The 72,089-nt window shown below is 35.6% G+C and overlaps 3 protein-coding genes, 2 non-coding genes and 1 pseudogene across 6 annotated transcripts in view; 3 read left to right on the top strand and 3 right to left on the bottom strand.

The window, feature by feature from the left end:
• The first annotated feature begins 21,437 nt into the window (after nt 1–21,437).
• Nucleotides 21,438–23,999, top strand: LOC127898640 (eugenol synthase 1-like; annotated as a pseudogene).
• Nucleotides 24,000–29,520: 5,521 nt separating this feature from the next.
• On the bottom strand, nt 29,521–40,089 carry LOC127901325 (uncharacterized). Of its 2 annotated transcripts, none has more exons than XR_008053483.1 (2): nt 39,780–40,089; nt 29,521–29,656 (listed from the first exon to the last, which is right to left on the bottom strand). XR_008053483.1 is itself a non-coding variant. In XM_052438411.1 (2 exons), the coding sequence occupies exons 1-2, from the start codon at nt 39,921–39,923 to the stop codon at nt 37,171–37,173; spliced, it is 1,434 nt and encodes a 477-aa protein (XP_052294371.1). In that variant the 5' UTR covers nt 39,924–40,089; the 3' UTR covers nt 35,108–37,170. The 2 variants fall into 2 exon arrangements, 1 of the variants encoding a protein (XP_052294371.1); XM_052438411.1 differs by lacking the exon at nt 29,521–29,656 and adding an exon at nt 35,108–38,460.
• On the top strand, nt 37,733–37,838 carry LOC112496173 (small nucleolar RNA R71). The gene has a single exon (XR_003062660.2). It is a non-coding gene; the product is annotated as a small nucleolar RNA R71 (small nucleolar RNA).
• Nucleotides 40,090–51,364: 11,275 nt separating the features above from the next.
• LOC112498422 (small nucleolar RNA R71) lies at nt 51,365–51,471 on the bottom strand. The gene has a single exon (XR_003065739.2). It is a non-coding gene; the product is annotated as a small nucleolar RNA R71 (small nucleolar RNA).
• Nucleotides 51,472–68,279: 16,808 nt separating this feature from the next.
• On the bottom strand, nt 68,280–70,031 carry LOC127900675 (uncharacterized). Its single transcript, XM_052435865.1, has one exon. The coding sequence runs from the start codon at nt 70,029–70,031 to the stop codon at nt 68,280–68,282; it is 1,752 nt and encodes a 583-aa protein (XP_052291825.1).
• A 1,602-nt stretch (nt 70,032–71,633) lies between these two features.
• LOC127901326 (isoeugenol synthase 1-like) overlaps nt 71,634–72,089 on the top strand; it is a 2,532-nt gene continuing 2,076 nt past the window's right edge. Inside the window, exon 1 of the mRNA XM_052438412.1 lies at nt 71,634–71,936. Within this exon, the coding sequence (XP_052294372.1) occupies nt 71,742–71,936 (195 nt within the window). The 5' untranslated portion in view covers nt 71,634–71,741. The remainder of the gene's footprint in view (nt 71,937–72,089) is intronic.

The following is a 72,089-nucleotide window of genomic DNA, read 5'->3' as shown; positions in this document are numbered from 1 at the left end:
CAATATAAAAAGAATTAAGGGGTAGCCGCCAAGAAAAAAGAAGAGAAGACGGAAAGCAGTCGCCAGAGGAAGGAAAAAAAAAAAAGCAGATGCGATTCGGGAGAAAACCAGCTGCAGCAGTTCGGCTTTCCATGGCTGATTTTATTTCTTTTGTTGCTCCTAATTCAAGTATGTCTAACTAATTTTCTTATACCGAAGTTAAGGATGAAACCTTATTCAATGAAATAATTATTTTTTTATTTAATTAATTCGCTATATATGTTCTTTGATAATTATGGTTTTTGTTTCACATGATTAATTGGGTGTTATTAAATATTTTCACCAATTCTGTCATGCATTATTGATTGTTATGATTGATTTTCGATTAAATCTATGCTTGGATATATAAAATTTATACATGATTATATTTGATTATGTCTTTCATTAAATTGTTTACACATAGTACTTAGGAAAACTTTAACTCTTTGTTATTCAATATGTTTACATAAGATTCTTAAATATCATACTATTAAGCAGAAAAAGAACCTACAAAAGATTAATTTTAATTGGGCTTAATTGTTATATTTATGAGATGACATAGATTGATTTCGAGTTGTCACTCTAAAATTGGGGATTAATTAATAATTAAATAATTACTAGTTGAGTAGTGGTGGATTATGAAACCTTGGTAATTTTTGTCTTATTGATTTCTCATTTGCTTTAATTATTTTCTTAGTTTAATTAGTTTAATTTCCCTTAAAAATTCAATTTGCTCAATTAGGTTAGAATTAATATTAATTTTAGATTTAAATTAGACTTTTCAATTTATAACAATCCATGTGGGTTCGACCTCGTTACCATTATTCTATTTCTAGATTCGTGTGCTTGTAAGTATATTAAAATTTTTCACAACATGGAACCTCACTAGAACACTCAAGTGGAAGCTCTCTCAAATTCTCTCAAAGAGTTCACTTGCAATTGCTCTCTACTTCTCACAAATTGGGATGCTTTACAAATGCATTCAACTTCTCTATTTATAGGCAAAGCTTACAATATGAATACATGAAAAAAGCTTTGGCCATTTTCAATTTTAATGGCTTTGGTGTGACTTTTGGTGAAGAGATCATATACAGGTGGGGCTCCAGCGCTTTACTAATAGAATATCAAGCAAGTAAAGGGGCTTGAAAGCTTACTTTATTATTAAGGAAATGAGGGAGGAGGAATAGGCCCCCGCGGAGGGAAACGTTACTCGCCTTTGCTTAGCTTTTCATGTAGTTCCGTCAAGGTCCTTGAGAGATGAAGACAGAGAGAGATCGGTTGAGTTGATTCCCCTCCAAGGCTAGTGACGAGGATATGGGACTTTGCCAGGTATTCCTTCTCTTGATAGCAGAATCTAATTAATAGAATTTTTGCTTCTTGTTCACTTTCCTCCCCCAAGCGTTTGATGCTCAGTCCATCTGCGAGGACATTGATTAGTGGATCAGGCGAAAGGAGGAGCCTCTACTGAATTCCGCTCACCCAGGTCCTTAGTAGCGTTGACTTTGTCAACCTTTGGATGTTGTTATGATGCTTTGGTTAGGCTGAGCGAGTTCTCGCGAATCAAAGAAGGATCTAGAAGCGCCTTAGGTAGATGATTGGATTCTTTTTTTTCATACGGAATAGCTCAGCTCATAAAGAGCAAGGCAGATTGGTGGATAAACGGTAGATCTCTCTTCGCAACGCAATAAACAAGTCTAATAGTTTCTCTTGGCATCTGTCTTGATTTTCTTTTACTTCTCGAAGTTGGATTTATGGTCGGGCTGCTACTACTACCAGGTGCGTATCACGGAAGGAGACGAGCCAAATACGACTTGTGTAACAAGCAAGCAACCTTACTAATAAAGGGGCATTTGATTGTTGCCTTTTAGACTCACATCTTCTTTCTCACTCACTATTTCTTTTTTATTTAGAAAATCATCATATAGACATCCTATTTTGATTTTTGCTTGAACAATATAGATGTAGAATAGACTGACATGCGTATTTTTTTTCCTCTCTCTTTCTCTTCCGCAGGTAGTGCCTTTTCTTGTTTTGATATGCCCAAAGGTTAGGTGCAATAAGTTTCAAAATCTCAAAAACATTTAGCGTGGTTTTTCTCTAAAAATTCGAAGGGTTCTGCCAGAAAGAGTTTGGGGAACAACAAGCCATGAATGGGGCGGGGAGAGCGGAGCTCGATAGAAAGCAGAGGCGAGACAGTGGTTTGTTTACAACCAGTCGTGATCAAAGCTCTTTCAAGCGAAAAGGGGCATGGGTTCCACGTTTTTCTAGAAGATTCCATATTTCCTCTATAACGAGCCTTGCTTCGCTTCCACGACTCCAACGAACGCGCTGAGAAAAAGTACTTCTTGTCACATGACTTCTACTTTTTTTCTAGGAACAACAACAAGAGAAGCTGGTCACGAGGGAAGAAAGAGGCGAATCCACAAGAGTCTGAGAAGCCTTAAAAATAAAGAAAATAAGTCTCCCTGACAGGTAGAGGAAGGAAGGCCAGTACAGCGTACTTTCATAAAGCGCAAGGATCCATCAGGTTGGGTTTGCTATTAATGGCTACTAAGGTGTAAGTATAGTTTGAAGGGCTTCGTCAGGAAAGAAACCCACTTCATCAAAGACTTAACAAACGCCATTGGTACGCACCACCTTCCAAGACTGAATCAATGGGTTGATTAGATAGCAAAAGAAAAGTACATATGGTAGTTAGGGTAGCGTATGAGATAACAGACTACTAAAGGTACATATGTAACTCACCACTCGTTGGTAAAAGAGAAGAGAGAAAGAACCAATTGAGGGCCCCGGGGCCGGAATGCGGTAGGGTCTTCAAGCCTCGCGCTCGATTCTAGGTAAGAAAGAATAGACGACCTACTAAAGACAGATCGTCAAATGGTGACGTATATAAAGAAGTGCTTCGATAATAGGGCTAGATAGTTGTATTGAATCAGGTACATGGTGAATTGATCACTCTCCTCATCGTCAGGTGTTGATAGATGCTCGACCAAGGAAGTAATAGAAGGTGATGGCAAAAGAATCAGAATTGGGATATGATATCACGGAACCTGGGTATTTAGATAAGGTATGGGTTAGCTAAAGATCTTCCTGCATATCCATACAAGACCCAAGTAGGCGGGTTGAGGTCCTACGAGGTACCCACTACTCGGAGTACCCTCTCAAAAGGAAAAAAATAGCGTGGTGTGTTTGAACACACCTATACCACGGGTAGGTGTATCGGAGTAGATTATTTATGTAACCAAGGCATTATCTGGAGAAAGATTTCATTGCGAAAGCTTGTCCTTCTTCAGGCCCAGGTCATCTAGTCGGGGTCGACCACAATTCCCTAAGAAAGAAATAAATAGAATTTCACTAATTGAAAGTTAAAGGAGGTGAACGGAACTTGAACAACTAGAGTTCCAATCTTGTTGGGGATAGTAACTTTTTAGAAAAGCAAGGACAGGACTCGTTTTCAAGCGGAATTCTAAGATTAGTCTTTCTCGCCTGGGGGGCAATCACTTTTAGATCATGGCTTGTAAAGGTTACGATAGCAAGCCTCTCTCCGGCTAGAGAGCCTCTACGACAAAGAGTAAGAAAATGGATGCTCAAATGCCGTTAAGTTTAAAGCGCAGCTTTAAAGCGTATAAGTTGCGGTGCTTTAAGCAAGAAATACGGAGCGACAGCTTTGGCAAGTCACATAGGCGTTATGAAAAGGTGTAAAATATATCAGATGCTTGCTCATTTCATGAATCTATCATAGGGTAAGAAAGGGTTTAGTTAATGGAGATATTAACTCTTCCGGCAACCAGTAACACGCAAACCATATCAAACCAATCCCAATGGACAAACCCTCGATCCACTCCTAGCTCTATAATCCACTCATCTCCCCCAGTCCCAAAGAGCCCTCCTCTCCTGGGCCTAAGTAAAACATCTTCCTTTCAGTCGAGTCAATTGCATAGAACCTGCTTCGTACTTTCCAGCCTCTTTCACTCCCTCTCTTGCTATTAGTTTGGGAAAAGCCCCAACTAATAATAGATAGAAATAGCAAAAAGGGGATGCTAGTTGTAACGTGATAGTGTAGCGCCAGCAAAGTGCTCTACAAAGGATGCTCAACCCCTCTTATCAATTATTTTTTAGTATTTTTATTTTTAGAAACTTTTTTATTATTTTTCCGCCAGTGGCTCGACAGGCATTCACCGTCAACAAAATGGAATATGTTCTAGTATACTTAAACCAAGAATGTGGCACGCCCCTATTTGTATTATCATGTTTCACACTATGCCTGGTTCTTTTGCGCAGTGTCATAGTATGGATAGAATACTTAGTTAGACTAAGACTGGGCTGCCCCTGCTCAATCATTACCGAAATAGCAGAAATGTCATCTACCTTTCCAATGGAATCTTTGACCGGCTTTGTTTCCGCTCCGCTCGTGCGTGGCACTCCTTACTCGCGGAGCGGCATACCGAAAAAAGAAAGGTTTTGGAAGCCCTGATTCACTCACACCATCTAGAGGTGAAACCAAACTATTGCAGCATCCTCAATATATCATAAGATATCAAATTGGATATCTCTTCCCTCACTTTCGGTGACCCTTATACTTTCTCGAGATGCAAGCAGAGGTCAAGAGAGGCGTGGTAGCACAAAAGAAGTCCTATATAATAATGAAACCTAGTATGCTGCTTGCTTGTCATGAGCGGCGGGGAGGTAGGCGAAGGTAGCTTGCTTCTCTTTTCCTAGGCTACCCGCACATGTTATTCGCGAAGAAAAAGCAGCGAGCGGTTATTCGCTTAGTAGAGCTACCGACCACCGGACGATGATCGCTTATTCAGTTTGTTATCCATTTCACCGAGAGTGAGGCTTTCCCATGGTAATGGAAAGGTCAGCGGAATGCGTAAAGGAATGCGCAATCAAGCATGCCTTAACTGGATAAATTCATTTATTTTACACAATTTTTTTAATTATGTCTTTTCTTCCTCTACACTTGCTCGGTCGGAGATAGCTGCTACTTACCTATGATTACTCGGTGGCCTCAGAGACCGAACTGATCTATTAACACCTACCTTATCTATGGGGTCTCAATCTCGAACTCAAACTGATGCCTAACTGCCTGAATCTCTGCTTCCTTCTACTACCAGTGAGCTAGCCTTAGTTATATTCAAAAAGGAAAAGGCGCTACTATACAATACATTAGTAGGGTAGGCTTTGCTAACTCAGCCGCTTACTTGTACTAATGGAGAACACCTCTTCCCGGGCTTCTGGCTTTAGTTTACAAACCTACCTGTCTTTCTTTTTCTTCCTTGACATTCATAAGTAAGATCTTGTGGTAGACTGCCCTCTTGGGAGGCACTTGGCAACTCACTCGTGCAGGGAGGGAAAGGGCTTTTCTTTCTATAGGAATATAGACCTGTCTTATTTCCACTCATTTCCTTTAAGTGATCTTATTTCGGGGATTGATCAGCCTACGCCACAAAGACGATTGTAGAAAGATACCAGGATTATACTCAAAAGACTTGCTTTTGTTGTTCCTATTCCTTATCATAGAACCTATTATCTTTTTTAGGAGTGTCGATTGAGAATACTCTTGCTCATCTTCCAACTCCTTTAATCCCGCAACACTTCCATATAGAGAACAAAGATAGGCTTACCATGTTCCATCAATAGCACCTAACCTATGCCGATTTTGGCGGACCGTGCTCAACCCCGGTGAACTCATGCGGTTCCGCTTGGGGCGGGCTCAACTATCTCACTTGAAGAAAGATAAACTAGAGAATATAAATAGAAGATCATCATGGTACAATTTATCATAAGAAAACGCAAGTTTCCGGCCCTTCCGACAATGATTGTTTAAGTTGCGGTACAAGATGAGTTCCCGTTTGAAAAATCCTTTATCTATTAGGTACGTTGCCCTTCGGGCCCTCAAAGAGGAACCATCACTATCTTTTTGTTAGGAATTTTTTCTATTTTATTCTTTCTTCGGGATTCAACGGCAAAAAGTCGACGTGAGGAGGGGCTATATGGGATATCTATCTACGGGGGCCTGCACTTTATTATAGGGAAAGAGGGGAAAGATGAACTTCATTCGGTAGCAGCATTCTTGAAGATTTTCCCCGCTCTAGAACAATAATAAGTAGTCAGTATAGCCAGTAGTTGGCCTTAAGCCTAGCTGTGTTACGGAATCGTGAGGCTTAGACGTGCATCCACTATACTGTACGGGTTGTCTATATGCGAAGCTTGTCTATGACTCTAGGGACATCGTGGTACCACCGTAGGCCACGTTGTGCTATCGTGAGCATGAGCTTGGGTTCCGCTATGCTTGCGACCATAATAGCTATAAGGTGGTGTTTGGTTTTAAGAAAGGGGAGGAGAGGAAAAGAGTGGAATGGAGGGGAAAGGAGAAGAGAGGAGTGAAAGAGAATAGTGAAATTAAATTTCATTATTGGGTTTGACATAAAATTTAATAGGGAAAGGAATTTTAATTTTTTTTGGACAAATTTATCCTTTGCCTTAAATATTAAATTATCTATATTAATAATAAAATATAATTTAATATTAATACCAAACTTTTTTAATTTCAAACAGTTCTAAAACAATTCATGATTTATATTTAATATAAAATATAAAATAATTTAATATCTTAAACTATTTAATATAATTTAATATAAATAAAAGCCAGTCAATATAAGTCAACGTAGGTCAACATAAGTCAGCGCCGGTCAACGTCGACCAGCTATTTTCCAACGGAAGTCCGGCGAGTTCCGGCGGAGATTTGGTGTGTCAGCGGTGGTCTGGCAAAAATCCGGCGATGGTCCGGCGAAGTTCCGGCAGAAATCCGGTGAAGGCACGGCGATAGTTAATTATATTTATATTTTTTCATATTAAATAAATAAATAAGTTTATTTATTTTATTAATTTTTTTAAATCATTCATTGAATTTGATTAATATAAAATTATTTATAATATTAAATTGATAAAATAAAATTATAAATAATTATTATTATTAATAACATTAAACAAGTTGAAATGTTGAAGGGCAATTTTGAAAACTTGTGTTTTCAACATAAGAGGAATTTAAATTCTTCACTTTTTGGTGTGGAATTTAAAGTCTACATTATAAGGGATATTAAATTTTAATAGAAATTAAATTCTTATATATTTTGTGCAACCAAACAATGAAAATAAAAATAAAATTTAAATTACTTTTCTCTCCTCCATTCTCGCCCCCCAACCAAACATCACCTAAGTATACGAAAGAACCCCTTTTTTGTAATTCCTATAATGCAATTGGAGTTTATCAGCATAAAAGAATCAATTTAGAGCAGTCTTTCTATCCTTTTTTTGGGGTTGCATGCCTAAGGCAATGTTTTTCATTTTTGCAGATTGAGATGGATTGATCTTCGCTATCGTGCCTCTTCCTTGTACCAGTGGATGCTGCGGCAGTGCCTAATAAGCATGTAGTAAATGACTCTTGGTTCCTCGCCAAGGGTGTAATAAAGATTCAGTCCACAAGGGTTGTTGGGAAAATATGCTCTTTAAAAGCATATGTGTTTATTTAATTGTAATAAACATTTTTTCTGATTAATAAAATAATGAGGTATTTTATGCAAATATCTTAATTGCATTAATATTTTTATTAAAGTCCATTTAATCATATTATATGTATTTATGTGATCACCATGTGGATTCACAGAAGACATAAATACAAGTTATCTTATGATTAAATAAATTTAGTTCGCAGTTGATAAATAAAGTTGGGCACTTTATTTAGGTATAGACTGTAATAAATTCATTGAATGATTTATCTTAATCATGTATGAATTTATTGATGTAGTACGACTACATTGAATAGGATCACATATGAGATTTAATTAACTTTGTAATAACTGTCAGACTTATTAAATCTCATAGGCGTTGATTTTACTGTAATCTTAATCTTGAGTTAATTATGATTTCATGATTGTAATTGTTATTTCATTTGAGTTACCAATGGGCACGACACATCCTTGTGGTCAAGATTACCCGGTATCTTGGTGGGAGCAATTATGAGTATTGGAGTTATGGATTAATAATATAGAATTTGTACAACATATCTCTTGATGGGTTTTCGGCACTTGATGATAGAATTCTCTGGCCAGAGTGTGTCAACATATTTAGTATGTTGAAAATGATCATTAGAGAAAACCAGTAAGGATCAAGGAATAAGATGTTATTAAATTGATTGGACAGTTGAGATATCAATTTGATTAACGAAGTGGTATAAAGGATTGTGCAGTAAAGAAATCAATGTGGCTTGGGACGAATTATTATTCGAGCATACAATTATGGAAGTCAGTTCCAATCTTTTAGTGGAGTAGATTTGGAATTAAATAATTGGGCTAGTTTAATTACAGGTCTAATTATTGTAGCCACTATTGTATGTTCCCAAATGATCCCCGGGTTAGCTTATTTAATTGACTGCACCACTACTGGACTAATAAGTAAGATAACTAGCTATTTGGGTCAAAAGCCTAAATTTATCATTTAGTGGGAGGCTCCATTTAATTAGCTTTTGTGTAAGGGGCCTTATGTTATTTTACAAGGTGGGTCCCCTATAGAAAAAGCAAATAACGTGAGTTTTGTTTTTTGATTATTTGGAGCCTAGGGTTTTCACTAAAGGGTGATATAAAAGGCTTATTTTTCTCTAAAGAAAAGAAAAAAAGCCACTTTATACAGATAAGAGAAAAAGATTTTTCTCTCTATTGTTGAGAGAAAAATTTTCTCGTGCTAGTTGCTTTGGTAGTGATAAAGGCGCCCACACGTCAAGTGCAGATCGAACCTGAGTCATAACCTGAAAGATCATTGGTGCCAGTTCGTGTTCTAACAAGCGTGGTGGTGACGGATCGTGATCTAACAGGAGTGGTGGTGACGGATCATGATCTAGGAGCCTAAATCACTTCAACGGAAAAAGCCAAATCAGATTTTCAAGGTACGATTTCTAGATTACAAATTCTTATATATTATATGAGAGCGATCTTCAAAAGGTTTTATAAAAAATTTAAAAACCTGATTTTTCTCCAACAATTGGTATCAGAGCCTCCTCATATTAATATATAAGAATTTCGTATGAAATCATTCTTGAAATTTATGTATTAGAGTGGCATAATTTATTCAGATATATATTATTTGTTTAATATATGAATAAAGCATGTTTTGGTTTGTCTTAATTCATGGTTAGATTTTCTACTGTATTTTTCGTTTGGATCTGTAATAAGAGGGGTGGTTTTTTAATCACCATGTTTCCCTCTTGATTTAATTTACTGTTATAGAATTTTGTAAGCCAAAATTGGCCTAGGAAATTTGTAAATCAATCACGGATGACAGATCAAAGCGACGGAGGCCGAAAATTTCGACATCGACCACCGACCAGTGCACTCGCTATAGCCAACGAGCGGCACACGCTGCAAGCGCATGCTGGCAGTGCGCGCAGCAAGCAGCACACGTGCCAGCAGCATGCGCGGCCAGCCTGGCCAACAGCAGAGTGCGCAGGGTTGTTTTGCTTCCGGCGTATCGACGACGGCAAACTCGATGTTGATAACGGTTGTCCGGTGAGATTGGCCTGAACAGTGGCCGTTTGTGGATATGGCGGCTAGGGAAGAAGAAAGAAAGAAAAATATGAATTTAGGGTTTCATGGTTTTTATCATGGAGGTCCCTATGGTTCCATAATGTTTCATTTGGGCAGAAAATTTTTAATTTTTTGCGTTTAAGTCCAAAAATAGTTTTGGGTTTGATGAATCCTAGTTTTAGGCTCAATTCAATTGGGCTTAATAGATTAAAATGCATAGATAAAATTGAATGTATTAAATTTATTTTTGGTCCAAAATTTTTATTTTAATAATAAATTTTAATCATTTATTTATTTCCTTTCAAAAATTAAAATTGGACCAATTATAAATTTAAAAGCTCAATTTCCCCTAGTCCATTAACAAAGACAAGCTTATGGAAGATGGACATTGACAAGAAGCCCAATGAAGATGAGGCTTAGGGTTAATGTATTTTTCATTATTAGGAAAGCCATGAATTAAGATTAATTAATTATTTTTCTATATGTTATGTTTTGGATGATAACATGCCATGATAACATGTCATATAGAATAGGTAGTGCCACTCTATGTATAATGATACATGTCATTCATTAATTATGAATTTCATTATATTGTTTGAAATTTGCCTATGCTTAATAATATTGGATATCATCTAGATAATATTATAGGAAGCATGCAATTAACAATATGTATATTTTAAAAAGGAAAAATCAATTTTAAAATATTCAGTGGGAGAAGGAAAATTCAAGATAATTTTTCCCACGGGCTCCATTGTTAGTTCAATAATAAAATTATATATATACCTCGACTTCATGATACGGTGATGCTCCCTACGGAGGGTATATATATTAGATATTTTATTTGATGAACTTCTTCAAAGATAAAATTGAAATATTTTTTAATCGATTGTTCGCCCCAACGGTGACTATTGATATAAAAAATATGTAGATTGAAACAATGGTTATACACTCAACTAAAATTTGTTATTAACCTTCCCAACGAAGCTCTGTTAACAAATTTAGGCCCAAAAAGGATAACGATAATTATTTATCATGTCTCTACATGAAAGTAAATAATCTAATGGATAATTGGGTCTAGTAAGTGTAGACATGACTTCCCCAACGGATAGCTTGTCAAAGCGGTACTAGATTATCGTTACAATAAATTAAAATGCATTTATGATTTTTTGCATTTTTGTCATTTATTGTGAATATTGTTTCAAAGTATTTATGCATGTCTATTTTGTTTTTTCAGAAAATGTCTTCCATAAACCCATTATTAATTATCCTTGTTAAAAATGAACTCACTGGCGAAAATTATTTAGATTGGAAACGCAATCTATTTAATATTCTCACTGCTAAGGGCTGCAAATATGTGTTGACCCAGCCTTGCCCTCCTGAACCATCCTTATACGATTATAGAAATCAGAGGGAGCCTTATGAGAAATGGTACGAAGCTAACAAAATGACTAAACGCTATATATTGGCTTCGATTTCTGTGGAACTGCATAAGAAACATCGGAGCATGGAAACAACCACTGAAATAATGGCTTGTCTTCATAAGATGTTTGGGCAAAATACTCATTTTGCTAGAGAAGCAGCATTAAAACGTATTACGGATACTAAGATGGAAGAGGGCACAAAAGTTCGTGATCATGTCCTCAAAATGATGGACTATTTGAATGAGGTAGAGATTCATGGTGTTCAAATCAATGATAAATCAAAGATTAACATTGTGATTGAATCTTTACCTGATACATTTAAAGAGTTTAAGGTCAGCTATATCTTAAACAATAAAGATATGACCTTAATTGAATTAATGCACGAACTACATGCTATAGAAGAATTTTATCATAGCAGAAAACTTCCTGAAAAAGGATTCTCTTCAAGGCTTAAGTCGAAAGACAAGAATGAGCAAGCAAGAGTTGGGATCGACAAACTGTCCACTAAAAGAAGTGGCAAGCCAAAAGGCAAGTGTTACAAATGTGGACAGAAGGGTCACTGGAAGAAAGATTGTCCTAAGATTATTAAAATCAGGTATATGAAATTTTTAAGCTTCCTAATTAGTTCAGATTTCTATTGATTCATACAATAATGAATTCTGAGATAACTAATCTTATTTATAATTCATTTATTTGGTTTTCAGGAAACCAAAAGATTAAGTGAAGAAAGCTTCAAACAGCAGTTGAGGACATGCTAGTTTATATCAATTGAAAGACTAGATCAATTTTACAAGACTTTAGTTTTGATATTTGTCTTTATTTTTCCAAATATTAGAGGAATTTAATTTCGGTGGCTTGTTTTAATAAACAGAAGTACACTGTTATTTTTGGATCCTCTATTTATTACTTATTTTGGTTATTTATAAAGACAATTTATATCATAGAAGTACATTGATCTATTCAAATTAAGATATAATGATAAAAAGTATATGCATTTATCTAAGAAAAGAAATGTTTCTTCTAACCAAAAATCACCTCTGATATTTATGCTTAAGTCATATAAACTATAATAAGATTTTAAGAAAATGATTAATGATAGACTTGCTAGCCTATTAAGATTGATCATTGTAACTCTATAAATCTTATTTAGAAAAGTAATATGACAAGGATGCTCTTTTTGAGCTAAAAGCATAACATTGTATTTGATGATTTAGCGCATACAAATGTATACGAACTAATCAATATACATGTTATAAGAGGTTATGAGTATTCTATCAATCTTGTTGATGAATATTCATTTTATTTATGTTTGTCTAAATGCGTCATGATTCCATTGCTTTTGAAATTCAAAAGAGTACATGGATAAGACAGAAGCAATTAGACAGGAACATAAAAGAACTTCGATATGATCGAAACAAAGAATATCTCTATGGAGAATTCAAGCACTATTTGGTTGTCAATGAACACTATGATACAATAGTGTAATTAAATAGAGAAACAAGATTCTTTTGGATAAGACAAGATATATACTAAGTGATTTATCATTTACCTTTTTGATTCCAGATACTAGTATTTGAAACTACAAAGTTTATTGAACTTAGTTTCATCTATCTCGGTGTCTACTACTCCAAGCTATTATGAAAAAGTCACAAACATGGCTTGAGACACATTCGTATTTGGAGTTTACTAGTATTTCTACTAGAATCAGAGATAGAGAAGATGGATTCGTGTTCAGAAGCTTGCATGTTTTAGGTATCTTAAAGGAATAGGGAAAGTCTGAATTGTAGTCCTCAAGATAGGAATGTATTTATAGAAATATTCTTTACTTTCTTTGAGGAAGACTATATAATGACTTATAACCTAAGAGTAAGGTAAAACTAGAGAAATAAAAGAGATCAGGTTGATGCTCAGCTTTCAACACCTGTTATAGAACATAAAGAACAGCAACAACAAGCTGATCAGCACAGGATTATCCTTGAACAACCATCACTTTTAGAACCTCGTCGTAGTGGGAGGGTAACTAGGTTACCTGCGAGATACATGCTTTTGTGAGAAACCTATATGGCTATTTCAGATGAACATGTACAAGATCCCACTAGTTACAACGAAGCTCTAATAGATAGAGATGTTGAATTTTGAAAAAGGCCATGAATCAAGAAATGGAATCTATGTATTCCAATAAAGTCTGGGAACTTGTAGAGGCACCAAATGGGGTAAAACCTATAGGGTGCAAGTGGATCTACAAGAGAAAAAGAGGAGTAGAAGGAAGGGTGGAAACATTTAAAGCAAGATTAGTAGCCGAAGGGTTTACTCAGAAAGAAGGAATCGATTATGAGGAAACCTTTTCTCCGGTTGCTATGCTTAAATCCATCAGGATTCTGCTCTCCATTGCCGCAGTGCTAGATTATGAAATTTGGCAAATAGATGTCAAGATTGCCTTTCTTAACGGGCATCTTGAAGAAAACATCTACATGCAGCAACCAGATGGATTTATACAAAAAGGCTAAGAACACATGGTATGTAAGTTGCAGAGATCCATTTATGGATTGAAGCAAGCATCCTGGTCATGGAACATCAGATTTGATCAAGCAATTAAATCGCTTGGATTCATTCAGAACATTGATGAACCATGTGTGTACAAGAAAATTCAGGGAAAATTTGTAGCCTTCCTAGTTCTTTGTGTAGACAATATTCTCCTGATTGGAAACGATATAGGAGTATTGACTACAATAAAGATTTGGTTAGCAAAACAATTTGATATGAAAGACTTGGGAGAGACAAGTTATATTCTTGGTATCAAGTTACTACGAGACCGGAAGAATAAAACTTTAGCCTTGTCTCAAGCGGTCTATATCGATAAGATATTGGCTAGATTTAGCATGGAAAAATTCCAAGAGTGGTTTATTACCATTCAGACATGGAATTACATTCTCTAAGGATCAATCACCTAAAACATCTGAAGAGATAGAGAGAATGAGACGAGTTCCCTGTGCAGAAGCTGTGGGAAGTCTCATGTATGCCATGCTTTGCACTAGGCCAGACATCTGTTTTGCGGTAGGGATGGTTAGCAGATATCAATTTAATCCTGGACCTCAATACTGGACTGCAGTCAAGCATATTATAAAGTATCTGAAAAGAACTAAAAATTATATGCTTGTGTATTCTGGTGATGAACTTATTCTAGTGGGTTATACTAATTCTGATTTTTTGTCAGATAAGGATTTTAGAAAATCAACTTCCAGCTATGTGTTTATATTAGGAAGTGGAGCTATTAGTTGGATGAGTGTGAAGTAATCTTGTATCACAGACTCCACAACTGAAGTTGAATATGTGGCTACATCTGAAGCTGCAAAAGAAGCTATATAGGCTCCACAAGTTCCTACAAAATCTTGAGGTGGTACCTGTTGTAACTACACCCCTTAAACTATTTTGTGATAATGGTGGTGCAGTAGCTCAATCTAAGGAACCACAAGAAACAAAACATACTGACAGGAAGTATCATCTTATAAGGGAATAGTGTAGAAAGGTTATATGACAGTACCCCAAATGGCATTAGATGCTAAATGACAGATCTTATTACAATGGCCATTAGTGGGAAACCTTTATAACCTGCACTTAGAGCCCTAGAGCATGTGCAATATGTCAGATATACTTTGAGAGCTAGTGGGAGATTGTTAGGAAAATATGCTCTTTAAAAGCATATGTCTTTATTTAATTGTAATAAACATTTTTTCTGATTAATAAAAATAATGAGGTATTTTATGCAAATATCTTAATTGCATTAATATTTTTATTAAAATCCATTTAATCATATTATATGTATTTATGTGATCACCATGTGGATTCACAGAAGACATAAATACAAGTTATCTTATGATTAAATAAATTTAGTTCGCAGTTGATAAATAAAGTTGGGCACTTTATTTAGGTATAGACTGTAATAAATTCATTGAATGATTTGTCTTAATCATGTATGAATTTATTGATGTAGAACGACTACATTGAATAGGATCACATATGAGATTTAATTAACTTTGTAATAACTGTCAGACTTATTAAATCTCATAGGCGTTGATTTTACTGTAATCTTAATCTTGAGTTAATTATGATTTCATGATTGTAATTGTTATTCCATTTGAGTTACCAATGGGCACGACACATCCTTGTGGTCAAGATTACCCGGTATCTTGGTGGGAGCAATTATGAGTATTGGAGTTATGGATTAACAATATAGAATTTGTACAACACATCTCTTGATGGGTTTTCGGCACTTGATCATAGAATTCTCTGGCCAGAGTGTGTCAACATATTTAGTATGTTGAAAATGATCATTAGAGAAAACCAGTAAGGATCAAGGAATAAGATGTTATTAAATTGATTGGACAGTTGAGATATCAATTTAATTAACGAAGTGGTATAAAGGATTGTGCAGTAAAGAAATCAATGTGGCTTGGGACGAATTATTATTCGAGCATACAATTATGGAAGTCAATTCCAATCTTTTAGTGGAGTAGATTTGGAATTAAATAATTGGACTAGTTTAATTACATGCCTAATTATTGTAGCCACTATTGTATGTTCCCAAATGATCCCCGGGTTAGCTCATTTAATTGACTGCACCACTACTGGACTAATAAGTAAGATAACTAGCTATTTGGGTCAAAAGCCTAAATTTATCATTTAGTGGGAGGCTCCATTTAATTAGCTTTTGTTTAAGGGGCCTTATGTTATTTTACAAGGTGGGTCCCCTATAGAAAAAGCAAATAACGTGAGTTTTATTTTTTGATTATTTGGAGCCCAGGGTTTTCACTAAAGGGTGATATAAAAGGCTTATTTTTCTCTAAAAAAAAGAAAAAAAGCCACTTTATACAGATTAGAGAAAAAGATTTTTCTCTCTATTGTTGAGAGAAAAATTTTCTCGTGCTAGTTGCTTTGGTAGTGATAAAGGCACCCACACGTCAAGTGCTGATCGAACCTGAGTCATAACCTGGAAGATCATTGGTGCCAGTTCGTGTTCTAACAAGCGTGGTGGTGACGGATCGTGATCTAACAAGAGTGGTGGTGACGGATCGTGATCTAGGAGCCTAAATCACTTCAACGGAAAAAGCCAAATCGGATTTTCAAGGTACGATTTCTAGATTACAAATTCTTATATATTATATGATAGCGATCTTCAAAAGGTTTTATAAAAAATTTAAAAACCTGATTTTTCTCCAACAAGGGTTGCATTCTATATACGCTTTCCAAACTGTTTGGGTCGTTGCGTGGCCTCAAAGAATTGTTCCTCCGGTGTGAAACCAGTTGGTTCTGTTATAAAATGTGGTGCGGGTTCATCTCTCTCGACCAGTTCAGGTTCAAGGGAAGGGTGCTCGAGGGGACCCAGACTTGAAATCTCTTAAAGAAAGAAAGCTTTCGATTCACTTAGAAAACACTGATCCCTCACCTTGATACTAAACTGGATCGAGCCCGGGATCTTCTTGAAAATGGGAAGATCTAGGATAGGCTGTTCTTTATCTTTAAGTTCATTCACTGTAGGTTCTCTTACTTGCTCTAGTGGCTGACAAACGCCAACCGGGAGGGGAGGCTCAGGAATCGACAGGTAAGATAGATAGTTGACCTTTTGAGGTAAGGAATTGGCCTGTTCAGGTCAAATCATCCATGAACCCTAAGTAGCACATGCAATTGGATCACGCTAGCTCAATATTGGTGTGCTTGAAATTTGCATGCAAGGAATTTGTCTTCAAATTTACCTCGTCAAAGCTGAATGCATGCATGTGTATTTGAATTTCAATTTTGAATTTTTCAACAGATGGCGTGTAAGGATCGCCTTAAGCTTGCGGTCCAATATCCGGTGAAATATCCGCCATTTCCATGAGCAAATATTGACAAATCATGAATGAATTGCGGATCGACCATTCATAATGGCCAAAGACCATTCAACTTCTTCAATGATCCCCAACCTCACCATTTGGCATTTAATTGCATGAACAAAATTGTCAAAGAATTTTGCTATTTCATTATCACGCTTTTACCGAGCAATTATTTTGCCCTATTTTCTTTAATGTTTTCCCACATTCAAGTCAAATTTTCAACGTGTAGAAAATTTAGCACTTGTTGGTCGGGTAAGACTTCTTTTTATCGCGGTTTAAAAAAATTCAAATATTTTAATAATAAATTTAGCTATTGAAAATTATATTTAAATAAATTTTTTTCAGGGAACAATAATGGAATTAAAATTTATGTGGTTAACAATATTGATTATTGATGAAAATTAAAAAATAATGGTTTAAGTGAAACAACTTTTTCAAGAAAACAAATTTACCAGATTCCATGTGTATAAATTTGTTGAAACAGATAGTGAAAATATATAAGATTTTCTTATTTTCCCAAGCCTTTTGGTTTTCAAGCATCTATATTTGGCTAGTCACCCGAATGTAAATCTTGAGGGAGATAGAAGTGTTATAATAAGCTCACATTATTTTCAAAAAATAGAGATAAACAAAGAGATTGGGCAATTAATCAATTAATTCTTATGTATTTTTTTCACTTATGTTTGTTTAGCCATATTTGCTATTAAGGTTGGTTTAAGATAAATTTTATTTCAATGTTTTACCCAAGATACATAAAATGACCAAATTATCCAAAGATAATGTGATAATGTTCCTATATCTAACAATCTAAGTATTTAGTTTTGTGACTTACAACATGACATCCAATAAATTACATGAGTCTTATGCCATAAAAATATTTTGTTAGTTTAACTAAATCTTAATAATCATTCTAATAAATTTGTTTTGATACATTTTTTAGAAATTATAAATTTTGTATAAAATTCAAAAACTCTGAACTTAAAGTAAATTTTTTGGTATTTTGCTACTTTTACCTTATAAGAGTAAATAATCAATTTAAAATTATGACAAAGCAATCTTTTTAGTCAAATATGATAAAAAAAATTAAAGTCACAAAACAAATCAAGGTAGATTTAATTAATTACTTCTCAAACTTCTTCTTTATTTGAATTTTCTTAAAAATAATGTGAATTTATTATAATTATTTTCTTGAAGTAGGGTGGGTTTACAAAAATTGTGGTATGAAAATATCAGCACTGTAAATGAAAAAAAATGAGAAAAAAATGGTCACATTTCGTCATTTAACAAAATGATTATATAGATACTTTTGGAATAATTACGCCTAGATAAAAATAATTCGATCACTACAATAAAAGACATAGTTGTCGTAGGAAGAGACGATGTCACTATTTTTTAAAACAACTATATATATTTATAAAAATTGTACAAGACCACGTAAGTGCTTTAATTTCCCCTTAAAACAATTTAAAAAAATCAATTGAAGATTCGGATCCCTTTTTTTTTTTTTTTGCAATAGTACAATTGGAAGAAAAATATATCTACAAAGCTCACAAAAGACCCGTCATCCTTTTATCAATCAACCATTGTATTATATATTCATGTGAGAATCTGAATACTCACAAAAATTGCTCGTGGCATAGAGCAATAGTCACCATTCATTTCGCATAGAAAACGTCGTCATTTTGTTTATAAACCAAAAACTTATTATCACTTATTTGTTGCCGGCCTAATGAGTGGTTTTCAAATAGTATTATTTGGTTGGTTCCGAGTTTGAGTCCTAAAACTAAAGGAAATAAGGAATTAATTTGAACTTTGTCTATTATTCTATCATTTAAAGAAAAATAAATAAAATATATATTATCACAAATTTAAATTATCCATTTATAAGGGGAAACATAAGAATCGTGGCTGATTTTGTCAATTTATGTGTAAACAGTCAAAGACGCTGAGATAAAATTACTAAGTAAAAAATTATAAATTTCTCACACTAAAAGATGTTATCAATTTATCACTCAGAAATAAGGAGACAATTTTCGGATTTTGAACTGCTGAAATAGCTCCATTGATTTTAACATCTATAGCGTACAACATTATTGCACGGAAACACCACAAATTGAGTCCCCCACATGAACGGTCGAGTCTCACATTTTCAACAAAAATCATAAACATTAAAGCACACGTATAAGAAATTAATTAAATAAAAAAATAATTATTTCATTAAATATGATTTCATCATTAATCTTAATATAAGAAAATTAGTTAGACATACTTAAATAAGGAGCAACAAAATAAATAAAATCAGTCATGGAGAATTAAATTACTGCTGCTGCCACTATTCTTCTTCTCCTTTTCTGCCTTGCGTCTGCCTTTTTTTTTCCTCTTTGGCGGCTCCCTCTCCTCTAGGGGTGGGCAAAAAAAGTTAATTAATCAAAAATCGAACCGAACCGATCGGTTCGGTTCGGTTTTTGTGCGGTTTTTTTACTTCTAAAAAACCAAAATAATAATATCATACAAATAGTAAAATTAATCGGTTCGGTTTTCGATTTTTTTAAAAAAACCGAAAAACCGAACCGGAATCTCAAATAAATCGATTGTAAAAAAACCCTAAAGCTTAAATCTAAACACTTCTGACTTCTGTCTCCCGCTGGCCGCTGCTCTGCTCGTCGTGACTTCTTCTGTTCGCTGGCCGTTGCTCGTCGTGATTTCTTCTATTCCCGCTGGCCGCTGTTCGTCGTGACCTTCAGCCACACTTCTGTCTTCTTCTGTCCCCTCTGCTCGTCGCCACCGCTGCAAGCTCGTTGCCGCCGCTGCTCGTCAGTCATCACTGCTGCTGCTGCCACTGTCACCTGCCGTGTGAACTGTGAAGATTGGTATTTGTTTTCTGGAAGTTTATCTCTCAGCAACCTTAAGAAGTTCTCCTTTCCTTCACTCTCGATCGCCTTCACAAGGTAAACAAAAAAAAAAGTTTTGATTTCAATCGAAGTTCTTCAGTGATGGAAACGGAATGATATTGTTATTTCTTGTAATTGAAAGGAACCAGAACTTGTTTAAGTAAATGCAAGATTTTGTGATATTTAATTTTTGTGATTTTGTAATTGAAAGGAACCGCTGCTGAAATATTTCATGTTTGTACCTGTGTTACGGAAATGGAGAATTTAGATAACCATCAAATCATGAGTGGTAATAATGGAGAATTTAGACAGTTCTCCAATTAACTCTGTCTTTGGCATTTCCAATTAACTCTGTCTCTCTCTGCACCTTTTGCCTTGACTTACTGTCTTCTTCCCTTTTGTTTCTGCTTTCACTTAAACTTTCAGCTTCCATGATCATTATGGTGCCCAGAAAATGCTTTACTTTCTATGAAAATTTGCCTGTTGGGTTGGCCATTTATATTTGTACATGGCTAGTCGAAGAATTGCAGGTCCTCGGGTTCTTTACATTTAATTAGTTACAATTTTTAATTTAATTGCAAGACTTGAAGTACTTATATAAGTCAATCAAGTCATATTATTGTTGCATGTTGCCATGTTGATGGGATTCTCACTTTCTCAGTCTGGAAGGCTGCTTAAATGGAAATCCAATTGATGAATTTGTGTCCTGTTGGATTAACATTTTCTTCCTCAAAACATTTTATCCTCTTAGAAATTAATATTGTAGCAAGCTTTATTTTATTTTATTTTACAATTTTTGTTTGTTAACTTTTTATGTTTATGGTAGATTTATTAGTTTAAGGCTTTAAATTTAAAAAAACTCAAAATAGATCCAATAGGTCCATAATCGAAATAATCGAACCGAACCGAATCGAATTATTTCGATTAATCGAGTATTTGATTATTTTGGTGATTTGATTAATCGCGATTATGATTTTAAAATAATCGTAATCGAACGATTATGAAAAATTTAGTAAAAAACCGAACCGAACCGAACCGCGCCCACCCCTACTCTCCTCTTCGTCCAAAACCCAAAAGCTTACTTATAGAATCTTCAAAATGGGCCCCACCTTTTCAATTCTAAAGCCGAAAGGCTTTGGCCTTTTATTTGTTTTTGCTCTCACCACTTGGTATTTAATTGCATGAACAAAATTGTCAAGGAATTTTGCTATTTCATTATCACTCTTTTGCGGAGCAATTATTTGGATTAATATCCTTAGTCTGAACACTCTTGATCTTTTATAGATCTTATGTCACTTGTATTTTAGTGTTAGTATAAGATTAAGATTTAACTATTTTTTTTTAATTTATTAACCACTAATTGTGTTAATAAAATTTACTCATATAAAGACCAGATCAAGAGAGAATTATGATTTCAATTATTTTGTCCTATTGTCTTTAATGTTTTCCCACATTCAAGTCAAATTTTCAACATGTAGAAAATTAAGCACTTGTTGGTCGGATTAGACTTCTTTTTATCGTGGTTGAAAAAATTCAAATATTTTAATAATACATTTAGCTATTGAAATTTATAATTAAATATTTTTTTTTTTCGGGGAACAATAATGGAGATAAAATTTATGTGGTTAAGAATATTGATTATTGATGAAAATTAAAAAATAATAGTTTAGGTGAAGCAACTTTTTCAAGAAACACAAATTTACCAGATTCTGTGTGTATAACATTTTCAACACTAAAAATGTGAGTTCCTGATATCATATATAAATATGTAAAAAGGGAAGGGAGGATGAAAGATAAATTGAAGTGAAAGGAAGAAATGGAAGGTGAGAACACAAAACCAAAGATACTAATCTTTGGGGGTACTGGATACCTCGGTAAGTATATGGTGAAAGCAAGTGTTGCTTCTGGTCACAAAACTTTTGTTTATGCTCGACCTGTTACACAAAATTCAAGAACCTCCAAGGTTGAAATCCACAAGGAATTTCAGGGTATTGGCGTCACCATTATTGAGGTTACTTCATTAGTCAATTATCTCGATCTCCTTGGGTTTTGTTTATTTATTTATTTTTTTGCTCTTTTTTTCCCTCTTTAAATGCACGCCCGAAATTCGAGCCTCAAACCTCTTATACTTCTTTTTATGAGATTAATTTTGTGTTGATGTAATTGGAACCCTTCGATATTATTTGTAATAATACTGTTGAAATTAAAATAGGGAGAGCTAGACGAGCACGAGAAAATTGTATCTGTACTTAAGGAAGTAGATGTGGTGATATCTACTGTAGCTTATCCTCAGTTTCTTGATCAACTGAAAATTGTTGATGCCATCAAAGTTGCTGGTAACATCAAGGTATTTGATTGAGCTCTTTCTTTTTTAAAAATAAAATAAATCGCTTGTTGTCCTTTTGTTTTTTTCGGAGAAATTGAAATATAGTTTGTTTATTAATTGAAAAATATTAGAAACTTTTAAATGTGGATGTCCGCACTATGTAAATGTAGATTTAGGTGAGGCAATTGTAGTTAGCTATAGGCTACTTAATTAGCAAAATATATAAGATCACAAACTCTAATTTAATATTTGCATCTTTTTACCATTCTAGTGTCTTTTTACAATTCAGTGCTGCACTGCTTCAAATTTGTTTATATAGAACAGATCTTAAAGACACTATGTATTGGTTGCTAGAGGTTTCTTCCATCTGAGTTTGGATGTGAAGAGGACAGGGTGAGGCCTCTGCCCCCTTTTGAAGCTTGCTTGGAGACAAAAAGAATAGTAAGAAGGGCAATAGAAGCAGCTCAAATTCCCTACACCTTTGTCTCAGCAAATCTCTGTGGTGCTTACTTTGCGAATGTCTTGCTTCGTCCATCTGAATCACATGATGATGTTGTTGTTTATGGAAGTGGTGAAGCAAAAGGTACGTATACCTTCCCAATGCAGAAGTCCACGCATATTAAAATAAAATTTACACTAAAAGTTCATTTTTTTAATATCTTTTTTATGTTCTATCATCTATTTATCTATTTCAGCTGTCTTTAATTACGAGGAAGATATAGCTAAATGTACAATCAAAGTGATAAATGATCCAAGGACATGCAATCGAATTGTGATTTATTGACCGCAAGCAAGCATTATATCACAACTTGAATTGATCTCCCTTTGGGAACAAAAGACTGGATGGAATTTCAAAAGAGTTCACATTTCTGAGGAAGAACTAGTAAAGCTATCTGAGAGTAAGAATTTTGATTTTTTATTTAATTTTTTTAATAAAATTATTTACTTTTATATAAAGTCATAAAAGGATAAAATCACTACAAGCAGAATCAGAATGATGTTCTATTCCATTGGGCCAAAGTGTAAATCTAGTGGGTCAATACGTGAATTGTTTTGGTTAAATTTCAAAGCAGACCCTCATCATTTATAATTTTTTTACCATAACCAAATATGTTTCTTGTGTAAGATATTTATCACTAATTTGAATGTTAATTGTTTGAAGTTAGTATTTAACTAAGGGTACCATAACCCACAGTCTGAGCATTATTAGATAATTAAAAAATCAAGAAAATGAAATAAAAACTATCTAATTATACCAGTTTGGGTATGATGTCACAATAGGATAATTTTTCTTATTAAATGAAGTTAATTAATTGTGTGTTTCCCAAACCTAAAAGTATTTATTTAATGTTAGGGTGATTTAACAGCTTTAATTTTAAAATTTTTTAAAAATAAAGAAAAATTAGTTAGCCCATTCTAAGAAAAATTCTTATCTTCACCTATGCTTAATTCCACCCTTGACTATAAGATTTCAGAGGTCTCAATTTCTTTGACATCTCATTTATTTTTAAACTCAATTAATACTGTTCATTACAACCTATCCATTTTCAATTGTTGCAGCCTTACCACCTCCAGAAGACATACCAATATCCATTATACACAGCGCACTTGCTAAGGGTGACTTGATGAACTTTGAACTTGGAGAGGATGACATTGAAGCTTCAATGCTGTACCCTGATTTTAAATTCACCACAATCGATCAACTTCTTGACATTTTTCTAATTGACCCCCCAAAGCCTGCACGTACGGCTTTTGAATAAGCAGCTTAATTTATGTAATTTTCGACTTTAATTAATTATGTTTCCAAAACTAGTCCTATCCTTGTTTTGTGTCAATAAATCAAAAGAAAGAATAACAGAACATGCATGGAACTCCATGCATATTTTTAAGCATTTATATATTTTTACTATATAGAAAAATGCTGTGATGTTAAAATAATGATAATAATAAGCAGAAAACATAACTAATCACGATATAGTTTATAGTGAGAATGATACATTATCAAAGAAATATTGAAAAAATAATTCATTTTCAAAAGAAACTTATCATACTGATCTTCCATTTTGATCTTTCCCCCTTTAAATTCAATGATATAAAAATTTTTAGATTCGGTTCCCAAAAATTGAGGGAGTAGAAGGCAGGTGTTGGAGCAGGGGTAGATAGTGGGCTAAAATAATTAAAGTGGAAACTATTTTTGATCAATAATATTTGATCAAAGATAAAGGGAAGTGGAAAGGATTTTACTAGTGGAAGATTTTGTTGTTCTTAACTTCCTTGCTTGAATTGGATACACGGCCATGTCTTTATAGGCCTTACAAACACTAGGTGACCACACATTTAGCATTTTTCGTTGTGGCTAATTTTTAACAACTTTTGCATAGATATTTCTACCTGTCTAAAAGAAATTTATTAGATGCTTAGATATTTCTAGCATTCATAAATTTGTTTCTTCAATTATATCCGTTCGTTTGCAGCAATTATATCCGCATGAACTGTCGAGTCTCACATTTTCAACATATAAATGTGTAAAAAGGGAAGGGAATATGAAAAGATAAATTGAAATGAAAGGAAGAAATGGAAGGTGAGAACACAAAACCAAAGAAACTTATCTTTGGGGTACTGGATACCTCGGTAAGTATATGGTGAAAGCAAGTGTTTCTTCTGGTCACAAAACTTTTGTTTATGCTCGACCTGTTACACAAAATTCAAGACCCTCCAAGCTTGAAATCCACAAGGAATTTCAGGGTATTGGCGTCACCATTATTGAGGTTACTTCATTACTCAATTATCTCGATCTCCTTTGGTTTTGTTTCTTTTTTTTTTTTTCCTCTTTTTTCCCCCTTTAAATGCACGCGCGAAATTCGAACCTCAGACCTCTTATACTTCTTTTTATGAGATTAATTTTGTGTTGATCTAATTGGAGCCCTTCGATATTATTTGTAATAATAGTGTTGAAATTAAAACAGGGAGAGCTGGACGAGCACAAGAAAATTGTATCTATACTTAAGGAAGTAGATGTGGTGATATCTACTGTAGCTTATCCTCAGTTTCTTGATCAACTGGAAATTGTTCATGCCATCAAAGTTGCGGGTAACATCAAGGTATTTGATTGAGCTCTTTCTTTTTAAAAAAATAAACCAAATCGTGTTTTTTTTTTTTTTGGGGGAGAAATTGAAATATAGTTTGTTTGCTAATTGAAAAATATTAGAAACTTTTAAGTGTAGACGTCCGCATTTTGTAAATGTAGATTTAAACTACGCAATAGTAGTTAGTTATAAAAGACATAAAAATATATACCAGCACTACTTAATTAGCAAAATACCTAAAATCACAAACTTTAATTTCGTATTTGTGTCTTGGTAACATTTTAGTGTCTTTTTACAATTCAGTGCTGCATTGCTTCAATTTGTTTATATAGAACAAATCTTAAACACACTATGTTTTGGTTGCTAGAGGTTTCTTCCATCTGAGTTTGGATGTGAAGAGGACAAGGTGAGGCCTCTGCCCCCTTTTGAAGCTTACTTGGAGAAAAAACGAATAGTAAGAAGGGCAATAGAAGCAGCTCAAATTCCCTACACCTTTGTCTCAGCAAATCTCTGTGGTGCTTACTTTGTGAATGTCTTGCTTCGTCCATTTGAATCACATGATGATGTTGTTGTTTATGGAAGTGGTGAAGCAAAAGGTACGTATACCTTCCCAATGCAGAAGTCCACGCATATTAAAATAAAATTTACACTAAAATTTCATTTTTTGAATATCTTTTTGATGTTCTATCATCTATTTATCTATTTCAGTTGTCTTTAATTACGAGGAAGATATAGCTAAATGTACAATAAAAGTGATAAATGATCCAAGGACATGCAATCGAATTGCGATTTATTGACCGCAAACAAACATTTTATCACATCTTGAATTGATCTCCCTTTAGGAACAGAAGATTGGACAGAGTTTTAAAAGAATTCAAGTTTCTGAGGAAGAGCTAGTAAAGCTATCTCATAGTAAGAATTTTGATTTTTGATTTAATTTTTTGTTTAATAAAATTATTCACTTTTATATAAAGTCATAAAAGATAAAATCAATGCAAGCAGGAGCGGAACCGGAATGATGTTCCATTCTATGGGCCCAAAGTATAATCTAGTAGGGTCAATACGTAAATTTGTTTTTTGGTTAAATTTCAAAGCAGGCGCTCATCTTTTATAAATTTTTGCCATAACCTAATATGTTTCTCGTGTATGATATTTATCACTCATTTGACTGTTGATTGTTTGAAGTTAGTATCTAACTAAGCGTACAATACCCCACAATCCGAGTATTATTAGATAATTAAAAAGTTTAAGAAAGTCAATAAAATAAAAACTATTTAATTGTGCCAAATTGGGTATGGTGTACATAGGATAATTTTTCTTGTTAAATGAAGTCAATTAATAAAGTATTTCTCAAACCTGAAAGTACTTATTTAATGTTAGGGTGATGTAACAGCTTTTATTTTAGATTTTTTTAAATTGAAAAAATTTTAGTTAACTCATTCTAAGAAAAATTCATATCTTCGTCTCTGCCTAGTTCCACCCCTAACTATAAGATTTCATAAGCTTCGATCTCTTTGACATCTCATTCATTTTTACACTTAATTGATATTGTTTATTACAACCTATTAATTTTTCAATTGTTGCAGCCTTACCACCTCCAGAAGACATACCAATATCCATCATGCACAGCCTACTTGCAAAGGGTGACTCGATGAACTTTGAACTTGGAGAGGATGACATTGAAGCTTCAAAGCTGTATCCAGATTTTAAATTCACCACAATCGATCAACTTCTTGACATTTTTCTCATTGACCCCCCAAAACCAGCACGTACGGCTTTTGAATAAGAAGCTTAATTTATGTAATTTTCAACTTTAAGTTGTCTCTGAAACTAGTTCTATCCTTGTTTTGTGTCAATAAATCGAAAGACGGAATAACAGAATATGCATGGAACTCCATGCCTATTTTGAAGCTTTTATATATTTTTACTCTAGAAAAATGCTGTAGTAACCAAAGATATAAAATAAAATAAGCAAACAACATAAAATAATCACAATATAGTTTATAGTGAGAATGATACGTTATCAAAGAAATGTTGAAAAAATAATTCATTTTTCAAAAGAAACTTATCATACTCTTTCATTTTGATCTTTCCTCCTTTAATTCCATGATATAAAATATTTTTAAGATTCGATTCCCAAGAATTAAGGAAGTGGAAGGCATAGGAGTTGGAGCAGGGGTAGATAGTAGGCTAAAATAATTAAAGTGGAAATATTTTTTATTAGGAATATTTGATTAGTGGAAAGTATTTTACTAGTGAAAAATTTAGTTATTCTTAACTTCATTGCTTCAGTCGGAGACATGGCCATGTATTTATAGGCCTTACAAATTCTAGGTGACCACACATTTAAGTGTTTTTAGCTTTCTTTATCGAATGCTAGACCATGAATGAAATTTTTATGTTATAATATATTTACATTTAATTTTAATAAGTCTCGTTTTAAGTCTTATATCTTTTTTATTTAATTTTTAATTTTAATTTTAATTTGACATTCAAATTTTCAACTTGATCAACCCAACCCAACCTGATGATTTAAGGGTCAGGTTGGATTGGATTGAGCATATTTATTGGGTTGGATTGAATTGATTTTATATCAACCCATTCAATAGTGGTTTAGATTGAGTATTCACAAATCTTATCCAACCAATGCGTGACCACCCCTAAAATTATGTGCTTCTCAAATGAGCTTATTTATGCTGCCAACTTCAGATTCTATCTTTATTTCACAAAATATGCAGGGGAAAAGCAGACAAATCCTATGATAAAATTGGAGAAAACAATAGAATCACTTTCAAATGGTCAGCAAGAAGTGAACAACCATATGATAAAATTGTTTAGTAAACTTAGCGCTAGAATGGATTCAATATGATGGTAGTTTCGAAAGTAAAAGTGAAATAATCCATCTAGCATTCAACATTAAATGTTAAGTTATTCTTTTTCACACTTAATTTTATTCAAACTTATTTGATAAATTTTCGGTGTTAATTTAAAAACAAAAAAAATTGAAAATAGCTGGATCTAGTTTCAATATTAAGTGAAAAAACAAACAACACCGAACCCTTGATTTTGGCATTTTCCTTGTATGAAGTTATTTAATCAAATAAAAAATTGTTTTCTTATTGGAATTGCGCATCGGTGTTTGTCTCATACCATTTATATTCATATCATATTTTTCTTCTTTTTAATCTCTTTTTAAATTTTATTGTATTCGTAAAATTTTCTTTACACAGAAAACAAAAAATTTTACTAATAAAGGGTTCATCTCACTTAGCGCCCTATTTGTTACACAAGTAGTTTCAATATTATTTTGTTAATGAGTTTGAAGGGTCCAGTTATGGTACCACAGTAGTACCATACCACAGCTGGATCCAGCCATTGGATTTAGTTTTGGTGACAACTATAGGCTGGATCCAATGGCTGAATCTAGCTGTGGTATGGTACTACTGTGGTACCATAGTTTTGCCCGAGTTTGAAAGCATTCAAATTCAATTGTTTCCATTTTTTTAGTTCATTTTATAAAATGCATTGATGAAATTTGAGATCATTTTAGTAATCGAGGTTCATTGGACATAAGGTCGTACTTTTGATAAAAGTACAGAAATTTTATTACTAGTTGATAAAGTGACCAAATTAAATATGGATAATTGCATTAAAATCTTATTTAGGGGTGTCAAAAATATCCGCGCAATCGGACTTGGACAGAACTTACGCGATATGGGCCAAGTAATATCTAGTCAAGGGATGAGGTCAGGCCATAGCCCCGGACAATCAATAGTGTCCAAAATTCTAATTTTGATAAGAAAATTATAAAAAATATATTATTTTAAATAATTATATTTATTCGGCCAATCTATTACATACGTTAAAATTTTTGAACATTTAAATTCATATTTCATGCCTAATTTCATTGAAAAAAATAAAAAATAAAAAATATATAAATCTAAACATATACATACTTAATATTATAAAATATAAAATCCAAGGCTTTTGAAGCTCGAACAAAATGCCTAGCCTAGGTGTTCAAAAAACATGTCCGTGTCGGAGCTAGGATTTGCCATTCCTGGGCCCAACCCCAGGTTTTGTCATCCCTGGCCTTACTATATATATAATTCCATGAAATCTGATTCGTCATCTATTGTTCATAGTTTCTTGTCAAATTTATTTCAATTTTAAACAATATCAGATATAAATACCATTTCACCCTTGAAAAATTAAATCTAATTCCAACAAAAATAACAACATGAGAGCACAAAAACTAATTGAGTAATTGGTTTAATCTATAGGGATTGAAAGAACATTTACCTTATTTATTATTTATAACTATTTATTTAGATCATTGCAAAATGCTAACAAATAAAGAAAAAAAATTGATCATTACACTTACAGTAATACTAGACATTCTTTCCTCCTCTTGCTCATCTAATGTCTCAACATCCTCTCATGAATTAAGACTTTCTGAAAACCTACAATTATGCACTTATTTTTAGCACAAATTACTTTGATTCAAGCAAAACTTATTAAGACTCAACTAAAATGAATGTTTATGCAAAATGTAACCAAAATGTAATAAAAACACCTTATTTGTTCTCTAAATGATCTTGATTTAAGTCTAGAATTGATGTAACAACTCTGATTTCCTAGAGTTATCACACCCTCAAACTTAAACCATTACTTGCCCTCAAGTAATGACACATACTAACACTTCCGACAAACAAGCATGCACGTAATTTTAGCTCTTTTATCAAATTTGCAAGGATTTTTCCACCTTCAGATCACAATCCCAATCATGCAAAATGACCATAGTAAATCAGTTCTAGACTTAAGCTTCTTTCTGTCCATAGTGTGTGTGTGCTCCTTTGATTGAATTCCAGAGATGCTATAACATCACCAAGGGACTACATGAATTTCAGCAGTGATAACACTTCATTCATAAATGGGGTAACACAAGTTTCACATACTCAAACTGTGATGATTTTAATATTGATAAACTGGGGAGTAATCAACCTCCTCACTGTAACATTTATCTTTCATGTGAATGTCAATCACTTGTAATGAGGACACCCAATTACTCAAACCATGCCCAGATCAGAGTTACTGCAGCAATATTTGCAGTATAATCTTATCTAGAGGTATCTTTTACTCAAGGCTGAATATGGGGCTCATGAACAGCATTGCTCATAACTCTCGCTACCTTTGAACACAATTCTGCATATGGGGTACATACTCAGATCTGGTTACTCAGCAACTTGAGCCATTGGAACAAAGTTTATTTCATAGATATCACAGTCAATCAAACTTGCTTCTCCCCCCAAACTTAAGCTCTTTTCTATTCTTTTAGCTCTGCTCTAGCAGTCTCATACAATTCAACCAAAGTCTAAGTGTCGGGACAGAATTTCACTTCCATCTATAACTATCTCTACTTGGCATTCTCATAAATACTGAATAACACTCAATTTATCTTCATTAGGTTTTCAAATCCATACACAAATATTAGATAACATAGCTTCACACAACAGAAACATAAACACATGCATTCGGAAACACGACCCCCCCAAACTTGAGAGTTGTTGTGTCCTCACAAGCATACATAACAAGGGCACACGAACTGACAAGGATATGAAAGACCTTAGAAAATACCACACAAATTCACAAATAGAAGGAAAAAATGTTTTTTTTTTAATGAAGTGAACTAGCAAGGAAAGAATACTCCCCTGTGGTGGGGACTGCAGCACATGACGGGATGCTATCAGCGCTTCTTGGATGCACTGCGCAGCTTATACTTTGGTAAAGCTTGTGGGGAAGTAGCTGGCAATGTCTTTGTCTTTTTCTTCACGGGGCTTGTGAGAGGAGTTGTGGCTGGGGTTGCTGTAGCAGTGCCTTTAGACGTACTGCCTTTTCTTTTGCTGTATTGTTGCGGACTGGTACGAACAGGCTGGCTAGGAGTTTGCTGTGGAGGAATTGGAGTTGATGCATCAGCTGCCTGGCCCTCAGCTGTGATAGCAAGTAGTTGCTTGGCTTCTGCAGGTGTAGACATAACTCTGGTTACTGCAGCAGCCAGCTCAGCATCAACTTGCTCCATTTCATCGTCAAAGGCTAGAGGTGTTGTCATTTTTGCTTTACCCTTGCCCTTGCCCTTTCCCTTTCCCGCAAAGACTGGAATAGACGGTTCCTCTTCAAGGTCTTCCTCCTCATCTTCTTGAATAATGTGCTTTTTCCTGGTTTTGGACTGAGTTGGGATAGAAGGTTCCTCACGTTCTTTCTCCGAGTTGTCCTCTGCCTCTGTGGGTGAGCTATCAGTCTCAGACTTGTCACCTTCTTCCTCAGATGGTTCAATATCTTTTAATTCTACCTCTACTTATGTTCAGCTGCAGCTTCTTCTGCTGGCTCATCTGTGGCAGTGGCTTCTTCACTGGCTTCTGCTGGAGCACCTGTGGTGTTGCTGTCAAAATTATACTGCTGGAGCAATGAATCAGGGAAGTTCCTGTGAGTGCGTGTCATGTACAGAGCAAATTGGTGTAGTTGGTTGTCCAGGTGCTGTAGACAACTCCAAAACCGATCGTTTTCCCTCTGCTGAGCTTCCGCACATTGAGTTATATTGGTGCTGAGTGCCTGGATAGTCTGTTCTAAGCCAATAGCCCGTCCTGCGCCTGTTACAACAGCTGGTTCAGTGGTTATTCCCGCACTCTCACCAGCAACTCTCTCAATGGTGCGCACCATCGTTCTTGACATGGTCATCTCGTGTGTCAAGACGAACACCGAAAAACTACACAAATGCTGGTGATGAGTGAAGGAAATAGCAAGCCAGCAGTTCAGTGAGACTTAACTGCACAATCCCGGATTTCTTTTGCGATGATGCTACCCACATCTATGAGAAGCCCTCAAACAATGACATATAACAAGACCAACCTCTCTTGTGAAACCGTAGTAGTATGAGTGGTGGGCATAAGCCTAGATTTCAGAAATTTCACGGTTTCGAATCTATCTTATTAACTACACGTCCGTCCTCGTTAGCCCATGATGCCCCTTCGATTGTAAGAGTTGTGAAAATGGTGTTCCACTTTTTCGGGGTCAATTTATCAAGCAACTTGGCATACTCACAATTAATTTCAGCAGGTAAATTATAAAAGCCATTTATAACACGGGAGTCTAATGGAACAAGTGTGTTTCTTACCCAAATGTTGTGCTGATCAGGGCTTACCAAATTGGCGTAAAATTCTTTGACTACTGGTACCACAGGATCCCGAGGGTGGTTGCAAAACTCTAACCATTCTCGCTTTGCTGCAGCATTGTGAATTGTTTGCACAATTCCAGTGAGTTGTTCTGGAAATTGAAACCCTTTTTCTTCCAGAATCTTACACGGCTCTATGAATTCCTCATATTTTTCTTCAGCGTGGTAACTCTGGAAGCGTGACGGATCTTTGAGGCGGCTGGCTGTTTTCTTATACCTCGGCATTGCTGTAGTAGTAACAAATTGAGGCTAATGTCCCTCCATCTGTCATGATTTATTTCCAACGGTAAGTGAGAGGCTCCATCTTTTAATTTACTGTAACGGTAAAATTGGTTGCTGCAGCACCCATTCGCTTACTCTAGCAACGGTTACATACTCCACACTAAAGCCTCTGACACGTGGCTCACCTCTGCACTTAAAGGAGATCAAAGTTGGTTTAAAGTGGCTGTCTCCACAATGGGTTGCCTCCCATGGAGCGCTTGATTTAAGGTCCTTCAGCTTGACATTCTTTCATTGTTCAATAGCTGGGTTCTTTAAGGAGTAACACCTCTTTTGAACAATCGGCCGCTGGATGTATGTAATGCTTAACCCAGTGTTCATTAACTTTGAATTCTTGACTTGTTTGTTCATCTAGAAGATCAACAGCTCCATGAGGATAAAATTTTAACAGCTTAAACGGGCCAGGCCATCGTGACTTAAGCTTTCCCGGAAATAATCTTAGTCTTGTATTGTGTAGCAACACTAATTGACTAGGGTTGAATTGCATGTGTTGAATATGTTTTTCGTGCCAGTGTTTTGTCCTCTCTTGATAGATTCTTGCATTTTCATATGAAAATAGTCGTAATTCATCAAGCTCACAAAGTTGAAGCTTCATTTGCTCTGCTGCAGCATGAATGTCCCAATTTAATTTCTTCAGTGCCCAGTGTGCTTTATGCTCTAGCTCTAGTGGCAAATGACAAGCCTTTCCATAAACAATTCGGTAAGGAGACATGCCGAGTGGAGTTTTGTATGCTGTTATGTAGGCCCATAGAGAGTCATGTAAGTGTAAAGACCAATCCTTCCTCGTTGGGTTCACCACTTTTTCTAAGATCTTTTTCTTTGTTGGACATTTCGGCCTGACCATGGATTGTGGGTGATATGCTGTTGCTACCTTGTGTCTGACTCCATATTTCATCATAGTTGCAGCAAAGACTTTGTTGCAAAAATGTGTACCCTCATCACTAATAATTGCTCTAGGAGTGCCAAACCTGGAAAAAATATTTTTCTGTAGAAAAGTCACCACTGTTTTAACATCATTGGTAGGTAATGCTGAAGCTTCTACTCACTTGGAGATATAATCCACATCAACAAGGATATATAAGTTCCTAAAGGATGGTGGAAAAGGTCCCATAAAATCTATTCCCCAGACATCAAAAACTTCCACTTCTAGAATGTTAGTCAATGACATTTCATGTCTTTTAGTTATGTTTCCTGTCCTTTGGCACCTGTCACAACATTTAACAAATTGATAAGCATCTTTAAAAATAGTAGGCCAGTAGTAACCTGATTGCAGAACTTTAGCAGTTGTTCTATGACCACCAAAATGTCCTTCATATGCTGCAGCATGACATGACTCTAGTATGTGGTGTATTTCTCCTTCGGAAGCACATCTTCGTATTACTTTATCTGAGTATAACTTATATAAATGTGGATCATCCCACTGATAATTTCTAACATCATGAAGAAATTTATTTTTCTCCTGAAACTTCAGCTCAGTTAGTAGCATCCCATTTACTAGGTAGTTAGCAAAATCTGCATACCATGGGGGTCCTGACTGCTGCAGCATCTGTGCTTGCTGTATTGCCAACAGCTGTGATAAGTGGTTTGCCACTTGATTCTCAGTCCCCTTTCTATCTTTAATTTCCAGATCAAATTCTTGAAGCAATAAGATCCATATGATTAATCTTGGTTTGGCATCCTTCTTTGAAATTAAGTATTTGATGGCTGCATGGTCTGTGTAAACAGTTACTTTAGTACCCACCAAGTAAGCTCTGAATTTGTCAAAAGTAAATACTAATGCTAGCAACTCTTTTTCTATAGTGGTGTAATTGATCTGAGTTTGAGTAAAAGTTTTGCTTGCATAGTATATGGAATGAAAAACCTTATCCTTTCTTTGCCCTAATACTGCTCCCACATAATGATCACTAGCATCACACATCAGTTCAAATGGTAAAGTCCAATCTAGAGATATAACTACTGGAGCAGTGATCAGAGCTTTCTTTAATTCTCCAAATGCTTGAAGGCAATCTTTGTCAAAGTGAAAAGGTTTGTCATGTTCAAGCAATGAGCATAGTGGTTTAGCTACTTTGGAAAAAACCTTAATAAATCTTCTGTATAATCCAGCATGACCCAAAAAACTCCTAATACCTTTTACTGAAGTTGGAGGTGGCAGTTTATCTATTACCTCTATCTTGGCTTTGTTTAACTCAATGCCATTCTTTTATACCTTGTGACCCAACACTATTCCTTCTTGCACCATGAAATGACACTTTTCCCAATTGAGTACTAAGTTGGTCATCTCACATCTTTTAAAGACTTCTTCCAAGTTGTGTAAACAATCATTGTATGTTTTTCCAAAAACTGAGAAGTCATCCATGAAAACTTCTAAAGTCTGCTCTACCATATCAGAAAATATAGACATCATGCATCTCTGAAAAGTTGTTGGAGCATTGCATAACCCAAAGGGCATTCTTCTGAAGGCAAATGTTCCATAAGGACAAGTAAATGTAGTATTCTCTTGATCTTTTAAAGCTATAGCAATCTGGTTGTAGCCTAAATACCCATTTAAGAAACAATAGTATTATTTTCCAGCAAGTCTGTCCAGCATCTGATCTATGATGGAAGTGGGAAATGGTCTTTCCTTGTGGCTTTGTTGAGCTTCCTGTAATCCATACATACTCTCCATCCAGTCACTGTCCTTGTAGGAATAAATTCATCATTCTCATTAGCTATTACTGTTATCACTCCTTTCTTTGGAACACATTGAACTGGGCTAACCCATGAACTGTCTGATATTGGGTATATGATTCCAGCATCCAACCATTTGATGATTTCTTTCTTCACTACTTCTTTCATAATAGGGTTCAACCTTCTCTGGTGCTCCACTGAATTGCTGGAGCAATCTTCTAACAGGATTTTGTGCATGCATATTGATGAGCTTATCCCTTTTATATATGCCATGGTCCATCCAATTGCTTTTCTGTATTTTCCAAACAAATCTACTCGACTCTGTTCTTGACCTGCATCCAAAGTAGAAGAAATGATTACAGAGAGTGTGTTGTTTTGACCAAGATAAGCATACTTCAAATGTGAAGGTAACAATTTTAATTCAAGACTAGGAGGTGATTCAATAGATGGTAAAGTTGTTTTTACTTCCCTGTCTGAAAGATTTAGGTGTTTAATAAACCTATTGTGCCTATCAAATTGCTTTTTGTCCATCCAATTTGTCTGAATTGCTGCAACATCTTCCTCTTCTACATCCTCAAAGGTAGTGACTTTGTCGAGTGCATTACTGCAGCATCTGTCCATTTTGTCTGCTCCAACAAAATCCACTACACTTAAGAAATTACAATCTTCTACTTCATCAGGGTTCCTCATAGCCTCTAGTACATTAAATGTGACTTGTTGATCATTTACTCTCATGGTGAGCTCTCTTTTCTACACATTTATCAGAGTCTTTCCAGTTGCTAGAAAAGGTCTTCCAAGTATAATGGGTACCTCTTTATCAGCTTCAAAGTCCAGTACAATGAAATCCACTGGAAAGATGAATTTGTCAACCTTCACTAGTACATCATCTATTTTTCCTTCAGGGTATGCATGAGATCTGTCAGCTAATTGCAGAGTGACTGTTGTTGGTCTGCATTCCCCTACTCCCAGCTGCTTAAATACAGACAATGGCATCAAATTAATACTAGCTCCCAGGTTACAAAGTGCTCTGCCAGCATACCTAGTTCCTATAGAGCAGGGTATTGTAAAACTCCCTGGATCTTTCACTTTTGTAGGAATCTTAATTTGAAGCATATGACTGCTTTCCTGTGTTAAAGCAACAGTTTCAAACTCTCCCATCCTTCTTTTTCATGCCAAGATGTCTTTTAGAAATTTCACATAATTTGGTATTTGCTCCAAAGCTTCCACAAAATGTATATTTATGTGTAATTGCTTCTGCACTTCCAGGAATTTGCTGAACTGCTTATCTTGTTTTTCCTTCTGGAACCTTTATGGGAAAGGTGGTGGATGTCTAAACTGCTTAGTAGCTTCAGGAGGTATCAAACTCTGTTTGTTCGGTTTGGTGTAGGTTGTGGCTACTGGTGTTGCAACCTCTTTTTCAGCATGTTCTAGTTAAATTTCCTCTGCAGTTGCTATAGCTTGGCTCATATAAGCAGTGTCTTGGTGGGGGGCTTGTTGTAACATGCTTCCATTTTGAGGCGGTTTTTGTGCTGAATTGAATTTCATCTCATTTTTTGTCACATCAACTAGGGTATCAACATTCTTTCCAGATCTCAAATTAATTACCTTGCAGTGTTTTTTGCTCTCTCTTCTAGGGTCTTCTGTATTTCTAGGTAAGCTTCTTTGAGTTCTGCTGCTCATTGCTGTGGCTAGTTGCCCCATTTGGTTCTCCAGGTTTCTCAAGGATACAACTTGACTCTGCACAATTGCTTCATTCTTTGCAATGTACTCCTTAATCATTGCTTTCAGTGAAGTGATTGGATCCTAACTGATATGTTTTTGCCCTTGACTCTGCTGATGAAAACCAGGTGGTTGTGGGTTTCTATTTTGTCCATTTAATGCAAGCGCATTTCGATTCTGACTGGTCCATGAGAAATTTGGGTATTGTTTCCAGCCAGGGTTGTAAGTATTTGAATATGAGTTGTTCTGAGGTTGTCGATTGAAATTACCCACAAAGTTTACTAAAGCTGGATTTCTAGAAAAATTATCAAAGTCATGTTCTTCACCACAGTATACACAAGAAAATTCAGCAACTTGCTTTACTGTTGCTGGAGCAGATGTCATGGCCTTTACCATGTTAGTCAATGAGGTTACTTGCGTTGATAAGGCTGTAATTGCATCTATGTTATGTACCCCTGCTGGTCCTCTTGCTGCTGGTTGCCTGGCTGAAGGCCACTGATAATTATTATTGGCAATTCTCTCCAGAATTTCATAAGCTTCAGTGTAAGATTTGAATAACAGGGCTCCATTTGCTGAAATATCCACCATTAACCTCGTACTCAGATTCAACCAATTGTAAAAAGTTTCCAATTGAATGCAACAAGGAATACCATGATGAGGACACCTTCTGAGCAATTCTTTGAATCTTTCCCAAGCCTCGTACAAACTGTCATCTTCAAGTTGATGGAAGGAAGTAATCTCATTCTGCAACTTTGCATTTTTTGTCGGTGGGAAATATTTCATTAGGAATTTATCAGCCAATTCATTCCATGTAGTAATGGAATCAGATGGTAACAAATTTAACCATGCTCTTGCTCGATCTCGTAAGGAATAAGGAAAAAGCCTCAGCCTTAAGGCATCTTGTGTTGCTCCAGCAATCTTGAAAGCATCACTTACTTCCAAGAACAATTTAAGATGGAGATGAGGATCTTCATTTGGCAATCCATTGAATTGACCAACTGTTTGTAACATTTGAAACATCACTGGGTTCAACTCAAAATTTGCAGCTTCTACTTCAGGTCTGATGATACCAAGGTGTACAACTTGAGGGGTTAACACAGCATAATCTTTTATAACTCTGTCTCTGTCATCAGCCATGTAGATAATATTGTTATTGCCTGGCTGTCTCCCATTAGCATGTTCATTCTGCTCTTCTTGAATGTTGACTGGTTGTAAGGGCCCGTGAGGATTCAAATTTCCCGCATCCTGTAAATTATTCATGCTTGAAACAGTGTTTGAATTCCTTTGTTCTCTTCGCAGTCTCCTGACAGTCCTTTCAATCTCAGGATCGAATTGGAATGCCACAGATTTGTCTTTGCGCATGCATGTACCGATCTGCCAATAAATAGAATGAATCAAATCAAATTTGGCGCTATCAAAATTTACTTCACACTTAAAAAATAAACAATCAATCCCCGGCAACGGCGCCAAAAACTTGTTGGTTAATTTTATAAGCAATTACTACCAATGCCAATGTGCAAGTATACACAACAAGTAATAAAGTGATGAGTATTCAAGATCGTCTCCACAGCGATTGATGTTACTCGAAATGCTAAAGCAATCGCAATAGTGCAAAACAACTTAAGACCGAAGCAAACAATTGTGAAGTAATTTATATCGTAATTAATGATTGTGAGAGAATTAAATAAAACAATACCGTAACGAAATAAACTAGGTTAAATGTGTCTAAGTTTCAATTGAGATTATAGTAGTTGAATGATCAAACTCTCCTTATGGGGTGACTGTTGTTTATCAAGTTAGCACCAGTTGTTACAGCAAGTGCTGCAGTACTGGGCAGAATAAATCTGCATCCTCAACTATCGCATATTGGAAGTCTCATACCCTTAAATCTATTAACAATGACCAGTTGCTAATATACTTATGGTATGACATTATAATCTTTAGTCTCTCCACCCTATAAGGTGAACACCTATGTCTAGTGTGAATTTTAAGGTCATGTCCTATTAGTTGCACCGATAACTACCCACTTCTAGGACCTATTTCCAGAGAACTCCAACCACCAAGGCTAACATTCGACCGCCATTGCTTGAACATAGCTTGTACATGTAATTCGAATGCATGTCTCTCATATTTGCGTAGTTTGTCCCCCATGTAATGTGTTGCACATTAGGGGTGGGCAAATCAGATTTCGGTTCGGATTGTTCGGGTTTTGGTTTGGGTTACAACTCGTTCGAGTTGAAGAATTGAACCCAATCGGGTTGAAAATGCTAACCCAAACCAAACCGAACCAAAATTATTTCGGTTTGGTTCGGGTTCACAATTCGGATTGATTCAGTTTGATAATTCGGGTTCATTCGGGTTAAACCTTTTATGCTTCCCTCCTCTCATGTGACATTTGCAACAATTTTTATCCAACTAAAACACAGGCAAAGCTCTCTAGACGTGTGGCATTAGAAAAAAGATGAAGTCTATTTCTTATCCGTGAATACTAAATAATTAAATGAAATTTTCACTTTTTCAGAAAAGCTCCAATCTAAGCCACTTTATGCTATGAAAGACATGCATCAATCAATAATATTTAATACATTTTGCTTCATGACAAACCAATTGAGAGCATGAACCAGGAACATACGGCGATTGTTTATAATAATAATAAATTAATAACAATAATAAAAAAATAATAAGTAACCTACTGGTTGCAAAGATGGATTGGAAACAGTCGGAGGCGATGGCAAAGATAGAAGCGACAACAGCTTGATCGAAAGCGAACGGGCGGTGGAGTGAGAGTGAGTCAGTCGTGAGGTGAGTGAGCCGCAGCATGGGCGTCGGCTGAACATCTGTGGGCTGCGCTAGGAGGAGGGTTGTGCTGCTATTGTGGAAGAAGATGAGAAGAGGGGGATTATTGAAGGCTTAAGCAGTTACTTTAGGGATCTTGAAATTGGAATTGGGCGTGCGTGAATGGTGAGAGAGAGATTTAATTTTTAAGGTCCAACCCGATCAGTTTTTAAATTCGGTTCGGGTTCAACCCGAACAAAATTTAAAACCCGATCAGGTTATAATTTTCAACCCGTTCGGATTTTATATGTTAACCAGAACCGAACCGAACCCGAAATAAATTTCGAGTTCGATTTGGATCTGGTTAACCCGATCCGAATGCCCACCCCTATTGTACATTACCCATTTACGTGCTTCCTTGCACACTTTTATGCCCACTACCTACTAGCATATGCGCTGCCCATACATGCCTTAGCGTTACTACCTTGTGCCATCTCGCATTCTATCCAACTCAGCTTGTGTACTGTGTGCATGCTTTGCGCCTGAACACTTGTAAGATGTGGCGTCCGTGGGCTGCGTGTAATGTCTGGCGCTTCCCACACTTGTCTCATAGCATGCGTTAGCTGTCACGCCTCAGCCTGCGTGCCAATCTTGCCTTGCTTTCTTGTTCATTTACAACCACACCCCCGTTGTTGCCAACGGCTTGGCATGAGTTTAGAAGCCAAGCCATGGCATCGTCCATCATAATCTACGGTAGTGATACCTATCCACTTCAAAGTTTATATCACACTCATAATTTAGAGAACATTCAACGATAACAGTCTATTGGTGAACAAAATATCCTAAATCTCATCTCTATTGTATATTCGGCATTCAATTTTGTCTTTAAGGCCATATGTTAGGGAGATAAATGACAATATATCATCTTAATAAATAAGCAATTGATACTTATATATTACTATTACTTCCTTGGTGAATTGAAAGATACCTTAAAGCCACCACAAAATGAAGTGATGAAGAAAATGACATTATATGCCATTGGTGGAACAACATTATTTTACATTTCTTTATTAACCTGCATGGCTTATGCTGCCATTGGAAATAGTGTTCTAGGAAATGTTCTTAGGGGATTTAATCATCCGTTTTTGCTCACAGATATAACCAACTGATTCAAATTCTCTGATGATATGAAATTTCTGACTTTTTGAAGATTTACTTCATACGTGGCTATTAACAAAATGAATGGCTAAGATTTGTTTATTTGAATTTTATTTAACAACTCTTAAACTCTTATTTTTCTTCCCTAACTCTCAAAAATCTTACGTTCTCTAGTTCACTCTACAGAGCACAACACTTTTGATCAGCTATGATCTCTATCAAAATCAAGTCTTTGCAATTTCTAAAAACAAAAGAAAAATAATGCCGAAGTTATGAAGGTAGGAAGTCGTAGTTTGATTAGGTTCTTGAATGTGAATAATTACTTGGCCAATATTTGATTCAACATCATAAGAATTCTCTTCATGCACGACTAATCTGCTACTCTCAGCTAAAATTAGTTCTTGGGTGTTTGTATCATCCTAAAGTTGGACCTTCGATCTGCCATCTGAAAATAAAATTGCTATAGAGGAGACTTTTATTCCTTAATAGGTTTAATTAAAATAAACTCTTTGGATAATTGTACTTGTTAAAGTACACGCTCAAACGTAGGCTCTTCTTCTTTAATTTTTCTTCTTGCACTGGCTGCCTGCTCTTTCCTTCTTCATTTTTTCTTTCCTTTTTTTGTGTGCAGTGATTAATCGTTGAGGAGAAGATGAGTTATTGATGGAGAGGGAAAAAAAACACTAGGAGCCATGGAATCATGAAGTGCGAGTTTTTTTATTAGTTCATCTCTTAAGAGGCTTGTAATAAATCCTCACCATACAGTTTGATGATTGTCACATATAGATTTTTAAAACATTGGATACCAGAATATGAGAAGATATGAATCCTATTAGGTAATAATTCCTCTATCTCTTTATGTTTTCAATCACAGTTTTTCTTCGTTTTTTTAGCGGATTTGGTAGTTTTTGGATAACAATATAAAATTACTTAAATCCTAACCATATATTCTATACATGCACGTGTATAAAAACAATTATGAAGAGGTGAGAATAGCTCAGTTTTGCGCTAGATCCAAATCATTTTTTTTAACATTAGTGAGTCATTTTTCCTATTAGTGTATAAATGTGGAGAAAAAATTAGGTAAGACAGACCACTAGTGTTTTGCCATGTAGTAAAGCAGTGGTTCAAAAGTGGCACCATTAGTGGGTCCTACTAACTATTTTAATTTAGTGGGGTTCTCTGCTCTGTCATTGTGTGGAGAAAATTTTAATTGAGACAATTTATTGGTGTTCTGTGGTAGAATAGTGAGTTCAAAGATAGGAGCATTAGTGAGTCCCATTGATTTTTTAATTTAATATAACCCTCTACTCTCTCATATGACAGAATATTATTTGACTGTTTACAAAATTTTCTCTATTGTTTGGCCAAAAAGGGCAAATAGCCATTTTCTTTTGGATTTGTTGATGATAAAAATCAGCACCCTAGAGTCTCTTTCATAACGAAAATTTTATACACTTGTTTTAGGTAGCCGCTATGTTTTAGAGCATGTACAACTTCGAGCTACCATAAGTATATGGCTAATTGAGTACGATTATGAATTTATTGAATTATATTATTTCAGTGAAGTCAATTTAGAATTTCAGTACTTACTAAAATTTTTTAAATCATATTGTTGTTTGAACATAACTCCAACTATATTGAATATCTAACTTCGCTGTTATCTGACTTCGCTGTTGCCTAAAGGTTTTGTCCACAATGATACACGGCCAATATTTAGTTGGTATTAAGAATAGTAGATTTATGTACAATATCTTTAGTAACATGCCAATGCCACGCTCATTTATATTCACATGTAAATTAGGTTCATAAGATGCGAGTTGCTGGTAACTTGCTCGGTGACGTATCCAATGTGGTGTTGTGTGCAAAAGTGTCATTTGTTGCAGTTCAATGCCACTTATGCGCAGATGTGCAATCAATAGGCACTAGATAATTTAAAAAAGATAAAGACACTTGTCTTTAACCTGATTTGGCAACGATACCAACATCCAAGGAGGCAAAGAGAGAATAATTATTTTATTAACAATTAATAGAGTATAAATTTGAGTAATTAAACCTTATTTTCCAAATACTTAAATACATTTAGTACTCTCAACGCTCTTGAAGGAAACAATCTACCGAAGGAAACAATCTCTCACATCCCTACAAATAATATAGATCTCAACTGAACACTCAAGAGGACACTCCCCAAACTTTTTAAGAACTCACTTGTTAGTACTCCGTTTCTCTACACTCTCTATCAAAGAGTTAAATCTTAAGCTCTCTACATTTTGGGATGCTTTACTCTCTCTCTCTCTCTCTCTCTCTTCGTTAATAGTGTAAGGATGGTGTTGCAGAATTGCGAGGTTGAACAATTACCAATATTACGATGACTGTAACTTTTGGAGAAATATAAATGTGACAAACAAATGCAAAGAAAATAGAACACAATAATTTACGTGGTTCGGCGTAATGCCTACGTCCACGGGCAAAGACTGAAAGATAATTTTACTAATAATAAGAATTTACAAAAGTAGGAAAAACTCACAAAACCCACAACCCCAATACACCCAAATGGAATGATGAGCATATAATATATACATATTTTATCCTTAATTACATAATTGCTAGTTATTTTTATTTGTTATTTTTAATTAATTGAATTTTTTTATTGACTAGGGAATTAATTGGAGATTATGGATGAAAAGTGCATAAGGAATAATAATTGGACAGCAATAAAGATCAAATCAATTTGTGGAAGCCATTGATGAAAGGGAGCTTAAAAAGGAAACTAATTAGAGTTTATGGAAATAATTGCCGCTTGTGCAGAATAAAAGAAAAGAGGAAAAAGGATGCTTAAAGGAGAATAATTGAGTTTCTAAGTGTGCATCTCACGTGAATAGTTGGAAAAGCATTGACCATTGATTTCAAGTGGGTTTCACATGCATGGGCTTAAAGTTGGTTGTGCTTGGCTTGTTTTAAAATCCTTTTGATTTGAGGATTTTGTGGTGGCGTTATAGTATAAAACGAATTAGGGGGTAGCCGCCAGGAAAAAAGAAGAGAACACTGAAAGTAGTCGCCATAGGAAGGAAAAAAAAAGCAGACGCGATTCGGGAGAAAACCGGCTACAGCAGTTCGGCTTCCCATGGCTGATTTTATTTCTTTTGTTGCTCCTAATTCAAGTATATCCAGCTAATTTTCTTATGTTGAGGTTAAGGATGAAACCCTATTCAATGAAATAATTATTTTTTTCATTTAATTAATTCCCTATATATGTTCAATGGGCCGTGCCGGCAACTGTCGGCCCACAAGGGCTCGTGGGCCGGCAAGGCTGTGCCCATATTTTTTTCAGTTGAGCCCAGTACGGCCCACGGCACGAGCGGGCTCGTATCGTGCCGTGGGCCGTGCCCAAAAAAAGTCTACCAACTTTTTTTTTAACGTGCCTAAAAAAACCCACGTACTTGGCGTGTTTTTTTAAGCCCACCAACATAATAATAATAATAATAATCATAATCATAATCATAATCATATTAATTTTTATTAAGAGGCAATTAACATTTTATTATTAGTTTATCACAAATTCACAACTATATATTTTATTTCACAATAATCAATCATAACACAACAATACATAAATTTAATTCCATAGATAATAATAATAATTAATTAAAATTAAAAATACAATCCTCGAATAATAATTACAATAAGTCATAACTACGAAATATCAATATAACAAATCATAGGTCACAACTTACAAGTTACAACTACGAAATGCGAACTACGACCAATTGACGAATAACAAGCATGAAAAAAACATTTATTAATCACAACTATGGATACGGGAAATGAGCAAGGTTAATTCTATCTTGGCTAAGGTGGCGAACTAAACAATTTGACACGTGTCGACGTAAACCCAAGGTGCCATGGCTGTCTGAATAAATAACTTCTCGATGACAATAGTTGCACCTCAAGATCATCCGTTTGTATGGACGATGCAAACTATTATCTATTATTTCCTCCCTTATTGTAGCAAAATTTTGAAAAAGCTCATTTAAAGAATGACTTCTGGACTGATTTAGCCTAGCGTTTTGTTGAGGTCCAACTACATCAACATTTTATTCTTGAGAGTGTTGAGGTTCTTCTGCATTCATATTATGTTGCTGCAGATTCATAATGATTTTGGCTTTTAAAATATTGGAAAGTTTGAGAGGAAAAAGAAGAAGAATAAGAATTGTGAAGCATCATAGCATAATGGCGTGTATATATAATATTAGATAGTAATAAAAAGATAAAAATTAATTTTATTTACTTTGTCGGTGGGAGTAAAAAGAGTAAGTAAAAAATATTTAGTGAAATATAAATATTTGTGAATGAATGAATCTTGAGATCTTAATTTTTGTGGAGCCATGAGGCAAGTGCGTGGTTGGCATGTAGGAAAAAGATCTTAAATTATTTAAAAAATAAATGAAAATATTAAAACAAATGCACAATTATCCCAATTTTTTATTATTTAAACATCATTGTCGGTTAACTTTCATAATTTTTCAAATTTTTAATTGATTACACTGCACATAATTTTAAAATTTTACAGTCACGCAATAATAAAATTGACATAACTACTCAATTTTACAACACGCTTGCAAGTTGCAACTTTCACAATTTTCAAATCCTGAAACTTGAATTGACTGCACAGCTGCACTGCAATCTGCACGTCTGCATGTGCACTATATGACAACTACCGTGTTGAAAATTTGAGTTGAGAATTTAAATTCAAAGAAATAAAATACTCTACATAATGAATGCAAGCTCCTCCCGTATTCCTACTATAATATTATCTCATCAACACACTTGTGATAGAATTTATTAACATTGTGATAGTTGCGTGATTCTCTTGTAACAATGAACCATAATTTTTTTTTAATTTAATACGTTGTTTTGAAAAAAAAATTAATTACTAAAATTATTTTAAAAAATAAATAACAATGTTGCACTTAGAAATTAAATTTTTTTAATTATTAAATAACGAAAAAATTCTAAATTAATTTTATTACTCACCCAACGGAAAAGTTTTTTTGAATTAACAATAAAATTGATATGACTACTCAATTGTACAGCATGGGCAGTTGGGCTCCGATTAGTAATTAATGTTTTCTGATTTTTAATGACAAAAAAATTCTAAATTAATTTCATTACTCACCCAAAGGACAAAAAAAAATTCTGAATTAATTAAATTAACAATAAAGTTGATATGTCTTTAAAAAAAACAATAAAGTTGATATGACTAGGTGACTAGTCAATTTCACAACATGGGCACTCAACAATTGGACTTGACTAGCTTACAGAATCTGTGAGCCACAGACTGCAGCATCAGCCGTTGGATGTGGTTGGATGTGGAGTGAGAAACTAAACAATAGACAATCGGATGGTGGGATGACGGGAGATGTTTGTTACAGAATCGGTACCATAGACAGGTCCCTCAACAATTAACTATTTCTGATTTTTAATAACAAAAAAAAATTTAAATTAAATCAATTACTCACCTTACAATTCCAACGGACAAATGAATTATTAAATGCAACAGTTTAATTTGCTGCAGCCTTGCAGAGTTGTAGGAAGCTTTGCAGTTGCAACCTTGCAGGAAGCTTTGCGTGTTTGCCCCTTTTTGACTGTTAATATTTTTACTTTTTTATTCTATTTAAACGATTAAATTATTTTCGAACTTATCTCACTTCTCAATCTCTATCTCTTCGTTATCTCTCTTGTCTCATCAGTCATCTCTAGTCTCTGCTTGCCCAATCTTCTCGAAACTTTGCTACAATTCCAACAATTTCCCTTTGTTACTGAAATCTCAAACAAAAGCAAAACATCATTCAACACCATTTAACACACGAATCTCCATTCTCTTGCTCAATAATTTTTTTCTTTTTTTTCACCCGCACAAATACATTCCATCCGCCTTTATTTACCAAAACGCTAATTATATAAAATGTCTCACTCTCATTTTGAGTTAGATGAGAATTTTAATTTTGTTGAAGAGGGGGAGGAAGTTGCAAATGAAGAAATTGTTGCACCAGAATTTGATCCAAGTAATATATTTATTGTCCCACCGGAACGATCACCTCCTACTTCTCAAGCAAGTCAAAGTGGTTCTACTTCTTCGACTGCCAATCCTACTACTACCTCCAAACGACAAAGAACATCGATTGTTTGGTCATGTTTTACTTTGGAAAAACGTCAAAACAAAAAAGGTGAAATGGTGGATCAAGCAGTGTGCAAATATTGTCAATCCGCTTTAAGTGCCAAAGGCAATGGTGGAACTGGACCTCTTAGATGACATATGGAAACTTGTCAGACAAAACACGCGCCACAAGACCCAACACAAACCCAACTCTCACAATATGGTTCTGGACCTTCCGGTATAACATCATTCAGATATTCACAACAGAACATGCGAGAAGGATTGGCTCGGTATATTGCTGCAGCAGAACAACCTTTAACATTTTCAGAAGATGAACGTCTAATAAATTTTCTGCAAAGGTATGTTCAGCCTCAACTTAAGAAAGTGCCTAGAAATACATTAAAACGTGATTTAACTAAAATTTTTTATGACATGAACAAACTTTTAATTAATACTTTTATCAATTTTAATGGTGTTATTTCAATTTCTTCTGATTGTTGGACTGGTATTAATATGGTTGGTTATTTTGTGTGACTTCGTACTCTATACATGAGATTAATGGTAAATGGAGGTTGGAAAAAAAAATTGCTTGCATTTCATGAATTAGAATATCCTCACACTGGTTCAGTAATTTATGCAGCTCTAATGTCTGTTTTAAGAGAATATGAAATTACTGATAAATTGTTTAGCATATCATTTGATAATGCATCTGCCAATATAGTTGCAATTGATATGTTTTTGCGGAATATTTCTACTCTCACGCCTACACGTGGTTCAAAATTTTTTCATGTGAGATGTGTGTCATATTATTAATTTAATTATTCAAGCTGGTATGACTCATATAAATCATTATTTAGAAAAAATTAGAGCAGCCATTTTATTTATTAGAGCACCTTCAAGACGTCAACAACTTTTGTCTACGTTGAAAATTTTTGGATTGAAAAGGATAAAATTCAACATTGACATGAAAGTTCATTGGAATTCTACGTATTTGATGTTGCTTTCTTGCCAAAACTATTCTGAAGCAATTTCTAGTTTTTACAATGAGAGAATGAATTATGAAGATTATCATATCACTGATTATGATTGGAATGTTGCATTTAAATTTATGGATTTTTTAAAGGTATCTTATGATGCTACTCTTGCATGTTCTACTGTTTATGAGCCTACTTCATGTAGAGTGTTAATGCACTTGTATAATATGAGTTATACTTTTAAGACTTTTAGAGAGAATATTATGTTTAAAAATATTTGTGATGCCATGGAGGAAAAATTCAAAAAATATTGGAAAGATATTCCCCACCTATTTATTTTTGCAACAGTGTTGGATCCTACAATCAAGGAAGTTGGTGCAAAACCTTTAGTTGAGAGTATTAGTGAAAATTTACAAACCGGGCTTGATAGAATTATGTCCTCTATTCATGAACTTTTTAATTTTTATCGAAATAAATTCGAATCAAGCAATACATATTCTAATGTTCAACAAGCATCGACTTTTTATAAAAATCCAGCTCACCTCTTGTTACTCAAAGGTAAGGGTGTTGCCTCTAGTATTGATACTAATCGTAATGAATTGCAAAGATATTGTTCTGTCAATCTTGAAGATTTAGCAACTCCTTCACAATTGCAAAATTTTGATATTTTAGAATTTTGGATGGGTAAGACATCTTTTTTCCCTATATTATCCATTATGGCCCGTGATCTACTAACCCCTCCAGCTTCAACTGTAGCATCAGAATCAGCTTTTAGTACAGGTGGCAGAATTCTAGATGAACGTCGGTCACGATTGTCATCAGAGACATTAGACTATTTGTTATGTTTGAAAGATTGAGAAGATGCTGAACGTCGAGTGCAACAAGATTGGCAAAATGCTTTAATTAAACAAATTGAGAGTTTGGATGTTGATCAAGATGAAGTGGATCCAGATTATGCAGAGTACTGAACATTGAAGCCACTTCCAAAGACTAGAGACTTTTTTTTCTTGTAACTTTTTGAAACAAATTTTATTAGTGAGAAGGTTGTAAATTTGCAAATGATAGATGGTTCAGTAGGTGCCAACCTAGCTGGGATGTACTGTTAACTGTAGTGATGCAAATTACACCTAATTTTGTTTGAATTACTAATATTATAATTGTACTTGAACTTCATTTAATGAAAATGTATTTTTTAATTTATCATAAAAATATTTCGTTCATAAATTTTTCTTGTGTATAAATATGAAAAATATTTCATTCACAAATGAAACATATCTCTATTAAATATTAACTAAGTTATGATTTAATATTAATATGAAAATATTTCATATGAAAAATATTTTATTATTAATGTTGTTAAAATTTTTAATTTTTATTTATCATTTATAAATTTATGACATTTATAATTTTATTTATTAAAATCATGATATTTACTTATTTACTTATTCATTTAATAAATTATAAACATAAATAAATAATTAAATAAATATCATAAATAAAATTAAATATCATAAATAACATTATTCATTTAATAAATATCATAAATAAAATTATGATATTTATAATTTTATTTATTAAAATCATGATATTTACTTATTCATTTAATAAATTATAAACATAAAAAATTAGAATATTTATTTAAACTAAGATTTAATGATTTAAATTAATTTTTAAAAGTCTATGCTAAAAAATATATTAAAACATTTAATTTCAAGATATTTTACTTTAATTTCATAACATTTTATATTTACTTTTTGTTAAAAAAATTTACTTAGATATATTTTGGCCCACGTGCTATTGATGGCCCACAGGCCACGTGCTAGCCCACCAATGAACCGTGCTTATTATATGCTTTTTCGCGTGTCGTGCTTTGGCTCATCTCTAATCGTGCTGTGCTTTAAGGCCCGTGTGCCTAAAATTCTAGGCCCGGCACGGCCCACATGCGTACTGTGTCGTGCCTCGTGCCCCACCGAAACGTGCTCGTGTCATGCCATGTCGTACGGACACGTGCCGTGCCCGTGCCGTGCCACGTGCCGCCCGGCCCATTGGCCATCTCCAGATATCATACTATTAAGAAGAAAAAGAACCTACACAAGATTAATTTTAATTGGGCTTAATTGTTATATTTATGAGATGACATAGATTGATTTCGAGTTGTCACTCTAAAATTTGGGATTAATTAATAATTAGATAATTATTAATTGAATAGTGGTGGATTCTGAAACCTTGGTAATTTTTGTCTTATTGATTTCTCATTTGCTTTAATTGTTTTCTTAGTTTAATTAGTTTAATTTCTCTTAAAAATTCAATTTGCTCAATTAGGTTAGAATTAATATTAATTTTAGATTTAAATGAGACTTTTTAATTTATAACAATCCATGTGGGTTCGACCTCGTTACCACTATTCTATTTCTAGATTCGTGCGCTTGCGAGTATATTAAAATTTTTCACAACAAGTTTTTGGCACTGTTGCTGGGGATTGTGCCAGAAAGTCAGTTTAATTTAGGTTGATTTGATTCTTCCACTAGTTATAATTTAGGTTGTCTTTTATTTAATTAATTTAATTTTTTATTAATTTTTATTTTTATTTTTATTTGTCTTTAAATTCATTGTTTGGTTGTTTGATTTCTTTTATTTTTAAATTTCGTTTATTTTCATTATTGTTGGTTTATTTTATTTTATTGTATTTTATTTTTTCTTTCCTTATCTAGTTAGTTTATGAGTATTTGGGAACGCGATTTAACATATCATTTGGTAAAAAAAAGAGTTAAAAATTGATAGTAGTCGAGATAGTTCTTCAGAAGTGATAGATGACCCTAATAGACTATTGCCAATACTTCCATCAGTGCAAGCAGAGAAAACCTTTAGAGAATATTTTTCACCACTTGCAGCCAACCAACCATCTTGTATTGTGTTGCCACAAACTACAGCAACACACTTTGAACTTAAGCCCTCTGTCATTCAACTTTTACCATCTTTCCATGGGTTAGAGAGAGAGGATCCATATTTGTACATTAAGGAATTTCTTGACATATGCTCTACATTCCGTTTTCAAAATTTTAATGATGAGTCAATTAGACTTCGTATGTTCCCTTTCTCATTAAAAGACAAAGCGAAAGCTTGGTTGAATTCACTTCCTGCTGGGTCTATTACTACGTGGGATGAATTAAGCAACAAGTTCCTCACCAAGTTTTATCCTATGTCTAAAAAAAATGCCCTTAGGAGAGAGATAAATGATATTTATCAAAGAGAGGGTGAGCAATTTTATGAGTGTTGGGAAAGATTTAATGATTTACTCCTCAAGTGTCCCCACCATGGTTTTGAGAAATGGAGACTTATACAATGCTTTTATAACGGTTTAACCATGTCAAATCATCATATGGTAGAGTCTATGAATGGTGGGAGATTTTTTAACCTACATGAAAGGGCTGCATGGGATTTCTTTAATTCACTTTCTGAGAATTCTCAACAGTGGAATTTTTCACATCAAATAGAGAAATCGCCTCAAGTTTCTAGAAAGGGTCTATATGAAGTTGAAGATGATTTTGATGTGAAAGCCACTATATCTACTCTTTCTAGGAAAGTAGATGCCTTACCTCTGAACCAATCAATGAATCATCATCCTAGTGTAGCTAATGAGGTTTGTGCTCTTTGTTCTAACTTGTCTCATACTGCACAGAATTGTCCATCATTACTAGCCTATCAAGAGGCTTATTCTGAGCAGGTACATGCCTTACAATAATATGAGAAAACCTCTAATAATCCATATTCACCCACATATAATCCTAATTGGAGGAATCATCCTAATTTTTCTTGGAAACAAAATCAACCTTTGTCAAACCAAGGAGGACAACAATTTAGCTTGCCCAATCAACAATTTATCCCTCCTAACCAAGTATATCCTCCTACCCAACAGCCTATGTTTCGATTTATTGCACCCCAAAAAAGAAAACCTTCTTTAGAAGATACACTTTAAAGTTTCATTCAGTCAACCCAACAAGCTTTTCAGTCAAACACTCAAGCTATTCTAAAGCTTGAACATCAATTGGGTCAATTAGCAACTATTGTGGCTGAGAGAGAAAAAGGAAAATTCCTAAGTCAACCAGTTCCTAATCCTAAAAGAGTGCATGAAGTTGGATCGAGTTTAAGCCATCAGCATGAAGAAGCAAAATCTATTATGACCTTGAGAAGAGGAAAATTGTTTGATAACAAAGTGGAGGTTCAAATAAGGAAGACATCTGAGCTTACTTCTTCAGATCCAGTTCCATCACAAGACTCATCACCAAATGATCTAGAAGGGAGTGGCCCACAAGCTTACATTCCCAAGGCTCATTTTTCTCAAAGGTTAACAAAGGTAAAGAAAAGGACTTCAACAGGTGAGATTATGGAAATCTTCAAGCAGGTAAGTATAAACATCCCTTTACTCGATGCTATTAAGCAAGTTCCTTCCTAAACATCCTTTTACTCGATGCTATTAAGCAAGTTCCTTCCTATGCCAAGTTTTTGAAAGATTTATGCACTAAAAAGAGAAATTTGCATGTCACCAAAAAAGCATTTTTAACTGAACTAACTAGCAATTTACTTCAATGTAAAATGCCACCAAAATTTAAGGATCCAAGTTCCCTTACTATCTCATGTGTTATAGGGAACTAATTGTTTGATAAAACATTATTGGACTTGGGTGCTAGTGTTAATCTCTTGCCTTATTATGTTTACATGCAGCTTAGACTAAGTGAGTTAAAATCAACTTCTATTATTTTGCAACTTGCTGATAGGTCAATGAAAATACCTTGTGGTATTATAGAGGATGTGTTGATACAGATTGATAATTTTTATTATCATGTTGATTTTATTGTTATTGATACTCAGCATGTACAGGATCCTAAGAAACACACCCCAGTTATTCTAGGTCGTCCTTTCTTAGCTACAGCTGATGCTCTTATTAATTGCAGGAATGGAAACATGCAGCTATCTTTTGGTAATATGACCATGGAATTAAATACTTTTAATGTTACCAAGCAGCCACATGAAGAAGATGAATTTATCGAAGCAAATATGATAGAGGAATTAGTAGAAGATTCATTCATTTCTAACTATACTGATGATCCATTAGAGGCATGTCTAACTCATTCTGATGTATCTTTTAATAATGACAGTGTAATTGCAGAAGTCAACGCCTTACTTGATGCACCTCTAATTATGGACACAACTAAATGGAAGACAAAGGCAGAACCACTGACTCATTTTGAGAAGAAGATTAGCTCATCTGCAGAGACACCACCAAAATTGGAACTCAAAGCACTACCCGACACTCTAGAATATGCATTCTTGGGAGAATCTGACACTCTACTTGTTATTATTTCTTCCTCCCTCGATCTTGAGCTAAAATGTAAGTTGTTGGGTATTTTAAAAGAGCATAATGAGGCAATAGGTTGGACCATCGCTGATATTAAAGGTATTAATCCAGTAGATTGCATGCATCGTATTCATCTTGAAGAAAATGCTAAACCTATTAGGGAGATGCAACATAGGCTAAATCCTAACATGAAACAAGTGGTAAGAGCTGAAGTAATTAAATTATTAGATGCAGGAATTATTTATCCTATTTCAGATAGCTCTTGGGTTAGCCCTGTGCTAGTCGTTCCTAAGAAATCTGGTGTTACGGCAGTTGCTAATGCTAATAATGAATTAATTCCTACTAGAGTAACTACAGGTTGGCATGTTTGTATTGATTATAGAAAATTAAATTCAGTCACAAGAAAAGATCATTTTTCTCTTTCATTCATTGATCAAATGCTTGATAGACTTACAAGTCATGATTTCTATTATTTTCTAGACTGATATTTAGGTTATAATCACATCCCTATAGCTCTAGAGGACCAAGAGAAACCTATTTTTACTTGTCCCTTTGGAACTTTTGCATATAGGAAAATGCTATTTGGTTTATGCAATGCACCTGCTACCTTTCAAAGATGCATGCTTATATTTTTTCTGATATGGCTGAGAGATTTCTTGAAGTATTCATGGATGATTTTTCTATTTATGGAGATTCTTTTGATGAATGTTTGCAGCATCTAACATTAGTTTTGCAGAGATGTAAAGAAAAGAACTTAGTTCTAAATTGGGAAAAGTGTAACTTCATGATAAAACAAGGTATTGGCCTTCGTCATATAATTTCCAGCAGAGGTATAGAAGTCGACAAAGCTAAGGTGGATTTAATTTCTAATCTTCCACATCCCAAATCCATAAAAAAAGTAAGATTTTTCCTTGGACATGCTGGTTTTTATAGAAGATTCATTAAAGATTTTAATAAAATTTCTAGACCCCTATGCAATTTACTTGTTAAGGATGCACCTTTTATCTTTGATGAATCTTGTCTTGATGCTTTTGCAAAGCTTAAGGAATTGTTGACTTCTTCACCTATCATTCAGCCACCTAATTGGGATTTGCCTTTTGAAATTATGTGTAATGCATCTAATTATGTTGTAGGAGTAGTTTTAGGACAAAGATTAGATCGTGTGCCTTATGTGATTTATTATGCTAGTATGACACTCAATGATGCACAGTTGAACTATTCAACTACAAAAAAAGAAATGCTAGCTATGGTATTTGCACTTGATAAATTCAGATCTTATCTTATATGTTGTAAAGTGATTATTTTTACTAATCATGCTGCTTTAAAAATATTTGCTTACTAAGAAAGATGCTAAAGCAAGATTGATTCGTTGGGTATTGCTTTTACAGGAATTTGACATTGAGTTTAAAGATAAAAAAGGTTCTGAAAATGTTGTGGCGGATCACTTGTCTCGCCTTGATCTTAAATTTATTCTAGAATCTTTACCTTTGAATGAGTCTTTTCCGGATGAGCAACTTATGAGTGTGAATGTTGTACCATGGTTTGCTGATATAGTTAATTACTTTGCCACAAGTCAAATCCCAGCACACAGGACTAAGCAAGATAGAACAAAGTTCTTATCCGAAGTGAAGAATTTCTTTTGGGATGATCCATATTTATTCAAATATTGTGCTGATTAGATTATTAGGAGATGTGTTCTAGAAAATGAAATTCAAAGTGTCATCTCTTTTTGCCACAAACAAGCTTGTGGAGGTCATTTTAGTGCCAAAAAGACAGCAACAAAAATTTTACAGTGTGGTTTTTATTGGCCTACTCTTTTTCATGACGCTTATGTTTTCTGTTCTTTGTGTGATAGGTGCCAACGCATGGGTAGCATTTCAAAGAGGAATATGATGCCACTCAATCATATTCTGGTGGTTGAGATCTTCGATGTATGGGTTATTGATTTCATGGGACCTTTTCCTCAATCTTTTGGTTATCAGTATATATTGGTTGCAGTGGACTATGTGTCGAAGTGGGTTAAAGTTATTCCATGCAAAACCAATGATCATAGAGTTGTAGTGAAATTCTTGAAAAGTAATATTCTATCTCATTTTGGTTTCCCTAGAGCAATCATTAGTGATGGCGGTACCCATTTTTGCAATAAACCTTTCAAAACTCTTTTGAACAAATATTCCATTATACATAAGGTTGCTACCCCATACCATCCTCAAACCAGTGGCCAAGTAGAGATTTCTAATAGAGAAATCAAGCAAATTCTGTAAAAAAAGAGTTAGGTTAGATAGAAAGGATTGGTCTTTGAGACTTGATGATGCATTATGGGCATATAGGACTGCTTTCAAAACACCAATTAGGATGTCGCCTTACAAACTTGTGTATGGAAAAGTGTGTCTTCTGCCAATAGAGTTAGAGCATCGTGCATATTGGGCTATTAAGAAATTCAATTTTGATATGCAGCAGGCTGGTTCCAACAAAATATTACAACTAACAGAACTTGAAGAGATCAAGAATGATGCATATGAGAATGCCAAGATTTACAAGCAACAAATGAAAGTATTTCATAACAAGCACATTTTGAGAAAATCCTTTACACCAGGCCAGAAAGTACTTTTATACAATTCCCGATTACATCTCTTTCCAGGTAAGTTACGTTCTCGATGGTCTGGTCCTTTTATAGTTCGTACTGTCTTTCCTTATGGAGCAATTGAGATTGAAAATCCTCAAAATGGTGATTTATTTAAGGTCAATGGTCAAAGATTAAAACCATTTTTAGAGTTAAGAACACCAGAAGTCGAGGAGATACTTTTAGATGATCTTGTTTATCAGGATTAGTTAATTTCATTTTTACATTCTTGTTTTATTTAAATAGTATGTTTTCTTTTCTTTGTTTGTTTTTCTTTTCTAGTATTTTTCTTTTCTAACGTTTTCTTTTTATTTATCATTTTCTTTTAAGCTTTTCCAGCCCATCTAGGTGTGTTCTCTCTAACTTTTTCTTTTATTATTTATTTATTTTCTCATCTTTTTGCATGCATATCTTTTGTTTGTGAAACATTGAGGACAATGTTCCGAATAAGTTTGGAGGTGGGAATAGTGTGTGCTTTGTTTATTAAAAAAAACCAAAAAAATTTAAAAAATTCAAAAATTCAAAAAACCTCACTAGAACACTGAAGTGGAAGCTCTCTCAAATTCTCTCAAAGAGCTCACTTGCAATTGCTCTCTACTTCTCACAAATTAGGAGGCTTTACAAATGCATTCTACTTCTCTATTTATAGGCAAAGCTTACAATATGAATGCATGAAAAAAACTTTGGCCATTTTCAATTTTAATGGCTTTGGTGTGACTTTTTGTGAAGAGATCATATACAAGGGGGGCTCTAGCGCTTTACTAGTAGAATATCAAGCAAGTAAAGCGGCTTGAAAACTTACCTTATTATTAAGGAAAGGAGAGAGGAGGAATCGGCCCCCGCGGAGGGAAACGTTACTCGCCTTTGCTTAGCTTTTCATGTAGTTCCGTCAGGGTCCTTGAGAGATGAAGACAGAGAGAGATCGGTTGAGTTGATTCCTCTCCAAGGCTAGTGACGAGGATATGGGACTTTGTCGGGTATTCCTTCTCTTGATAGTGGAATCTAATTAATAGAATTTTTGCTTCTTGTTCAGTCTCCTCCCCCAAGCGTTTGATGCTCAGTCCATCTGCGAGGACATTGATCAGTGGATGAAGTGAAATGAGGAGCCTTTACTAAATTCCGCTCACCCCGGTCCTTAGTAGCATTGACTTTGTCAACCTTTGGATGTTGTTGTGACGCTTTGGTTAGGCTGAGCGAGTTCTCGCGAATCAAAGAAGAATCTAGAAGTGACTTAGTTAGACGATTGGATTCCTTTTTTTCATATGGAATAACTCAGCTCATAAAGAGCAGGGCAGATTGGTGGATAAACGGTAGATCTCTCTTCGCAACGCAATAAAGAAGTCTAACAGTTTCTCTCGGCATCTGTCTTGATTTTCTTTTACTTCTCGAAGTTGGATTTACGGCCGGGCTGCTACTACTACCAGGTGCGTATCACGGAAGGAGACGAGCCAAAGACGACATGTGTGACAAGGAAGCAACCTTCCTAATAAAGGGTCGTTTGATTGTTGCCTTTTGGACTCACATCTTCTTTCTCACTCACTATTTCTTTTTTATTTAGAAATTCATCATTTAGACATCCCATTTTAATTTTCGCTTGAACAATATTGATGTAGAATAGATTGACATGCGTACTATTTTTCCTCTCCCTTTCTCTTCCGCAGGTAGTGCCTTTTCTTGTTTTTATATGCCCAAAGGTTAGGTGCAATAAGTTTCAAAATCTCGAAAAAATTTTGCCAGAAAGAGTTTGGGGAACAGCAAGCCATGAATGGGGCGGGGAGAGCGGAGCTCGATAGAAAGCAGAGGCAAGACAGTGGTTTGTTTACAACCAGTCGTGATCAAAGCTCTTTCAAGCGAATAGGGGCATGGGTTCCACTTTTTTTCTAGAGGATTCCATATTTCCTCTATAACGAGCCTTGCTTCGCTTCCACGACTCCAACGAACGCGCTGAGAAAAAGCACTGCTTGTCACATGACTTCTACTTTTTTCTAGGAACAACAACAAGAGAAGCTGGTCACAAGTGAGGGAAGAAAGAGACGAATCCACAAGAGTCTGAGAAGCCTTGCAAATAAAGAAAATAAGTCTCACTGACAACTAGGGGAAGGAAAGCCAGTACAGCGTACTTTCATAAAGCGCAAGGATCCACCAGGTTGGGTTTGCTATTAACGGCTGCTGAGGTGTAAGTATAGTTTGAAGGGCTTCGTCAGGCAAGAAAACCCCTTCATCAAAGACTTAATAAATGCCATTGGTACGCACCACCTTCCAAGACTGAATCAATGGGTTGATTAGATGGCAGAAGAAAAGTACATATGGTAGTTAGGGTAGCGTATGAGATAATAGACTACTAAAGGTACATATGTAACTCACCACTCACTGGTAAAAGAGAAGAGAGAAATGACCAATTGAGAGCCCCGGGGCCGGAATGCGGTAGGGTCTTCAAGCCCTACGCTCGATTCTCGGTAAGAAAGAATAGACGACCTACTAAAGACAGATCGTCAAATGGCGACGTATATAAAGAAGTGCTTCAATAATAGGGCTAGATAGTTGTATTGAATCAGGTACATGGTGAATCGATCACTCTCCTCATCGTCAGGTGTTGATAGATGCTCGACCAAGGAAGTAATAGAAGGTGATGGCAAAAGAATCAGAATTGCGATCTGATATCACATAACCTGGGTATTTAGAGAAGGTAGGGGTTAGCTAAAGATATTCCTGCATATCCATACAAGACCCAAGTAGGCGGGTTGAGGTCCTACAAGGTACCCACTACTCGGAGTACCCTCTCAAAAGGAAAAAAATGGTGTGGTGTGTTTGAACACACCTATACCACGGGTAGGTGTAGCGGAGTAGATTATTTATGTAATCAAGGCATTATTTGGAGAAAGATTTCATTGCGAAAGCCTGTCCTTCTTCAAGTCCAGGTCATCTAGTCGGGGTCGACCACAATTCCCCAAGAAAGAAATAGATAGAATTTCACTAATTGGAAGGAAAATGAGGTGAACGGAACTTGAACAACTAGAGTTCCAATCCTATTGGGGATAGTAACTTCTTAGAAAAATAAGGACGAGACTCGTTTTCAAGTGGAATTCGAAGATTAGTCTTTCTCGCCTAGGGGGCAATCACTTTTAGATCATGGCTTGTAAAGGTTACGATAGCAAGCCTCTCTCCGGCCGGAGAGCGTCCAGGACAAGGAGCAAGAAAACGGATCCTCAAATGCCGTTAAGTTTAAAGCGCAGCTTTAAAGGGTATAAGTTGCGGCACTTTAAGCAAGAAATACGGAGCGACGGCTTTGGCAAGTCACATAGGCGTTAGGAGAAGGTGTAAAATATATCAGATGCTTGCTCATTTCATGAATCTATCCTAGGGTAACAAAGGGTTTAGTTAATGGAGATATTAACTCTTCCAGGAACCAATAACACGTAAACCATATCAAACCAATCCCAATGGACAAACCCTCGATCCACTCCTAGCTCTATAATCCACTCGTCTCCCCCAGTCCCTGAGAGCCCTCCTCTCCTGGGCCTAAGTAAGAAATCTTCTTTTCAGTCGAGCTCAATTGCATAGAACCTGCTTCGTACTTTCCAACCTCTTTCACTCCCTCTCTCGCTATTAGTTAGGGAAAAGCCCTAACTAATAATAGATAAAACTAGCAAAAAGGGGCTGCTAGTTGTAGCATGATAGCGTAGCGCCAGCAAAGTGCTTTACAAAGGATGCTCAACCCCCCTTATCAATTATTTTTTAGTATTTTTTATTTTTAGAAACTTTTTTTATTATTTTTCCGCTAGTGGCTCGACAGGCATTCACCGTCAACAAAATGGAATATGTTCTAGTATACTTAAACCAAGAATGTGGCATGCCCCTATTTGTATTATCACATTTCACACTATGCTTGGTTCTTTTGCGTAGTGTCATAGTATGGATAGAATACTTAGTTAGACTAAGGCTGGGCTGCCCCTGCTCAGGCATTACCGAAACAGCAGAAATGTCATCTACCTTTCCAATGGAATCTTTGACCCGTTTTTTTTTCGCTCCGCTCGTGCGTGGCACTCCTTGCTCGCGGAGCGGCATACCGAAAAAAGAAAGGTTTTGAAAGCCCTGATCCACTCACACCATCTAGAGGTGAAACCAAACTGCTGCAGCAACTTCAATATATCATAAGATATCAAATTAGATATCTCTTCCCTCACCTTCGGCAACCCTTATACTTTCTCGAGATGCAAGCAGAGGTCAAGAGAGGCGTGGTAGCACAAAAGAAGTCCTATATAATAATGAAACCTAGTCTGCTGGTTGCTTGTCATGAGCGGTGGGGAGGTAGGCGAAGGTAGCTTGCTTCTCTTCTCCTGGGCTACCTACACATGTTATTCGCGAAGAAAAGGCAGCGAGCGGTTATTCGCTTAGTAGAGCTACCGACCGCCGGACGACAACCGCTTATTCATATTGTTATCTGTTTCACCGAGAGTGAGGCTTTCCCACGGTAATGGAAAGGTCAGCGGAATGCGTAAAGGAATGCGCAATCAAGCATGCCTCAACTAGATAAATTCATTTATTTTACACAATTTTTTTTGTTATGTCTTTTCTTCCCCTACACCTGCTCGGTCGGAGATAGCTGCTACTTACCTACGATTACTCGGCGGCCTCAGAGACCGAACTGATCTATTAACACCTACCTTATCTATGGGGTCTCGATCTCGAACTCAAACTGATGCCTAACTGCCTGAATCTCTGCTTCCTTCTACTACCAGCAGGCTAGCCTTAGTTATATTCAAAAAGGAAAAGGCGCTACTATACAATACATTAGTAGGGTAGGCTTTGCTAACTCAGCCGCTTACTTCTACTAATGGAGAACACCTCTTCCCGGGCTTCTGGCTTTAGTTTACAAACCTACCTGTCTTTCTTTTTCTTCCTTGACATTCATGAGTAAGATCTTGTGGTAGACTGCCCTCCCGGGAGGCACTTGGCAACTCACTCATGTAGGGAGGGAAAGGGCTTCTCTTTCTATAGGAATATAGACCTGTCTTATTTCCACTCCTTTCCTTTAAGTGATCTTATTTCGGGGATTGATCGGTCTGCACCACAAAGATGATTGTAGAAAGATACCAGGATTATACTCAAAAGACTTGCTTTTGTTGTTCCTATTCCTTATCATATTACCTATTATCTTTTTTAGGAGTGTCGATTGGGAATACTCCTGCTCATCTTCCAACTCCTTTAATCCCACAGCACTTCTATATGGAGAAGAAAGATAGGCTTACCATGTTCCATCAATAGCACCTAACCTATGCCGATTTTGGCTGACCGTGCTCAACCCCGGTGAACTCATGCGGTTCCGCTTGGGGCGGGCTCAACTATCTCACTTGAAGAAAGATAGACTAGGGAATATAAATAGAAGATAATCATGGTACAATCTATCATAAGAAAACGCAAGTTTCCGGCCCTTCCTACGATGATTGTTTAAGTCGCAGTACAAGATGAGTTCCCATTTGAAAAATCCTTTATCTATTAGGTACGTTGCCCTTCGGGCCCTCAAAGAGGAACCATCACTATCTTTTTGTTAGGAATTTTGTCTATTTTATTCTTTCTTCGGGATTCAACGGCAAAAAGTCGACTTGAGGAGGGGCTATATGGGATATCTATCTACGGGGGCCTGCACTTTATTATAGGGAAAGGGGGGAAAGACGAACTTCATTCGGTAGCAGCATTCTTGAAGACTTTCCCTGCTCTAGAACAATAGTAAGTAGTCAGTATAGCCAGTAGTTGGCCTTAAGCCTAGCTGTGTTACGGAATCATGAGGTTTAGATGTGCATCCGCTATACTGTACGGGCTGTCGATATGCGAAGTTTGTCTATGACTCTGGGGACATCGTGGTGCCACCGTAGGCCACGTTGTGCTATCATGAGCATGAGCTTGGGTTCCGCTATGCTTGCGACGATAATAGCTATAAGGTGGTGTTTGGTTTTAAGAAAAGGAAGGAGAGGAAAAGAGTGGAATGGAGGGAAAGGAGAAGAGAGGAGTGGAAGAGAATAGTGAAATTAAATTTCATTATTTGGTTCGACATAAAATTTAATAGGGAAAGGAATTGTAAATTTTTTTGGATAAATTTATCTTTTGCCTTAAATATTAAATTATCTATATTAATAATAAAATATAATTTAATATTAATACCAAACTTTTTTAATTTCAAAAAGTTCTAAAACAATTCATGATTTATATTTAATATAAAATATAAAAAAAATTAATATCTTAAACTATTTAATATAATTAAAGCTGGTCAACATAATTAGCACATGCAATTGGATCACGCTAGCTCAATATTGGTGTGCTTGAAATTTGCATGCAAGGAATTTGTCTTCAAATTTACCTCTTCAAAGTTGAATGCATGCATGTGTATTTGAATTTCAATTTTGAATTTTTCAACAGATGGCGTGTAAGGATCGCCTTAAGCTTGCGGTCCAAAATCCGGTGAAATATCCGCCATTTCCATGAGCAAATATTGAAAAATCATGAATGAATTGCGGATCGACCATTCATAATGGCCAAAGACCATTCAACTTCTTCAATGATCCCCAACCTCACCATTTGGCATTTAATTGCATGAACAAAATTGTCAAAGAATTTTGCTATTTCATTATCACGCTTTTACCGAGCAATTATTTTGCCCTATTTTCTTTAATGTTTTCCCACATTCAAGTCAAATTTTCAACATGTAGAAAATTTAGCACCTGTTGGTCGGGTTAGACTTCTTTTTATCGCGGTTTAAAAAAATTCAAATATTTTAATAATAAATTTAGCTATTGAAAATTATATTTAAATAATTTTTTTTCAGGGAACAATAATGGAATTAAAATTTATGTGGTTAACAATACTGATTATTGATGAAAATTAAAAAATAATGGTTTAATTGAAACAACTTTTTCAAGAAAACAAATTTACCAGATTCCATGTGTATAAATTTGTTGAAACAGATAGTGAAAATATATAAGATTTTCTTATTTCCCCAAGCCTTTTGGTTTTCAAGCATCTATATTTGGCTAGTCACCCGAATGTAAATCTTGAGGGAGATAGAAGTATTATAATAAGCTCACATTATTTTCAAAAAATAGAGATAAACAAAGAGATTGGGCAATTAATCAATTAATTCTTATGTATTTTTTTCACTTATGTTTGTTTAACCATATTTGCTATTAAGGTTGGTTAAGATAAATTTTATTTCAATGTTTTACCCAAGATACATAAAATGACCAAATTATCCAAAGATAATGTGATAATATTCCTATATCTAACAATCTAGGTATTTAGTTTTGTGACTTACAACATGACATCCAATAAATTACATGAGTCTTATGCCATAAAAATATTTTGTTAGTTTAACTAAATCTTAATAATCATTCTAATAAATTTGTTTTGATACATTTTTTAGAAATTATAAATTTTGTATAAAATTCAAAAATTCTGAACTTAAAGTAAATTTTTTGGTATTTTGGTACTTTTACCTTATAAGAGTAAATAATCAATTTAAAATTATGACAAAGCAATCTTTTTAGTCAAATATGATAAAAAAAATTAAAGTCACAAAACAAATCAAGGTAGATTTAATTAATTACTTCTCAAACTTCTTCTTTATTTGAATTTTCTTTAAAATAATGTGAATTTATTATAATTATTTTCTTGAAGTGGGGTGGGTTTACAAAAATTGTGGTATGAAAATATCAGCATTGTAAATGAAAAAAAATGAGAAAAAAATGGTCACATTTCGTCATTTAGCAAAATGATTATATAGATACTTTTTGAATAATTACGCCTAGATAAAAATAATTTGATCGCTACAATAAAAGACATAGTTGTCGTAAGAAGAGACGATGTCACTATTTTTTAAAACAACTATATATATTTATAAAAATTGTACAAAACCACGTAAGTGCTTTAATTTCCCCTTAAAACAATTAAAAAATCAATTGAAGATTCAGATCCTTTTTTTCTTTTTTTTTTTTGATACAAAAAGGGCTAAGTTAAAAACTAAGCAATGACCATTCGTGGATAAGCAGTCCCAGATACATCATGCAGCAGCCACTCTTCAGTTCCGGACGGAGGCGTGGGAAACACATGGACCCCAAGAGGCAAAAGAAGAGCTTGGTTGGCAAGATAATCAGCTGCAAAATTTGTTTCTCTATAGCTGTGAGACAGAGATACCTGCCACTCCATGTTAAGAAGTCTTTTTATACCCTGAATGAGAGAGGAGTTAGCATTGGGATGATTGGACTCTGTGGCTAGGATCACAGTAATGCATCGACTATCAACTTCAGCAAGTAACTGTCTAATCCCAATATTCCAGGCAAGCTGCAACCCTTGAAACAGACCCCAAAGCTCCGCCCCAGTAATAGTACAATTGCCAATATTCATACCAAAGCCGTGAACCCATTCTCCGCAATAATTTCTAATGAGGCCACCTGCACCTGCATTTCCTGCAATTTTCCGAGCACCATCTGTATTTAGTTTAAAAAAAGGCCAAGGTGGGGCCAACCATTTCAACCATTTGACTATCCTTTCATGGCCTGGTCTACAGATATTCTCCATGGAAGCATTAATTTCAGCCGCACGGTGCGTGATGTCAAGCACCAAATTTGCAACACTTGTGCTTGCATCATTGTGGATGAATTGATTTCTCCAATACCAAATCCGCCACAGAGCAACACCAAAAATGCAGGGCCAATTTTCCTCTCTCCTAATCAACCCCATGTTCTTGAGATTATATTGGATCCAACTTGTCAAATCCAAATCAAAAAAATTATTCCATAAAGTACTAGGAACCAGTCTCAACCACACCTGCCGAGCAATGATACAATCTCTCAACACATGAATGGTATCTTCCAGTTGATGGCCGCAACTACAACAGGTAGCATCCATAGTAATGTGCCGTCGAAAAAGCTCCGACTTTGTTTTCAGCCTATTGCTTATGGCAAGCCAAATAAAAGTTCTGATACTTTGAGGTCCCTTCCATTTCCAAGCCAAACTCCACACCGATTTATCAGCCACATTATTGGGTTGGTGCAAAGAGAGGTATGCAGATTTTGCCGTGAAGTGTCCTGTATTAGAGTGAGCCCAGTAACATTGATCCTGACCACTATAATCACAAGGAGCTTTAACTGAAGCAATTTTTAGAATTATGTGGTTGGGCAGCAAATGAGCAAATAAATGCCAATTCCAGTTGCCATTGTTATCTGAAAAATCAGCCACACACAGATTTATCAGCTGATCAGGGATTGGGTTCTGGGCGTATGATTGTAAGTTCTCAGCCTCACTGAGCCATAAATCCCACCAGAATTTCACTCTTTTTCCATCCCCCAGAGCCCAGCGACTTCCCTTCAGCACATGATCCCAAACCTTCCCTACAGCACGCCACAAGTACGACCCGTTCCTCGTTTGTAAACTACCCGGTAGACACATGGTATTAACCTTGTACTTAGACGTTAGAACCCGAACCCAAAAAGTATTTGGAGAGTTGACTAGACCCCACCCCACTTTCATCAGCAAAGCCATATTCATATGAGATAAATCTTTAAGACCAAGGCCTCCACACGACTTGGGTTGGCATAGAGTGTCCCACCGGATTAGATTCAATTTTCTTTTATCTGCATTTCCACTCCAGATAAACTGCTTGCAGCTTTGCTCAATTTTGGTAAGGACCGAAACTGGAATTTTCGTAGACTGCATGGCATAAACTGGGAGGGCTTGAATTACAGATTGTGCCAAAGTTATCCTGCCCGCTAGAGAGAGATGCTTGGCATTCCAGCCTGATAATCGCTGCTGTACTTTATCTAGAATATCTTGATAAGTTGCCTTGGTAACTCGGGAGTGAAGGATTGGCATGCCAAGATATTTACCAAGGTTGTTTGTAACTGAAAATCCGAGTGTAGTCTTTATCTCCCGGGTTGTGCCCTTCTGAACATTTCGAGAGAAAAAAATTTGGGTCTTTTCTCTGCTCACCTTTTCGCCAGAGCTTACACAAAAATTATCCAAGACCTTATTAATCACCTGAGCCTGCGCACTAGTAGCTTCCGCTAGAAGAAGAAGATCATCAGCGAAAAATAAATGCGTAATAGGAATACCTCCACGATTAAGCCTAATTGGTTTCCAGCACCCATTCCCAACTGCTTGACTGATGCCGTGGCTTAGCCTCTCGATGCACATGACAAAAATATACGGGGATAAGGGGTCCCCCTGTCTGATTCCTCTAGATGGGCTAAAACTGTCCGTGAGCTCACCATTCCACAAAAGTTGCATCGAAACCGAAGTTATACACTCCATTATAATACGAATCAAGTCCATCGGCAACCCAATCACCCCCAAGGTTTCATGAATAAAGTCCCAACTCAAACGATCATACGCCTTTTCCAGATCAACCTTGATAGCCATCTGACCAATTTTACCCCCTTTGTTCCTCATGGAGTGGATGATCTCTTGGGCAACAATGACATTTTCTAATATATGTCTCCCCGGAACAAAACTCGTCTGAGCAGGGCCAATGATTTGCGGTAGAATGGTCTTGAGGCGATTAGCCACCATTTTGGTTATAGTCTTGTACACCACTGTGCACAGACTAATAGGTCTAAATAATTTGAGGGAATCTGGATTACTGGTCTTGGGAATCAGCACAAGAAGAGTTTGATTCAATTCCTTGGGCAATTGCTTTCCCGCGAAAAAATCTTTAATAAGCTGACAAACTGAGGACCCCACCACGTGCCATTGAGTTTGGAAGAAAATGGCGTGAAGGCCATCTACTCCCGGGGCTTTCATTGGGCTCATGCTAAAGACAGTATCTCTAATCTCTGCATCATCAACACCTCTGATCAAACTGTTAAGCACAGCATTATCAATTAAAGGGAAATCAAGAGTAACTGGGTATTGAACATGAACACCTCCCTCCTTCGTATACAAATTCCAAAAGTAAGAGATTGCATGGGCTTTAATATCAGCTTCGTCATGGATCCATTGCCCCTCATCATCTTTAATCATACCCACTTTATTTCGTCGGCGTCTCTCGATAGCTTTTTGATGGAAAAACGCCGTGTTCTTATCCCCACAGGCAATCCATTCCCTCCGAGATTTTTGGAACCATAGCACTTCCTCTTGAGTTAACACCTTTTCAAGCTCCCTTTTTAGCTTAGACTCTAGCTTGCTTAAACTCTTAGAATGACGCTTCTCCAGAAAAAGTTGAATACCACCAATTCTAGCCAGCAGCTCCTTTTTCCTTTTAAAAATGTTGCCAAAGATTTCTTTATTCCAGTGTCCCAGCTTGTTGATAAAATCAGCAACAGCATTAGAGTAGTTCAAATTGCACTTCCAGTTATTCTCCACAAAGGGTTGGAACCTCTCGTCAGTCAGCCAGGGAGCCAAAAAACGAAAAGGTTTCACGCCCGTAGGAGCGAAATTGATTTTTCTGCAACGAGCCATCACCGGTCTATGATCGGAATTTAATTTGGGGAGGTGGAAAACTTCAGCCTCATCGTTCATCATCATCCACTCTTCATTACAAATCACACGATCCAACCTTTTCGATAAGTTGCCTCTTGACCAAGTGTATTTGGGACCCTTAAAGACAGGTTCCATGAGATGGTTTCGATGGAACCATCCATTAAAAAGGTCACACACACCACTGATTCTGGTTGACCCACCTTTTTTTTCCGAAACTCTTCGAATTGCATTGAAGTCCCCCCCAATCATCCATGGACCATCCACGAACTTGACAACTTCATCTAACTCAGACCATAAAATTTTTCTTACCATGGGAATCGGACTTGCATAAACTGCCGTGACCCAAGAACTACACCCATTCGACTCAATTATTTTAAAGTGAATAAATTGAGTATGATTGATGATAAACTCCACCTCAAAACTGTCATCCCATAGGATCCAAATGCCACCAGAAAAACCCCTAGCTTCCACCCGGTGAGACCTCTGGAAACCACTTTTTTTAATGAACCCATCAGCCTTTGATCCACTAATGCGAGGCTCGAATAAAGCCACCATATTCAGTTTATAATTACTGACCATAGTCTTAAAAGTCCTGCAAAATCCTGGCGAGAGAGCTCCCTGGCAATTCCAAAACATTATGTTGTACATCATTAAAAATATAAACAAAGGGGTGCGCATGAACCCTTACAAACTAGGCCCTAGAGCCCCTCCTCCATGGACGCTAGGGGTCTCATTAATAATCGTATTTTCATCATCAGACATAATATCTTCCTCTTCATAGCCAACTGCAAGTTGAGGATTACCACCAGAAAACTCCATCGGATTAACAGCTCCATCATCTTTACCATCAGGAGGATCAGCTAATTTTCTTGGGTAGAGTTGCTGATCTGAGTTATCAGTCACTTTTCCACATGAGTAGCCTGGTGGATTACCCACAATCTCATGGTTAGGCATAGGGAAAGTCACGGCAGTATGTTTGTGAGGATCCAGGGTAGTCAATATGAAGGAAGGTTCAACGGGCAAGCTAAGAGGGTGTCCTAAGGAGTTCGGGCTAGGGACATTATTCTTGGTAGAGTGATCTTTAGGAATATTGGGACGAATGTTTGCATGCATGGAAGTAGCTGTTTTGGGATTCTGTTGCTTAGGTCGTGAAAGCGGAGATTTGGCCACTTGTTTAGCTTTGGATAGGTGATTATGAGGCTTTAAAGTGCTAAGGGTTTTCAAGGGATGGTTCCTTCGGTTGTGGAAATGATCGGCAATGGAATTAGCTGGTTGTTGGGGGGGGACAGTGCTAGGGTTCTGAACAGCACAATCCGTCGCGGTATTTGTATCCTGCTCATCAATTAAGGCAGCAAAGCGGGAGGCAGAACTATAATTAAAACGCTGATTCCTCTCCGAATCGGTGATATTCTCCTTGTCCACCACTACTTTAGGTTTCCCTCTACGTGCCACAATCATCCAAGGGCCAAATTTCTCACCAATGTTCTCCACCATAACTGAGACACCATCCTTATCGGCTGTCACATTAGCTGTTGGAACACTCTCAGAACACTCGGTTCTAACCCCATTCGCAGCTTGTTTTGCAAGACACGTAATGCTAGTGTGGCCATATTTACCACACTGGTAACAAATAATTGGCAGCCCTTCGTATTCAACCTTCTGAATTTTTCCATCTAAATTAAATTGAGCCACCAAAGGCTGAGAAAGGGAAACTCGGACAGCAATTCTCGCAAACTTCCCCCTCTCCCGTGATTCGGTATGATAATCAATCTTAATAACTGTGCCCACAAGTTGTCCAACCTTCCTCAGAACCCGCTTGTCGTATAAGTGAAATGCCATGCCAGGTAAACGGATCCAAACAATGGCTGAGGCAATATCAGAAACGGTGCTGTCAAACTGTGGAGTCCAAGGTTGCACTGTCAAATAGTGTCCAAAAATTACCCATGGCCCCTCGGTTAAAGCATAGACTGCATCTTCTGGTGAGTGGAGACGAACTAAATAATAATTATTCTCCAGGTCAATCACAGAGAAGTCATGAATCGTCGGCCACATTACCTTTAGTCGGTTACATAACACCTTATATCCAATGTTTCTCCCCAATAACTTCACTACCACTGAATTTTGCCAAGGTTTAATCAGTTTATCATGGACTCGTTTCGAGAACACGATAGTTGGCATGGTGCCATCTTCTCCAACCATCACATCGCCAGGTTCAAAATCCCAGTCATCTTCCATCTCAGCATCATCAGAGTTTCTATGTAGGCTAGAGGGAACCAGCGCTTCCTTGAAGGATAGCGGCGTTGGATTATCTTCGTCTGTACCATGGCTGCGAAAACGCGCCTTTTTAGTGGACCGATCTTCATTCAGCGGCGGTGGAAACACTTTCAGCAGGTTAGGGTTTTCGTGGAGTTCAGCGTTTTCAGAGCACTCCGACATCTTAGGAGCAATTTTTTTTTTTTATTATTAGATAGATCCTTTTTTTCTTTTTTTTCAATAGTACAAATGGAAGAAAAATATATCTACAAAGCTCACAAAAGACCCGTCATCCTTTTATCAATCAACCATTGTATTATATATTCATGTGAGAATCTGAATAGTCACAAAAATCGCTCGTGGCATAGAGCAATAGTCACCATTCATTTCGCATAGAAAACGTCGTCATTTTGTTTATAAACCAAAAACTTATTATCACTTATTTGTCACCGGCCTAAAGAGTGGTTTTCAAATAGTATTATTTGGTTGGTTCCGAGTTTGAATCCTAAAACTAATGGAAATAAGGAATTAATTTGAACTTTGTCTACTATTCTATCATTTAAAGAAAAATAAATAAAATATATATTATCACAAATTTAAATTATCCATTTATAAGGAGAAACATAAGAATCATGGCTGATTTTGTCAATTTATGTGTAAACAGTCAAAGACGCCGAGATAAAATTACTAAGTAAAAAATTATAAATTTATCACACTAAAAGATGTTATCAATTTATCTCACTCAGAAATAAGGAGACAATTTTCGGATTTTGAACGGCTGAAATAGCTCCATTGATTTTAACATCTAGAGCGTACAACATTATTGCACGGAAACACCACAAATTGAGTCCCCCACATGAACTGTCGAGTCTCACATTTTCAACAAAAATCATAAACATTAAAGCGGAATTAATTAAATAAAAAGATAATTATTTCATTAAATATGATTTCATTCTTAACCTCAGTATAAGAAAATTAGTTAGACATATTTAAATAGGGAGCAACAAAACAAATAAAACCCGTCATGGAGAATTAAGTTACTGCTGCTGCCACTATTCTTCTCCTTTTCTGCCTTGCGTCTGCCTTTTTTCTTCCCCTTTGGCGGCTCCCTCTCCTCTTCGTCCAAAAGCCAAAAGCCAAAAGCCAAAAGGCTGCTTATAGAATCTTCAAAATGGACCCCACCTTTTCAATTCTAAAGCCAAAAAGGCTTTGGCCTTTTATTTGTTTTTGCTCTCACCACTTGCTATTTAGTTGCATGAACAAAATTGTCAAAGAATTTTGCTATTTCATTATCACTCTTTTGCGGAGCAATTATTTGGATTAATATCCATGATCTGAACACTCTTGATCTTTTATAAATCTTATACCATCTGTGTTTTAGTGTTAGTGTAGGATTAAGATTTAATTTTTTTTCTTTTTAATTTATTAACCACTAATTGTGTTAATAAAATCTGTTCATATAAAGACCAGATAAAGAGAGAATCATGATTCCAATTATTTTATCCTATTGTCTTTAATGTTTTCCCACATTCAAGTCAAATTTTCAACATGTACAAAATTTAGCACTTGTTGGTCGGGTTAGACTTCTTTTTATCGCGGTTGAAAAAGTTCAAATATTTTAATAATAAATTTAGCTATTGAAATTTATAATTAAATAATTTTTTTTCAGGGAACAATAATGGCAATAAAATTTATGTGGTTAAGAATATTGATTATTGATGAAAATTAAAAAATAATAGTTTAGGTGAAGCAACTTTTTCAAGAAAACAAATTTACCAGATTCTGTGTGTATAAGATTTTCAACACTAAAAATGTGAGTTCCTGATATCATATATAAATATGTAAAAAGGGAAGGGAAGGTATATGAAAGATAAATTGAAGTGAAAGGAGGAAATGGAAGGTGAGAACACAAAACCAAAGATACTTATCTTTGGGGGTACTGGATACCTCGGTAAGTATATGGTGAAAGCAAGTGTTTCTTCTGGTCACAAAACTTTTGTTTATGCTCGACCTGTTACAAAAAATTCAAGACCCTCCAAGCTGGAAATCCACAAGGAATTTCAGGGTATTGGCGTCACCATTATTGAGGTTACTTCATTACTCAATTATCTCGATCTCCTTTGGTTTTGTTTCTTTTTTTTTTCCTCTTTTTTTCCCCCTTTAAATGCACGCACGAAATTCGAACCTCAAACCTCTTATACTTCTTTTTATGAGATTAATTTTGTGTTGATCTAATTGGAG

The sequence above is a fragment of the Citrus sinensis genome, chromosome 3 (genome assembly GCF_022201045.2).
Source record: "Citrus sinensis cultivar Valencia sweet orange chromosome 3, DVS_A1.0, whole genome shotgun sequence".
Taxonomy (NCBI): domain Eukaryota; kingdom Viridiplantae; phylum Streptophyta; class Magnoliopsida; order Sapindales; family Rutaceae; genus Citrus; species Citrus sinensis.
The sequence above is the reverse complement of the archived record's forward strand: the minus strand, read 5'-3'. Positions and strand labels throughout refer to the sequence as shown.

Coding starts and splice junctions, on each gene's coding strand:
- LOC127901325 (XM_052438411.1), bottom strand. CDS start 39,923: ATGTTCAGCCGACGCCCATGCTGCGGCTCACTCACCTCACGACTGACT. Junction 38,461..39,779: donor CCAATCCATCTTTGCAACCA/GTAGGTTACTTA, acceptor ATTTATTGGCAG/ATCGGTACATGCATGCGCAA.
- LOC127900675 (XM_052435865.1), bottom strand. CDS start 70,031: ATGTCGGAGTGCTCTGAAAACGCTGAACTCCACGAAAACCCTAACCTG.